A 72,089-nucleotide genomic window follows, 5' to 3' on the forward strand; every position below is an offset into this window, starting at 1 on the left:
AGTGTATGTATTTACATATATATTATACATTAAGGTACATCACTTACGTCCAGAAAGGGTGAAATATACTAAATGCTACCACAAACATATATTTTCCGATGGAATAATAAAATCTTGTATGTTTTATGGTTTACAATAAAATATTTTGGCTCAATACGAGGGGTGCCTTGTATATGTCGGGATTTGGCAACCCTGGTGTTGCAATCTGGCAACTGACAGCTTATCGCAAAGTTTGACATTCTTTGGCTTTTACGTACTCAGAACGTTTTGAAATACCAGCGCTATTTGTGTTGTTTACAGTAACTTAAAAGATTAATCTCGGTCCAAAAATGGAATTAAATCGGGAACATTTTCGTGCGATTATGTTTTACAACTTTCGACGTGGATTAACTCAGCAGCATTGCATGAATGAACTTAATTCATTTTTTGGCGATGAAGCTCCATCAAGGACCAGTGTTTCTCGATGGTATGGTGAATTCAATCGTGGTCGTAGTTCACTCCAAGACGAATTTCGTGAAGGTCGTCCAAAATCAGTTGCTGTTCGGAAAACCATTGATGCTATGCGCGAACTGATATTGCAAGGTCGTCATGTGACCTATCGTGAGATTGAGACAATCTTAGGCATTAGTGGGACCACCATACATTCAATATTGCATAAACATTTGACTGTCAAAAACATTTGTTCGCGTTGGATGCCACACAATTTGTCAATCGCTCAAAAAAAGGCTCGCGTCGATTGGTCGAAGGAAATGCTCGAAAAATACGATCGCGGGGCTTCGAAATACGTCTATGACATCGGGACAGGTGATGAATCATGGATTTACGCGTATGAGCCCGAAAGTAAACAGCAGTCGACTGTATGGGTGTTTCAAGATGAGCCAAATCCAACAAAAGTTGTTCGCGCACGAAGCACTTCCTAGCAAATGGTCGCCTGTTTTTTCCGAAAAACTGTATATGTCGCAATCGTACCACTAGAACAACGCAGAACAGTAATTTCTGAGTGGTAAACAACCATTTGTTTGCCAGTTGTCTTCCAAGAAATTAGGAAAACCAATCGCCAAAGACGGATCACTCTTCACCAGGACAATGCGAGCTCTCACACATCGGCTCAAACAACTGCATTTTTGAGCACCCAAAACATCGAATTAATGGGTCATCCGCGGTATGGTCCTGACTTGGCACCGAATGACTTCTTTTTATTCCCGTACGTAAAAAACATACTGAGAGGTCAACGTTTTTCGACACCTGAAGAAACGGTTGCGGCATTCAGAATGCATGTTTTGGAGGTACCTCATTCAGAGTGGCAAAAATGCTTCGACAATTGGTTCAAACGCATGCAAAAGTGTATAGATCTTCATGGAGAATATTTTGAAAAACAATAAAGTGATTTTCGATGATTAAAATTTGTTTTTGTTCTCTAATCCCGACATATAAAAGGCACCCCTCGTATAGCGTTATTATTAAGCTGAGAGAAGTTGAAAATAATTTCAAAAAAAGCCTAAAACCATTCATTTAATTAAAATTATTTATATTGTAAATTTTCGTTCCAGTAAGTGGTATTAGTTAGTAGAAATATTTAGATTAAAAAAGAAAATTGCGACGCGTTAAATACAGTAAGGTTTTTGAAATATTTTCAACTCGGTCCCGCCCTTAAATAATGCAGTGTTGAGCCAAAATATTTTGGTAGTGGTCTTAAAATACAGAAATTCTATGTTTCACTTGAAACACCCGCAATTTTTGGATGGCCCATCTTAATATTCATATGCAAGTATATTCAAAAATACACCTAATATGTATGTGTGGGTATGTATGTATGTCGCGCAATGTAGTGAATCCGAATGTTGGTTGGAGAGTAGATATGACTGTCAGGCGCACATTGTATTCATATTAGACAATTCAGTAGTTCTGCATATTTGTCAGTATGTATGATTGCGTTTTATTTTGTGTGCCGCTGTCGCTTTCCCCGAATGCTTAGGGCAATACTATTTGCATTATAACGCTGTTGTTGCCGTTGTTTGTTGGTTTCTAGTTACTAGCTGTAGATGTTGTTGCTGTTGCTGCTGCTACATTTGCGGCCATAGTCATTCTCAGTCGAGCGTAATACTGTTATATATATCATACACACACACATGCATACCTATAAACTGACTGACCGCACTTACTTTGAATTTTGTTCGCTGATTTTAGGTTCGCGTTCATTTGCAGCAGCATTAAGGGCATTAGCAGCGGAAGTGGGGTAGAAGAGGTGTATTATGGCTATGAGAAAAGTGCACAAATAATGGAATAATAGTGAAATTAAAAATCACTGCTATTTGTTTTGTGTCGGTTTGAGTGTTTAGTAAAATTAAATGCATTTTGGAGTAACGCCAGTGGCGTAAAAAAATAAAACAAACGAAAAGTGAAAAATATGCCAAGAGACAATGATGCCAAACCCACAGAAAGGGCGGTGCACGATAAATTTTTCCTACTGCATGCATTTCCAACCTGAGTGCGCTACTTGTGTTCGCATAGCTGTTTGTGTGGTATGGATGAATGTTAGAATGTGTTAAAAAAAATTAGTCATTCTTTCACCCAGAATACAAAAGAGCATAATCAGCTGCTGCAAAGTCGGCTTGATGCCGGCACTTTGTTAATACAGCACTACCTGCGAATATGTGATAATACGTGTGCAAGGTTTTATTTCCAAAAAGCCGGGGTCCAACCAAATTTATATATTTGCATCAAGTGCTCTTTTGGTGCTCTTCAGTTTTTAAGCGCTTGAAAAAAAATTACAAATACAAAGTATGTGCTTTATTCAAAAAAACAAAAAAATAAAGTGAGCGTTTATTTAGAAAAAGTGCGTGTAACATAACAGAAGTGAAACTTTCAAGGCAGGCAAAGATAGAGGGAGAGACCCGGGAGAGAATGAGAGAGAGAGAGAGCGAAATAATATATACCTAAATAGACAAAATTTACAAAAAACGGAGAAGGGTCGACCGGTGTAGGTAAACGCCGGACACACACCGTGGCAACAACGCGCTCCACTCCGAGCGTTTGTCATCCGCAAAAACGCAGCGATTCGTGGACCGCAGCAACGGCACAAATCACCGCAAAGCAATACCAATAAATACGCACTAGCCAGGAAACGGAAATAAGCGCCAAAAAGTAGGCACAAAAAAAAAAACTCCAAAAAATTGGGGCCGAAAAACGCCCCAAACAGTAGGCACCAAGGAAATTTAACGCCAAAAAGTAGGCACCAAAAATATGCTTCCTACAAGTTTGCACCAACAAACAAGCGCCAAAGAGTAGGCAGTTTTATTTCTCACCAGAAATTAGCAACCACAAGGAAAAACTCAGAAAAAATGGCCTAAAGTGTATCTAAGATATATATAAGCTCTTTCTCTCCTTTTCCTCTACGTTATATCTTTTTTCTCTCTCGCGAAACGAAAATGCCCAAAACGTTGCATGGCCTTGAAATTTTACTCTCCATTCTCCCTCGTCCATCTAGGCATAAGAAGTTTCACTTAAAAAAAAAAAAAATTACATTAGAAATGAAAGATCTACGCCCTGCTGTAAACTTTGCTCAAAAATCGAAAAATCTTTATTTCCCAAAATAATTATTTTCAAGCGGCTATGTCAACAAATAATATTGCCACATCTGTAAAGTGGAGCTGGTTCAGCTGAAAATTATTGCCAAGGAAGCAATGGCATTTAGTGGGAGTGACAGTATGGATTTTGACACAGGGTCGTGACATATTTTGTAATTTTTTTTTAAGTGCTGCTAAAAAAGACATTTCAGCTGTTTCAACTGTTTTTTCTAGCGTAGATGCTCTTTGTTAATAAATCAAATTAATACTTTTATGAGGAGCTTTTTCATGGCAAAAATACACTCGGAGGTTTGCCATAGCCTGCCGAGGGGCGACCGCTATTAGAAAAATGTTTTTCTTAATTTGGGTGTTTCACCGAGATTCCAACCTACGTTCTCTCTGTGAATTCTGAATGGTAGTCACGCACCAACCCATTCGGCTACGGCGGCCGCCATGAAATGTTGAAACGTTGAATATGCGTTATTCTTATTTAGTCATCTGTACACACTGATGAAGAAAATGTCGTTTAAGTTAAAGCTATTCAAATTGAAAAACTTATAATTCAAAAGCATATAAATTTAACAAAAAGAAATTAGATTCTTGGGGTAATCTTTAACAACCCGCAAGAGTCTCGCGGAGTCTCTCTCCCCTTATGTGTAAATAAATTACAACTCGACCTCCTAAGAAATCTGAACAGATCTTGTGGTGCTTCTTAAGACATCATTGCAGAATACTTGAAGTCTGATTCGAGCGAATGCCGGGCAGACTCATTTTCTATAGTTCGCCGTCTCATTTTCCTCTCCACATGTTGGGGAGATAGAAAGTGGCCCGTCATCAGTCCAACCAGCCTTCTACAGTCCCCTCTGCTTAGTGACAGGAGGAACTGCGACAGTTGGTCGGACATGACAGGTGACATCAGTTTTGTCCATCTGCAGCCTATCTTAGCTTAACAAGCTCGCTTGTGGGTTAGAGTAACCCGTTTGCTAACCGTGGCTTTGATGGCTGTATGTAGTCAGAGATCTCGTTACCCACGATGCCCACATGCCCCGGGACCCATGTTAGCATCAGGATATTATGTCTACCGACAAAGTTCAGCCTGGATTTACAGGACTCGACTACCCTTGACGTGGTTGGAGGGTTGTCTAAGGCCATGAGCGCAGCTTGGCTGTCACTGCAGACACATATAGATCTGTCATCTCTCCATCTGTTTTCCACAACAAAGTTCATCGCTTTTGGAACAGCATACACCTCCGCTTGAAACACTGTTGCATTCATTCCAATAGTAAGGTGCAGTTTTGTCCCGATGTACTCCTCGTAGACCCCAGAGCCGGAGCCGTGCTCGATCTTGGAGCCATCCATGAAAATGCGAAAACAGTTGAGCCTCTGGCAGCACCGCACTGTACTGTTTTCAAGTACGACTCTTGATGGCATGAAGTCAAGGGGAATGAGGAGAATCGTCAGATTAAATTCCATGCCTTCTCTGTTGCCCAATGCCGGACAGGGGCCGTACCAATTCCTATTGTGTTTCAGCTTATAGATGGCCTTCAAGGCCTCTGCTTGGATGAGAGCATCAAGTGGTGGTAGACCAACCAGAGCATCTAATGGCGGACCTGAAGTAGTCGGAAAGGTTCCGGTGCAACAAATGGCCACAGTGCGTTGTAGTCTCGATAAGATCCTCCTGACTCCCACGAGAGAGAGTTTAATCATCCAGACCACTGATGCACAGGTGATAATAGGTCTTATCATAGCCGTGTAGATCCATAGGATCTTGCTGGAGAAAGACCCCACGTTTTCCCAAAGACACCTTTGACTTGCCAGAAAGCTGACTTTCAAAGAAGTTTACCATCGTGGATTACTCCAAGATATTTGATTTCTTCAGATAGCTGGATTGTGACTCCTTTTAGCTTAGGCCGCACGAGTCCATCAAGCTTCCTCCTTCTGGTGAAGAGGTCAATGCCAGTCTTGGTGGAGTTTGGCGATTGTCCATTCGCACAGCACAAAGTGTCAATCATATCCAGAGCTTTCTGTACTTTGCTACAGACGTTCATAAGTGAAGGGCCTGTTACCAGCCAGGCAATGTCGTCCGCATATTTTTGTGAGTAGACTCCCGAATCGCTTCAGGTGGTGAGTGGAAGATCGACCACCATACAGCAGAGCAATGGAGACAGCACACCGCCTTGGGGCAGCCTCTATTAACCCTCCATTAGGCGCATGGATTACATAATATAATCCATCCACCTTTAATCAGTAGCCAATTTAAACTTAGCTTGATGATCTCAATTCCCGTTTAGCTGTTTAGCTGTCTAATATGCAGAGCTACTAATTTAGTAGAAAATTAAAAGAGTAGACCCACGATTAGGCCGCTTATTTGAAGTTAAATACGAGTGGACTCCAATTGCAATCCACGCGCCTAATTACATAACACTTTTTACAGAGTGCACAATTTAAAAGTTTGTCTGTTGGTACACCTATATAGAGATTGAAATGCCTGATGCCAAAAAATTCGTTTGGAACATAGCAAAGATTCTGCTGTTTGGACGAAATGGTTAGATGAGCTTTCTAGCGAATAGGAAGGTTCAATAGATGAAGCAGATGAAGATGAACTAGAGGACAACTTTGTAGAAAGTAACGATCATCAAACAGACTTTGAACAAGAACTTTCTTCGGCTGAAGAACAAGCTATTATAGAGCCAGAAGCCTACGCAGAGAAAAAATCAGATGACAATAATTTTTACCTTGGCAGAGAGAAAACAACATAGCGAAAAAAATGAGAGCTAATTTACAGGTACGCATTCGTTCCCACAATATTATAAAACATTTTCCTGGTCCAAAAGGTAACTCTCGAAGTGTAGCTTCGGGGATTGATTGTATTCAACTTTTTCTAACTGACAATATTTTTCAAAGATAATTGATTCATATACATACAATATATATATTGAAAAAATCAAAAACAAATTTGAAAGGGAAAGGGATGCAAGATTAACTAACGAAAAAGAAATAAATGCCTTTATTGGAATTATATTTCTAATTGGAACCTAGAAAAAATGCTCACAAAATATGGGATAACTCAAAAGGAAACGGCATGCAATTATGTTACCTGGCAATGAGTGAAAAGCGTTTAAGATTTTTGGTAAGATGCCTAAGGTTTGATGACATTAGAATACGAAATGATAGGAGAAAAGTCGATAAATTTGAGCCCATCAGAGATGTATTTGACATATTCGTAGCTAATTTTCAAAAAAATTTAATTGCAAGTGAATTTTTGACAATAGATGAGCAGTTATTGGCTTTTAGAGGGCGATGCTCCTTTAAACAATATATACCTAGTAAGCCGGCTAAATATGGGCTAAAGATGTTTGAGTTAGTCGATGCAAAAACTTCTTATACATGTAATCTTGAGCCTTACGTGGGATCTCAACTTGATGGACCATACAAGCTTAGTAATTCTCCATATGAAGTAGAAGGAACTAACCGCAATATAACTGGCGACAACTGGTTTACCAGTGTACCACTTGTAACGCAATTACTTAATGAAAAGAAGCTGACATATATCGGTACTGTTTTTGCCAAGAAAATTCAGCGAAGAAAACACTTCACTTTTTGGTTTTCAAGAAAAGTACACAATAACTTCATATTGTCCAAAGAAAAACAAAACCGTTATTCTGCTTTCCTCAATGCATCATGATAATTCGATTGACCAAGAAAGTGGTGACAAGAAGTTACCCGAAATAATAACCTGCTATAACAAAACGAAAATCGGATTAGGTTTATCAGATGTGTGAAAAGTACAATGTAGCGAGAACAACAAATCAATGGGCATGTAGTATTCTTCAACTTGCTAAATATATCTGCAATCAATGCTACTTGCGTTTGTAAAGCTAAGAGTCCGGAAAAAAAGTTGTAAGATCTGATTTTATTGAAATAATTGCTTGGAAGCTGATAGCACCTCAAATAAAGAACGATCAATCATTCCAAACGTGTCAAAAGAAGTGCGGCGCCGAGCCCGGCACTTACTTGGTTTAGAAGACCCCTTACCGCCTCTACAACCATTTGCTCAAGAAGTCGTAATAAATCCACGAGAAGAGTTTGCCAAAAATGTAGTAAATATGCAAGCAAAGAACATATGAGATATGTGTGCACCGCCTGTTTGGCAGAATAAAATATGTTCCATATTTGAACTATGTCTACTCTTTTGTATACCCTTATAATGGGGTTTTCAGTAAGAGCGCTTCAACTTTTGAACTTATTTGAATAAAACACAAACGGTTTGACTTTTTTAACTAATTTTTTTTTTATTATCGAGTTTGAACATATACATTTAAGTATGAAATTCGATTTCTTTCGCATGACCGCGTGCACGTTTTACGAAGTCCAATCGTTGAACCCAATTTTCGACCACTCTTTTGCATAAATCGGCCGAAATTCCAGCAATTTCGCGTTCAATATTGGCTCTGAGCTCTCAAATCGTCGCCGGCTTGTTACTGTAGACCAATGACTTCACATAACCCCAAAGAAAATAGTCTAGAGGCGTCAAATCACACGAGCGCGGCGGCCATTCGATCGGTCCATTTCTGGAAATAATGCGCTCATCGAACTTACTCTTCAACAAATCAATTGTAGCGTGTGCTGTGTGGCTTGTGGCCCCGTCCTGTTGAAACCACATGTCGTCTAAGTCCATACCATTCAATTGCGGCCAAAAATAATCGTTTATCATGTCGCGGTATCGATTTCCATTCACAGTAACATGGCGATCGTTCTCGTCAACGAAAAAATATGGGCCAATTACGCCGCCGGCATGTAAACCGCACCAAACAGTGATTTTTTCGGGATGCAACGGTGCCTCATGAATCACGTGTGGATTGCTTTCTGCCCAGTAACGCATATTTTGCTTGTTGACAAAGCCATTGAGCCAAAAGTGAGCTTCATCACTGAAAACGATTTTTTGAAATTATTTGGATTTAAAGTAGCAGCAACAGAACGATTGTTTTCATAAAAAATTTGCACGATTTGCAATCGGTGCTCAAGTGTGTAGCGTTCCATGATGAAATGTATACTAATGAAGTTTACAAATGACAAGCGAAAAATAAAAAATATTGCGTCGTTCGCCCTTCCTATCGGAAAAAAGTTGAAGCGAACCTATTGAATAACCCTATATTTTTTTACTGGTCAGTTTGTATTATATATAAGTTTAGTTTATTATTATACGAATTAATTTGATTGATTTCGTTTTATTAAACACTTTACTTCTGCAAACATTTTAAAAACTTGCCATTAAACAGCTCAAAAGCAAATGAATTAAATGTTTTCATTTTTTTATAATGAAAGTTAAAATAATATAAATAAACCTTTATCCGCAAAAAAAAAAATTTATTTTAAATATTACAACAGATTACGAACATAGTCCACGCGCCTAATAGAGGGTTAACCTCGAATGACACCAGAAGATCTTCCTCTGCTCTCATCGCGACGAATCCTTGGGCCAACATCGAACGAATCCAATTCACTAGCACCCGGGCTACGCCGTGCCCCTACTAGCAGAGATGAATATACTATTGTATCAAAAGTGGCATTATCACACGGCCCCTCTATGCCTAAAAATATGCCCATAGCGTAGTCTCTTCTGTCGATGGCTCGCTCTACCCTAGCAACAAGGTTTTGCAGTGCTAACTCGCAGGATTTTCCGCTTTGATAGGCGTGTCGAAATAAATACAATTGCTCTAGTCGTTCGAGACTTTTGACCATGATGGGTCTAAAGCTTTTGGGGCTAGTGTAGTTATCTCTACCAACCTTAGGGATGAACCTCACCATCCTCCAAGAGTGTGGTGTATAGGCCAGTGCCAGGCATGTAGTGAAGATTTTCTTCAAGTGTGCTAACTCATATTCAAAACAGAGTTAACTCAAGTAACAGAAAAATTGTGTTAACAGAGATATTAGTTTAGAAAATGTAAAAATTTCTCAATAATACTTTTAGGCACAGCTGTAGCAGTAAACATGATATAGAATAGTAGGATGCATTTTCGAAAATTAAAAAAAAAAACTAATATGGCTCGAATCTACTTTAAACGTGCACAATATCTATATATATAAATGCGAATGTCTGTACTCTGTTACTCAATACCGCCTAAACTACACAACGGAATAATGCAAAAATGCTCATGGTTATGTAGTTTTCCCCGCGAAAGTCAATAGGCTTATTTTTGTTCACAAATTCATTGTTAATTTTGCAATAACATTTCGCAAGCGTCGACCAATGAAACACTATTTGACGTTGGTGATAGCGGTCGGTAAATGATCGTCGGCGAGGTCGAGATGACGCATGGTAAATTTACTTTGGATGTTTATCATATCGTGATCGATCCGTGATCGTGTGTCGACTGTCGACTGTAAATATTTAAAGTATAATAGTTGCGATAAAACTGTGCATTTTGAATTTTGTCGTCATACATTAAGATAGAGATTGCTTTGGTCAGTATATTATTTATTTACTATATGATGCAAACATTTTGTTTGCCTAACTGCCATCGACATTTCTATTTCGCCATTGGAATTCTATATTGGTATTCTATATAGCAAGATTTGTATTGTTACGCAAGGTTTTGGATATCATATATTACATAATATGCCTCTAAAAAGGAAAACGTTACTGACAAGATACTCGTATACTAAAAAATCACAACAAATGAGAGAATTGGGAACAAACGAAACCGAACAACAACGTGAACCAAGATTTTCGGACGACGCAATAAGAACAAGAGGACGCAGTAAGAAGAAGATAACATTTCTGAATGCTGAAACTGAAGAACAACGCGAAAATAGGTTAAGTGAGGAAAGGGAGCGAATACAGGAAATGAGAGATGATGAAACTACACAACGGCGCCATGCGCTAATGGAACGTGACCGTACAGCAAGACTTAGATCTTGGAGGGGTTTGAATTTCGATATTCAAGAAGAAGCGTTCAATTGCGATCCTGCAGTCGACTATCATTCACATTCAAAAATTAGTATTGGTAACATGGACGTAATTTGCTCCCACTGTTATGCACGAAAATTTAAAAATGAAGCGGCAGGAATGTGTGGCTGCAGCAGTAAAGTTTCTTTGGCATCACTACGAGAGCCATCTGAGCCACTTAACCGTTTGACATTTTTTTTTTTTTTTTTGTTTTATTACTATTGCAATCTAGTTAACAAAACTAATAAGCAATTCATTTTACATATATTTAATTAAATTAAAACATCTCAAGTAAAGACAAAATTTTATGAAAAGAGATCATGCGGTTTCGTCCTTTTTAATCTTCTCGTGAGGTCATCAGTTACAAGTAGTTTGGCTGCTTCATCATTGATGTGCTGCTGAAGTCTCTCTTTATGTTTATTTGGGAATTTTTTTATGATATCCGTAATGGTGTCTATATTAAGATCCTTATGTAGATTGCAATTACGAATGTACCATGGCGCTCTAACGATGTCGCGTAATACTTTATTTTGGAATCGTTAAATGATGTTTTTGTTGCTTTCACTGGTGCAGCCCCAGAGCTGTATGCCATATGACCACACTGGTTTCAGTATTTGGTTGTATAAAAGTATTTTGTTATAAATAGAGAGTTTAGAACGTCGGCCTAACCGACATGCGGAACAACTGTCGAATCAAAACTTTTCCTACAGAACGTACGGAAGTACAACTCTTGCTTCCAGATGACATCTTTTGGCGCTACGAAAGTCGTTACAGAAGCAGGGTACATTCTTACATTCAACATTCAGGGTCAGGTTTATTATAAAGCAAGATCGCTGTTACCTGATGTTGATAAAGATCCACAATTTCATCAAATATACTTTACAGCTAATAGTGACGCTCAGATAGATCAACGATCAAACGATCGTCCCGGGTGTTGATCGTGGAATTGTTGGTGAATTATAACATATGCTACGCGAAAGGAATAATTTGATACTAATGTTCAAAAACTCTCTCGACATAATGCCAACTGATGAATATAAAACTATCACTAAAGCAGACAGAACGCCAACAGGTGAACACGATCGACGTTTAAACGCTCCTACGTGAAACGAAGTTGCCATTATTATTGTTGGCAATGAATTTGACAAAAGAGATATCGTTTTGCACAAGCGAACTGACGAGTTGCGGCACATATCTGAAACACACAGATCTTACGACGCTCTTCAATATCCGTTGCTATTTTGAGAGAGACGGATATCATTTCAATGTGATGCAAATTAACCCACTCACTAAAGCGCCAACCAATAAAAAAGTTTCAGCAATGAATTTTTACGCATACCAAATAATGATACGAGAAGGATGAGGTTATCTTTTACATTGCGGACGATTTTTTCATCAATTGTTGGTTCACATGTATGACAAAATCGAAAGTGAGCGTCTTTTGTTTCTAAGATTAAATCAGAAAAAACTTCGAGCTGAAGAGTACATCCACCTTCAAGACGCAATATCAAACGAACGAAATGTAGAAGATATTGGGCAAATGGTAATTTTACCTTCTTCCTTCACAGGCAGCCCCAGACATATGCATGAATACACGCAGGACGCTAAGACATATGTTCGAAATTATGGATGCCCGGATTTATTCATCAGTTTTATTTGCAATCCAAAATGGGCTGAAATCGAATTGCTTTTGCTTCCGGGACCAACTGCTGCAGACAGATATGAGTATTCAAACAGAAGCTTACTAAATTAATGGATGCAATAGTCAAATTAAAAATAAACGGTGAAGTTCATTGCTACATGTATTCAATTGAGTGACAGAAACGAGGACTGCCTCATACACATATATTAATATGGCTCAAAGAAAAAATCCATTCAGAACAAATAGACAAGATCATTTCACCAGAAATACCAGCCAAGGAAACCGACTCTCTTCTATTTCAAATAATCATCACAAGCATGATTCATGGTCCATGCGGATTACTCAATCCTACTTCACTATGTATGAAAGAGGTTTCCACGTCCTTTCACACTTGAAACACAAACTGGCCAGGATGGCTACTCAACGTATAAAAGAAGACGACAGGAAGACGATGGCCACGTTGCAGTTGTTAAGATTCAACAAGCAGAAGTGCAAATAGACAACAGTTGGGTTGTACCATACACTCCTCTGCTCTCAAAGATATTTCAACCGCGCATAAATGTTGAATATTGCAACACTGTAAGGTCGATTAAATACATACGCAAATACGTTAACAAAGGCAGCGATATGGCAATTTTTGGAGTCATCAACGAACTTGATGAAATAACACAATTCCAAATGGGACGATACATTTCCAGCAATGAGGCAGTTTGGAGGATTGTTTTTTGCAATCTTCAAAATGCTCTTAAGTACGGTTAAGCTTTTGCTAGAAACAAGTAACACCCGGTCTAATTATTTTATCTCTTCCCTCTTTCTATTTTTACATATCTCTTCAAAATTTTCCCTCTTTCTATTTTCACATACGGCGTACATACTTACAAATTATAAGTGTTTGCACATTTGCACTTTATTTTGTTGCATTCGCCGCCTTCGAAAGTATGAATTCCAACTCATCATATCATTGGCGGCAGCCGGATTTTATGTGTTGCCAAGCAGACGCTCAGACATATTATGACTTTGTAGTGAAAGCAAACTTGATGATAGCAAATTATTGAGCAAACAGTAAGAAAGGGTGAATGAACGATGGATATGTGCACACATACCGTGTAGTAAATATTTGAAATCCTGATCCTTCTAAATTTCACTAAACAATAAAAGTGTGTTTTAAAATAACCGATTTTTGTTTTTATTGTCTGTATAGGTATATCTAAGTACTAATCATTTACGGAATTTATTGCTATGTTTAAAATTTTATTGTTGATTAGCGAAACATTTTTTGCATTTGCATTAAAAAGGAAATAGTCTAGCTATATTTCATTTTTGAGTGTATAAAATCGAAATTTCATATTGTGCGATACAGTTTTTTATTATTTATATGGCGGTCGCAGTAACCGAATTTCCCTTTATGAACCACTAAAACGATAGAGAAAGTATTCTCTTAAAGCGGTAGGCAATGGTAAGCCGCGGAGTGTATTTCTGCCCTGGAAAGGCTCCTTAATTAGCGCGATAACCGGTTACGCGATTTTGGCTGAGTGTAAAAAAACGGGCCAGTCGTTTCTTTCTTGTGCCAACCGGCGCCAATTGGACATACCAAGTGAAGCCAAGTCCTCCTCCACCTGATCTTTCTAATGGAGAGGAAGCCTTCTTCTTCCTCTGATACTACCAGTTGATACCGCATCAAATACTTTCGGAGCGTTTGTTTTCATTCGGTCGACATGACCCAGCTAACGTAGCCGCTGGATCTTTATTCGCTGCACTATGTCTATGTCGTCGTAAAACTCATACTGTCCAATATCCAACTGTCAACAGTGACGTGGGTGCCGATACGAGAGTGCGCCGACTGTTTGTTTGATGACAAGAGGTACTCCGTTTTGTCTCATTCACCACCAGACTCATTCGCTTTGCCTCTTTATCCAGTTTGGAGAAGGCGATATTTAGAAGACTAATCCCGCGGTAATTTAGAAGACTAAATCTTCCTATGGATTGGGCAGAGCACACTTAAATTCCAATCGGCAGGAATGCTTTCAGCCGACCATATTTTGCATAGAAGCTGATGCATGCACCATACCAGCTCCTCGCCTACATGTTTGAATAGCTCAGCGGGCAGTCCGTCGGCTCCCGCGGTTTTATTGTTCTTTAGCCGTGATATTGCTATTCTCACCTCGTCATGGTCGGGTAGCGGAACGACAATTCCGACGTCAACGATTGGGGTATCGGGATCTTCACATTCTCTGTGACATGCGCAGCTGTCACTGTTTAACAGGTTCGAGAAGTGTTCCCTCCATAATTTAAGATTGCTCTGTACGTCAGTCACCAGTTCGCCGTCTTTGTTCTTACGGGAAAACGCCCCGGTCTTAAAACCTTCTGTAAGCCGCCGAACTTTCTGGTAGAATTTTCGGGCATTGTTCCTATTGGCCAGTATCGCAAGCTCCTCGCACTCACGTATTTCGGCCTTTCGTTTCTTCTTTCGGATAATACGTCTCTCTTCCTTTCTTAGCTCTCGATAGCGATCCTACCTGGCTCGCGTTGCGCTCGATCGCAGCGTGGCTCTATAAGCAGCATCTTTTCTTTCTGCGGCAGCATGACATTCCTCGTCGTACCAACTGGTTTTTCGGGCTCACCGGAATCTGATTTCTTCTCCGGCGGAGGTATGTAGAGAACGAGAAATGTTGCTCCATTGCTCGTGCATGCCGGTTTGTTGGGCAGTACTCTCTGAGAGCAGGAGTGAGAGTCGAGTGGCGAATCTTCTGGCTGTTTGTTGCGATCGCAGCTTTTCGATGTTGAACATTCTTTGCGTGGGCAGATGTACGTTTTTGTTGCACAGAGACGTGTGCGCAGTTTGGCTGCAACAAGGTAATGATCCAAGTCGGTGACTCCATCTATCACAACATGATCGATCTGGTTTCACGTTTTTCGATCAGGAGACAGCCAGTTAGCTTGGTGTATCTTTTTATGCTGGAATCTGGTGCTAGAGACTACCATGTTTCAGGCCCCGGCGAAGTCGATCAGCCTCTGTCCGTTATCGCTTGTTGCGTTTTGCAGGCTGAATTTTCCGACTGTGGGACCAAAAATTCGCTCTTTGCGCACCTTGGACACTTACAAAAGTGTTCAAAGTCACGTTGGCAAAGTACTCATATATCAAAATAGTCTAACTCTTTTCCTTTACACTCTAATGTAGTTTTATTGATAACAATGTTTTTTATGGAGATTTTTCCTTGATATTTGATATTTTTCCTTGAGAACTTTTACTGTTGCAAAGTGTAATATTTTCAGTGTGCATAGCCGATATCACATATTTTTCATACTGTACCTATATTATCAATATACTAAAAATATACTCTAAAAGTATACAAATGCTTGAATTTTGAATGAATGAACTTTGATGCATCTCCGTTTGTGCCAACATTATGGTTTAAAAGTCGGCCAGCAATATTTTTGGAAACCGATTAATCAAATCCACAAAGAAGCTTTCTAATTTTATTGAAAAATATTTCAATTTTTAAAAGCACTGTAAATTGATAATTAAATATTTATTTCATTAACAAATGAAGTTGCGAGAAATCATATGAGATTAGTTACTCCATTAGTTAGTTACTCCAAAGACATTTGATTCAAGTTCATTTTCTTAAATAAAAGTGTGTTTAGTATATACTAATTTTTTAAAAACTTATTATCATAAAAAAAGTTTGATATGTTGAACAGAACTGAAAGTACTTCACTTTTAAAACTTTTTACCAAAATTTTCAATATTGATTAAATCACAAAATTTTAGCATTTTATTTTGAGTTACTTCAGTTTGTTTCTTATTAAACTACAAGTAAATAAACTTTTAGAACAATTGGCTATAATATTCAAAATATTCTAGATCACTTGACATGGAATCGCATTATGTAACTTTATATGGGCAGATAAACAGAAAAATCCTACGCGAGGGAGGGTGTTTTGTTATCGAAATTTAAGGGTTTTAATGAAAATGGCTACATATATTTGATTAAGTAAACATTTTGACAATTTTTCCGGTTTCCCGATGATTTATTAGTTATATGGTTTTTCAGGAGAATGAACTACATTTTTGTAAAAAAGAACTTTGAAATACTTATATGGCGGGTTGCTATTTTTATGAACACAGGTCTATAAACTTATAAATTTTAAGTTATTTACACGATGGCAATATAGACTTTATTCCATAAGACAGAACTATGATGCTACCCTCGTTGGATACGCAGACGACATTGCGTTGGTGGTAGTGGGAAAGCATCTGGACGTGTTGCAAGCGTTATGCAACTATGCAATTGTAAGAATTAGAAGATGGCTTAAAAATGTGAAGTTAGAACTTGCAGCTCAAAAAACTGAAGTCGTATTACTGACAACACGACGGGTACGTGAAGAGTTAGTGATTACGATAGCTGACCATGACATAAGGTCGCAGCCATATATCATATATCTGGGAATACTCATTGACTCGAAAATGACCTTTAAGCGTGATTTAGAGTCAGTCAGTGAAAAAGCCGTAAGAATAAATAACGCGTTGACTAGACTATTGCGTAATATTGACAGCCCTCGCGCAAGTATACGGAGACTCCTGTTAACAGTCACAAGCTCAGTGATTCTTTACGCAGCACCAATCTGGGCAAACACAAAGCCATCGTACCTCCAACACATACGAACCACATACAGACTTGGCGCCCTGCGAGTAGCCTGTGACTATCGCACTGTCTCAGATGACGCAATCCATGTGATAACGGGAATGGTGCCTATCGACCTTCTCGCGGTTGAGATGTATAAGTTACATAATACCATTGGGCAGAAACCGTCGAACGTGGCTAAAAAAGAAGAAAGGCTGCGAACAATTGAAGAATGGCAGATATGATGGGAGCAATCCGAGAAAGGTAGGTGGACCGTTGAACTGATTCCAAACATTGCAAGGTGGATTGAGAAAAAACACGGAGAAATTGATTTTTGTATCACACAGTTGCTGACTGGACACGTTTGCTTTAAAGCATACCTACACAGGTTCCATCTTGAGAACGACCCGTAGTGTCCGCAGTGCCCCGTAGAACAAGAAACGGCAAGGCATATCTTGTTCCAATGCCCGCGGTTCATTAATGAGCGAAATATGCTTGAGAGAGCGTTTGGCGAAAACATAAGTGAGACAAATCTTATCCCACATGTGTGCGAAAACGAGGAAAACTGGAAAATTATATGTGTAGCTGCCGCAAATATCATGAAGAACCTTCAATACACGGAATACTCACGTAGGTCCCTAGAAAGAGCTCCTTAACACAATGTACAGAACAGAATGACAATAACAGACGATTGAGTAATAATATACTCACAACGGCCTCCTGATGTACTACTTAACGGGAAGTTCCAGGAGGACATACCGTAGGACATGAGGAGGGGTTTAGTTGGGTTAAAGTCCCACACCACGGCTTCGCCCAAAGGCTTTTGATGCTTCCTCTTCTCCATAAAAAAAAAGAAAAAAGAACTATGTTTAAGTCACTAGTATATTATAATATGACCCCATCGTCTAAACAAAAATGGTAAAATATTTGCTGTTTTGAGGCTATCACTTTTTTCTTACTTATATTTTCGAGATATCTGAACCTTATGAAAATATAAATAAATCGGCTAAACCACTCGAAATATATTCGATTTTTCATAAATAAATTCTTCCAATAAATTTTCGGAAGGTGAAACTTGGAAAATCTTAATTTTTGGATTTATTTTCATTTATTTACTTGCAAATGCCTCCAATTACATAAAAACAAACAAAAAACGCACAATCCGTACTTACCGCATGCTTATTCCTCATGGCCTTTGCGAGCTCACTTTTTAAATAAAAATAGCAACGCTCAACGGTGGCCGGTTAGTGACCTGATTTCATCATTTAAATTAACAAATTTGAGTAGTTTTCAGATAACCCTACATATAACTTTAATTGATCACTCCACTCCATTCTCCATTTAGTGTTTCTGCTCACTAATTTCTACTTATTCATTTAAGGTTAAAAAAGAAAAATTAATTACGTACCTGAATAAACTATTTAGCTATTTTGTATCTCAATTTACTTGTCACTGTGCTAATGCCAATTGAGTTGTCATACAATTAGTTACGTCGCTGATCCTTATCAATTCGGTGAATACAAACTACGATCAGCACATCATTTGTTGTTAATAATGCAAGCGTAATTGTCGCCTAACACACGTTGCCCTAATATGCACACTAATAAAATGGTAATGGTTGTTGTTTTTTCATTCCACATACTTGTCATCGGAGTTGGGCGAACTCATTCACTCACATGTCCAATTAAATTGTATAATTGCTTCACAAATAATGAAAATTACGATTAATCAATGCGTTATGGGTTGAAATTTTCGCACGTTAATTAAATGGAAATAAAATAAACGCCTAAACAAGCGCACACTGTGTACAAATACTCGCGTATCTACATACGGATAATAATACACTTGAGTAGATAATTGGTGGAGACCAACTGTTTACACAGTCAGGTACCGGAAAAACATCAAATGCAATTTGAAGCGGAAAGTTCCTGCTACACTGAGCGGGAAAGTCGCTGAAATATTTGGCGGTCAAAAAGTGAGGAGGGAATTGCTTGTAGATCGTGGAACGTAGATTTCCTAAAAGAATAGAACATGTACGCTATAAGGCGCAGCAAAAACTATTAGTTTTTCGTACATCAAATAAAAAGTAAATAAATAAATGAAATAAAAGAAAAGAAAACAAGTGAAAATAAAAATTTAAAGAATAATATTATTTTTTACATTTATTTATTTAATGACGAGTGGTCCAGCCGTTTATGTCGTCTTGCATCGCCTTGGGCAATATTTCCGGTGTAAGGTTTCCGATTTCTTAGTGAGTGTTGTACTTGAAAGTCTGAAGGCTTTCTCACTTCTTTACGTTAACCAGCCTATCTAAGTAATCCAGTAGAAAGTAGTCTGGGACCGTCAGATTATTTTATTTCCCAGGCTAATCCAATCGAGGAGTCAAATGCTCTGGAAAAGTTGTTTTTCATAATTTCTATTTTGTGTAACCTCAATCCATCAACCAACTGTCACTCATCCCTTCTCGCTATTAAGAACTCATTCAACATACGCAGCCAATGATAAACGTACACGACAGAAATAACGCGCATTTATACCTGGAATACGTATATATAATTGGCGCGTACACCCTTTTTGGATGTTTGACCAAGCTCCTCCTCTTATATGCGACGTGCGTCCTGATGTTGTCCCACATATGGAGGGACCTACAGTTTCAAGCCGACTCCGAACGGCAGATATTTTTTTATGAGGAGCTTTTTCATGGCAGAATTACACTCGGAGGTTTGCCATTGACTGCCGAGGGGCGACAGCTGTTAGCAAATATTTTTTTCATTTTGGCGCTTCACCGAGGTTCGAACCTACGTTCTTTCTGAATTCCGAGTAGTAGTCACACACCAACCCATTCGGCTACGGCGGCTGCCAAGAACTGTTACTCCACCAGTATTTCCTAAGCATTTATGGAGCGTTTATGCTGCAAAAACAATAACAAGAACGGTTACATATGTACCTCCTTTCTGTATTCCTTTTCAAAATTTGTGTAGTCCAACCACCTGCTCAGGGTGAACAGCGTCGATGATGACTTTACTCATCGAGTTACTAGACGGCAAATTGTTTGAGCAGTAGCTGCCACACTACAAGGGTTATTTTAACATTTTTAAGCCCTCGGTTTAATAAACATGCATATACATATACATCATTCGAAAGTCCAAGTTTTTTCTTCGCACAACCAGCTAATAATGCACTAAGTTATAGGCTTATAAGTACTAAAGTCCAAAAGTTGGGCAAATTTTATATTTCGATTCTTGTTTCATTATTCATTATTTTTTTTTTGCATTGTTTAATGGAACTACCACTGCTATCTGGTGTGTTAAAGCTTCCCTTGCAGAAAGAAATGCTACATGGAACATGTTCCAGTATCAACTTTAGAACACTAATGGATTCATTATTACTTAGATGCTTAGTCCAGCTTCTCTTAGTGTGCCATTCTCTGTTTTTCTAATAATGTAAGGAAGGAACTAAAACTTTATACAATCCATCTTTGTAAGACAGATATTTTTATTAGAGAGGCTTGCCATGGCCTACCGACAGGCGATTGCTGATTGGAAAATAGTTGTTTTTTTATCATTTACTATCCGTGATGAGAAGTGCACTTCGATCACGGGGCCAATCACACGACATTCATGCGCAAGTGTACTCGACGCGGACTGCCACCTACACGAAGCCAACATTAAAACATTTTTCAAAAACTCTAATATAATGAGTGTAATTAAAATGCAATAAATATTATTGTTTTTATACAGATAATTTTTTAAGTGTATTTAGTTCTGAAGCGGCGCCTATAAATAAGACTGAGTGTGAAAATTAGAACTTCAGTTTAACATATTTATTCCAAAATAAGGTAGTTCCTCATTTAACTAAACATTCCTTTCACTCTATGGAGAATCCTTAAGTAAAATAATAAAACTAATATTGTATGATTGCAACATTGATAATGCATATTTGTCGTGTGTTACTCACTACCGCCACCTTTTTGGGGCTCTATACGAATATTGCGCACTCCAAGGAATGGTGGGACGGCGCCAATTACTATCAAATATATCCGCGTTCTTTTCAGGATAGCAATGGAGATGGAATCGGTGATTTGAACGGTAAGATTTGTGGGGGGAAGTGAAGAAAGAAAAAAACTTAGATTACAGTAATTAAAATAGTGCCATGAAATAAAATTACAAGGTGTTATAATAAATACTTGGTACTAGTGGCTTTGAGAAAGAGTGAATGGTAAATTTATGAAATAAATTGTTGAATTAGTTTTAAAGGTTTTTTTTCGAAGATTTGGGGCTTTATTGTGAAAAAACGGTACAAAATATTTTATTCGAAGTATTGGCCATCGCTAGCTACAACTTTCGCCCATCTTTCGGGCAATTTCCGGATGCCGTTTCTCCAAAATTCTGGCCGCTGCTTGGCTATCCATGACTCAACCCATATTTTGGTAGCCTCGTACGAGGAGAACCGCTGGTCCGCCAAATCGAGACTCATATGCCGGAACAAATGATAATCGGAGGGAGCTATGTCTGGACTATACGGCGGGTGGGGTAACACTTCCCAGCCAAGCGTTCCAAGGTATTTTTTGACAGGTTGAGCAACATGCGGCCGAGCGTTGTCATGTTGCAAAATAACCTTGTCGTGCCTTTTTACCGTTTCCGGCCGTTTTTCTTTCAATGCCCGGCTTAAACGCATCAATTGCAGTCGGTAACGATCCCCCGTGATTGTTTCGCCCGGTTGGAGCTGCTCAAAATATACGACGCCGACCTGATCCCACCAAATGCAGAGCATGATTTTCTTGCCGTGAATATTCTGCTTGGCCGTCGACGTTGATGCGTGGCCGGGCAAACCCCATGATTTTTTGCGTTTTGGGTTATCGTAGTGGATCCATTTTTCGTCGCCAGTCACCACCCGATGCAAAAAACCCTTCCGATTTTGTCGCTCGATCAGCAATTCGCACGTAAAAAGTCGCCCTTCGACGTCGCGCAGCTTCAACTCGTACGGAACCCAATGTCCTTGCTTTTGGATCATTCCCATCGCTTTTAGACGCTTGCAAACGGTTGATTTATCAACGCCCAATGATTCATCAAGCTCTTCTTGGGTTTGGCACGAGTCCTCGTTTACCAATTCCCCCAATTCAGCGTCTTCGAACTTTTTGGGCTGGCCAAGACGCTCCTTGTCTTCGGTGTGAAAATCACCACTTTTGAATCGTCGAAACCAGTACTCACATGTTGAAATCGACGGAGTATGGGCTGGGTAGGCCTCCTGCAGCAATTAACGGGCTTGGGTTGTATTTTTTTTCAAATTGAAGCAGAAAAGCAAAGCTTTCCGCAAATTGCGTTTCGACGGCACGAAAGTTGACATACTCGGAGCACGAAAACACTGCGTTGTTTATACTTCAGCGAAATGACAGATACTGATAAACAAAGCCTAGGGATGAGGCTTTGTCATGAATATATATTCAGTATTGCCAACGCGATAGGCGGCCGCCGTAGCCGAATGGGTTGGTGCGTGATTACCATTCGGAATTCACTGAGAGGTCGTTGGTTCGAGTCTCGGTGAAAGCAAAATTAATAAAAAACATTTTTCTAATAGCGGTCGCCCCTCGGCAGGCAATGGCAAACCTCCGAGTGTATTTCTGCCATGAAAAAGCTCCTCATAAAAATATCTGCCGTTCGGAGTCGGCTTGAAACTGTAGGTCCCTCCATTTGTGGAACAACATCAAGACGCACACCACAAATAGGAGGAGGAGCTCGGCCAAACACCTAACAGAAGTGTACGCGCCAATTATTTTTTTTTTTTTTATTGTCAACGCGATAAAGTGATAAATAGCGCCATCTGTGTGTCACCTTTAAAACTAATTCAACCTCCCAATATATGCGGCAAACATGCGTTTCATAACCTCAGCACGAACACTTATTGACAAGAGTAGACAATTTAGTTATTTCTTATTTAATTTTAATAAATTTTTATGAATACATACACAGGACGTTTCCTTACAAAAACTATGTAAATCCGAATTTTAAACGTAATGTCTCATGCTGGAATTTTTCTTAAATTCGTACATATCGACCACTAAAGTGAGGTATGTCAGTGTGAATATAAAATAATACTAGCGCACATCCTATGACAGGCAAGAATAAGTCTCTCAATCCTTTTCTTTTATGAATCTGTTTACCATAAAATCCCATCTACAAGATCATTTATAGGGACATCGATTTGATGGCCTAAATATATCAAACTGCACACCGGAGTAATTTATTCTTGGTATAATTTTTTAGACATTTGTGAAGATATACTAAAAAAAAGAGATTACAAAATATCGATCGATATATTGAAAGTGGAAATCTTTCATAAGAATAAAATGAAAATTTTCGTTAGTGGCACGGGTGGATATTAAGTTAATAATACGATTAAAAACAAGTGTCTAGTGTAGTAGTCTGAGATGGACACTGTCGAATCGAAAGTTATACTATGAAATTTAATATAACATCGATATATTTTTGTGTGTAAGTGTGTGGAGGCTAATGAATGGGAACATCCCAAAATCTACTTTCACTTCCCTCCAATTAGTTTTCAGGTTGTGCATATATATGTCTGAGGTGCTGTGGGGAATGGATATTAACGGTCTGCTGCATTTAATCCTTATGAGCATGATTAATGTTTTCGACATTATCGTTAATGCTTCTGAAAATTGGGTTATTTGTAGGCTATAATGAGGTTAGGTTAGGTTAGCCTGGTTGGCAACAAGCTACGCATAGACCTTTTGGTCCCTAGAGATACCAGATGGAGACCGACCTCTATGAATACCTAAAGTAGACTTCATGTAGGATGTCAGCGCATTTGGCGAATCTAAGCAGCGCTGGGAGACGTCCTCTAGACCCTGAAACAATGGGGCTCCCAGGCATTTTAAACGCGTTTTTGATAATGCCGGACCAACGCACAGAAGGTGTTCTAAAGTTTCCTCAACATCCTCTCTGCATTTCCTGCATTTGTCCGTGTTAGCAATCCCTATCTTGTACGCATATACAGCCAATAGATTGTGGCCTGTTAGCATACCTATGATAGTTCTGCAGTCCTTTCGCGAGACCGTAAGTACGAATTGAGTCAGTTTTTTGTCGTTAGTGTTGCTGTTTTGCATGTGGTCAGATTAGTCCACCTAGCTTCCACTCGCCTTTTCATGTAGTCGACCATTTCAATTGTATTTAGCGGTTTTGGTATGTCATTCTCTTGTTCAAAAGGTAGTCTAACAGCACTTTTTGCTATCTAATCTACTATTTCGTTCCCCATAATGCCTTTGTGACCAGGTACCCAGTAGATATGCAGCCTACTGTTTCAAAACTTTAATCATATATTTTACAAATTTATTTAATGTTGCGAGTTTTTTAAAGTGAAGGGTATAATAAAAAGTAAACTAAAAAAAAATTCAAAACTTTAATATTATATTTTACAAATTTAATAAAAGTTGCAAGTTTTGGTATATATTTTTTATAGTGAAATATCTTCGGATCTGTCTAATATTTTTAAAACGTTTTTAATTATTTAGAATAAAATGTACTAAAATTTTTTTGGTTAAAATTGTTGGGATAATATTTTTGTTGTTTGGGCAGAACACAAATTATAAATCTTTTTTCAATAATAGTTGTGGTTATGCTCAGTAATCTCTGCAAATTGCATAATAGTATTCACATAACTTTCAAATAGGCATAGCAAATCAGTATAGTCATATGTCATGTTCGCCCCAGCCTCGTGACGTACATTAATAAGCAGATACTCATATAACAACAGTGCAAGAGCCCTGGGTCTTTAGGGGTCGCCTCTGTGGCTTTAGCGCGTTGAAAGGGGCCACGGTATTATATGACAGGAGTCCGAGGACCGGTCTTATAGTATCATTCCATCTCACTGAGACGAGTCTTGAGCAACTCTGTTGTCAGGACCTGGTAGCTGCTGAGGTGTGTTATAAGGGTAGAAGCGGATGGCTGAGATTTGTGATTGCATCTGCTTATTTTTCTTACGATGCCCTGGAAGGGTCACCACCTGTGAAGGCCATCAGTCTCGTAAGGTCTCGTAAGCGGCGCAGTCTGGGCCTCGTTCTCTGCTGCCATGCCAATGCCCAGCATACAATCTGAGGCAGCAGCAAATGGAATGAGCGGGGCTCTCGGCTATTCGAGTTTATCGCTTCCTCTTGCCCAAACATGCACAATAAGGGCAGACAGCCCACGTTTGTTACTGCTAGAAAGCAGGATCTGATTGATCTCATCTTATCAAATTCAAAATTTGGGTGGTTAATCAGGAGCTGGAGAGTCCTTGCCGAAGATTCGTGGTCGACCCACAGGTATATTGGGTTTCAGTGCGGCGAGGAGGCACAAATGCCATAGCCCTCTAGAAACCCCAGGAAAATAGACTGGCAGAAGTTTAGGGGGGCGTTGCGGGGCTTTGACGTGACACCACCAAGACTTCGGAAAGAACAGGGGATTGAAGTGGCAGTTGAGAAACTCCGCGCTGCCTTAGTTGAATATTTTGAGTCAGCCTGTCCAGTTCGAACTTTCCTTGATCGGACTCCCGTTCCGTGGTGGAACCGAGAGCTCCAAACATTGAGGTGTGAGTCGAGAAAACTTCTAAACCGGGCCCTCAAGACTAATCTTGCTGAGGACTGGGAGCGATACCGTCATATTCAGAAGAACTACAAGAAGCTAATTCGTGAGTCGAAAAGGGCTTGCGAAGAGGAGGATGAGATGACAGACCACTTCCTGTGCGTTTGCCCCGCCTTCGCTCGAATCAGGTTTGAGGTTTTTGGCACTGATGTGTTAAGAAATGACCATCTTGGTTCCTTGGCACCACAAGATCGAGTCAGATTTCTGCAGAGATCGGGTAGATTGAAAGAAGAGTAAAAGTGAATCCAAGTGTAGTACAATGGACTTAATTAATGTCCGAGTGCTGCACTTGCTAATATAGTTGTCCCGACAAAAAAAAAAAAAAAAAAAAAAACACACAACAAAAAAGCAGATACTGGGAGCAAATAAGTAAATTTTTAAAAGAATTGATGGCAAGGTCCAAAATACTTGGCTCGCTTAACACGCTTTGATCATCTCAAAATGTGGAACCGCGTACTTTGCACGGCCATTGTGCATCTCAGATAACAGACGTTGTCGACATGAGATAGCCTTTTATTATAACTCGGTTGTTATTGGTATTGTTGATGGACATCGCTTTAATCCTAGTCAACTCGAACAGTTTGTTCGGCTTTGTCTCCACGTCAGAGAACCTATGGAAGAGGACACAAATATCGTCTACGAAGTGCCAAATGAATTTTGTGATTTTTAAGTACATTGTCCAACAGTGATTACCCAATACGAAGAAACACCAATAATTATAAAAAGGATGTCCCCCAATTTTGTCGAAGACAGGACCTCTGGTCGAACTTTTTTCATGGGGACCAGACTAAAATTTTTGACAAAAGTTCGAATAGTTCATCTATACTATGAATAAAACGGCGTGAAGCAAAACTTCTTTCAAAATTCAATTTGTTTGAAAATCATGTACCCCGTTTTTAATTTATCTTATTTACTTCCAGGCGTAACAGAGAAACTGCAATATCTTAAGGATATCGGCTTTACGGCTGCTTGGCTCTCGCCCATTTTCAAATCTCCCATGGTTGACTTCGGCTACGATATCTCCGATTTCTATGCCATACATCCCGAATACGGCACTATGGAGGATTTCAAGGCGCTCGTTGCACGTGCCAAACAAGTAGGTATCCGCATTATACTCGACTTTGTGCCGAACCACACCAGTGATGAGTGCGAATGGTTTGTGAAGTCAGTGAATCGTGAACCAGGCTATGAAGACTTCTATGTGTGGCATAATGGCACAGTAGATGCAAATGGTAACCGTCAACCACCCAGCAATTGGATAAGCGCTTTTCGCTATAGCGCCTGGGAATGGAATGAGCAGCGTCAGCAATACTATCTGCATCAGTTCTCTATTAAGCAAGCAGATTTGAATTTCCGCAACCCACTAGTGGTCGCGAAGATGAAGGAGGTTATGAGTTATTGGTTGGATACGGGCATTTCAGGATTTCGCATTGATGCGATACCCTTCATGTTCGAAAAGGGGCCAGATGAGAATGGTAATTTTCCTGACGAACCAGTCATTGACGATGTGAGTGTATGCCCAGACCCAGATGATTGGTGTCATCTGAATCATACGTATACACAAGATCAACCGGAGTCCATTGAAATGGTGTATCAGTGGCGTGAATTGGTGGAGCAGTATAGGAAGGAAAAAGGCGGTGAATCACGCGTTTTATTGACAGAGGCTTATACTACTTTTGATAATTTGATGTTGTACTATGGAGATGGACAACGAAATGGATCGATGGTGCCATTCAATTTTTATTTCATGAGAAATGTGAAGAACGATTCGTCAGCGCAAGAAATTGTGGATATCATTGAACGTTGGATGCAAAGTATGCCAGCAGGTGTGTCGGCTAACTGGGTGCTGGGCAATCATGATAATCCACGCTATTCGACGCGATTGGGTGTACAGCGTGCTGATCTGTTTGCGATACTGCTGCAGACTTTGCCAGGAAATGCGGTGACCTACTATGTATGTATGCAAGGAAGTAGAAAATGAATTATGGTGTTGGCTCAAGAACTAAAATTGGGTTAAGTCAAGCTAGTAAGACTTTTAAGTAAGTAATTAAGAATAATAGAAAGAAGATGTGATGGACTTCAATGTAGGGCGTACTTAGGTAAAAGTATAAAGTAGCGATAAACATAGCGATATAATGAATGCTCATTCCCACTTTATGAATCTTGAGGGAAACTTTTTCATTTCTTTTAGTGCAGGCCGTGCTGAAAGTTAGAAAAGTGAACCTTTCTTGCATGAAAATAACCACTGGGATACTGAGCAAAGTTTTCATGGCGCCCATAATAATTGCGAAATGGTAGTACAACTGCCATCAGTCTTTCAAAAACCACATTGGTAGAGTTCTAGTACCATTTTTATAACAAGCTTTTAATTATGATTTGTAATCACTTTAGGTCCATTTCCGCATTTTACTCTTTTTTTGAAAGTATATTTCTTGAGAAGTGCCTGGTAGCATGGCATGGCATGTGAAAATATTATCTTTTTTCCCTAAATGTTTGGACAGTTTTTTTTGTTATTTTTATAAAAGACGCTCTCTCAGATTGTATGTTTTCCATTAATAGTTGAGACTATGCTCATCCCCGAAAGTACCAGAGTTATGGGAACATTCCTAGTTATGTTCAAACTCTTACAGTGAACCGAACAATTATTAGGAATTTCAAAATTTCAATTCCAACTGGATAGAAAAGAGATCCATTATTTTGTCGGTAGGTGACTGAAGTGATCAATATCTCGTCAAGTACTGAAGAAACATTTTAAAGTTTAAGCTCTTTACCAAGGTGTCATTTCTGTTCTTTTGTAGGTATATTCCATTCAGTGGAAATTCGGTACATTTTACAGTTTTTCTTTGAAAAAAAGAAGAAAATGTAAGCCAGGCCGCTGAAATTGTGAAAGTGCTCTAACAGCTAATTACGTGCAAGTTTGGTGTCGGCGATTCTATCCCGGAATGTTCGATGTTAAATATGCACCTATTGCAAGCAGGCCCGTCATCGAAAATGACGATAAAATCACAGAAATAATCAAAGGTTATCGTTAGTAGTCGTAGCATCGCCCAGGAGCTAAAGATTGATCATGAAACCGTTTTAAACCATTTGCGCAAAAAAAAAAAAAATTAATAATAATGGATTTACAAGCCATACACAATAATATTTAAAAATGTTCTTACATATTACTAAACATTTGTAAATTTGCAAAAAAAAAAAACAGATATATCTAAGAAATTTTGATCTTATGGGATACATCGATGAGCTTACTTCTTCCAGTATAAACCTTTCACGGAAAGAAAGAAAATGTGGTTATTTTAACACACTAAGTATTTCAGTATGATAACAACTCGAGGTCGGTTTTAGGACTAAAGTGTTTCTCGCTGAAATAAATTCGCAACGGTATCTTCAATTGAGAATTCTAATAATTATTGGCCCCGCGCTTCGCCTGGAGTTAAAGAATGCTAAAAAATAGCGTTGCTCCACTTGAGAGTGGGAGAAGTTAGATGAAAACTTTATCTCAAAAGCGATTATTTAGTTGGTCTCCACATAATAATTGGAATAATAATAAAAAGTTTCATATTTTTGCCTTACTTTGCTATTAGGCAATTGGGTGAGGCAATAAAAGAAAAATAAATTTATTTCAAAACTTAGTCATTTACACTGTACAACTTTTTTCATATTTTAAAGGTTTCACCAATAGAATAAATGAATTCATTCTATATTCACGTATATCTTGGATCACTTGACATGGAGTTGCCCCATTACTAATTGTTTCAGACGCGCAGAGCATCAGATATTCCAAATAAAAAACGAACGCGCTTATTCAAAATTCTAAATTCGATAAACTTTCAAAAAGGGCGTGTAAGTTAACTAAATTTTCGAAGTGTAAATTAACTGATCGGTCTAACCAGTTTTGCAAAGTTATAGTTCCTATGCACCGAGCTAAAAATCCATTCATATTAAAATACTCGAACATTTCTCTACGGAAATCTTTTAAAATAAAGTTCCACTGTAACCGAATATATATGCACAGTTGCTTTGCACAGCGTTTGTTGAATGCTGGGTGTTAATTCTCCTAAAAAGTTTTTTTTTCCGATAGAAACATACTTACAAAAGAGGCGTGTTTATAAGCCAAATTGTGTCAATTATTGTATAAGATTAATTTCAAACCGCAATTAATCAAAAATTAAGCAAACGATTGAAGTACTTTTTTTTTTGCTATAAAACTCGGAAAGGCTTACTATCAGTCTGCACTAATCACATTTATCGATTATAGTCCTATGAATAATAAAATTTTTAAAACATAAGGGGAATTTTCGTGATACTCAAGCTTTAAAGACCCACTATTATTAATTGAATTAATGATGATGATCTGCTCTAAGGTATTCGGATGATTAAAAAAATCGAATCAAGTTGATATGTGATATTTATAATTATTCCGTATATAATCATTAAAATATCAGGTGTTGCATTATAACTGCGTATGTATGTTAATAACCGGCGAAAAAAGTGAAAAAAAGCAATAAATAGGGAAAGTGAAATATGTATCTAAATCGATTAAGTGTTATAATTGCTTAACACTGGGCTATGTTTCAACAAATTGCCCAGAATCAAAACGTGCGCAACGATGTGGAGCGGTATTTATAATAGTACCGGCTATAAAGCAATTATTTGTAAGAAAAAAAAGACAAAGCTGAAAAGCGAGTATGGAAAAAGTAAGATTAATGAAGGCCTATTCAAACATAGTACACATACCTACATACCATCAACTATCAAAGCAAAGTGATTCAAATCAACAAATACAAACAAAACCTGAAACGCGCTCTAGTAGTGCGTGCGCTTCCACCAGAAACTTTGTAGTAATGAAAACTTGTGGACTGTTAGTTGTTCATGTGAGTGGAAGAGATTTGCAGGTGGTTAAAACGGCTGTTCCGCGAAAATTTAAAAACCTTTCAAAAAACCAACAGTATTCATCTTCATAACGATGACAGTTACTGCTGTGGAAACATATTGCTGAAGACTCTATTATTGCTGGTCAGAAATAATAAATCGCAATGTGCATTCAACTGACCGTGAAATCGGGTCCTTTATTGTGTACGAACAGTGATAAATGAATAAAAAATATGTGCTGTAGCATTCAGAATATCAACGCAAGCCTGTGGTGACTATGATGATAATGTAAAATACACAAATATATACATACCTTTATGTGAATGTATGAGAGTGTATCAAAAATTCCTAAGTAGACTATACTGTGGTTAATTAATGATAGCGCAGAAGATCACGTAGACTGAAGCGGAAAAACGCACACATACATGTCGTGACGTAATCCCAGATGAGATGTGCGAGATAACTAAGAAAAAAGTGTTATAATAGTCAGCGTTCATAAAAGAAATTCAGAAGCTAGGTTAGACTAAAGCAAACACAAAAGACAATAAGAAGGGAAATTTGATTAAAAAAAATTAAATAAATTAGGTAATGCAAGCAAAAAGAGCAATAGAAAGAAAAAAATTAAAAGTTAGGGCAAAAATTAAAACAAAAAATTATTTTGCAAAAAATTTGAAAGTTTCGCTAGGATTACATCAAACATCAAACATGAACGATAATAGAAAAAAATGTGCTGTAAAACAGACATTTCAGTTAAGTTAGGCAAATGCTAATAAGAAAGTCAATGAAAAGAAAAAATCTTTTACAGAAAAAAAAAAAAAAATAAACAAAAATAGTTCGATTAGGTTATTGCAAACGAGAACGTTAATGAAAAATTAAGTTGCAAACAATTTAAAAGTTGGGTTATTTTAATGAAAATAATAGAATAGGAAGAAAAGTACCGAAAAGCATTTAGAAGTTAGGATAATTAATAAAAAGTACTAAAAAAAATATGTTTTCCAAAAAAATTGAAAGTCAGACTTAGAAAAAAATGTACTTTGTAAAAAATTTTTAACTACAAAATGAAATTTAGTTTAATGCAAACCAGGAAAACAATAGAAAGCAAAAATAATTTAAAAGTGCAGTTAAATTAAGCTAAAAAAGAAACATGCCAAAAAGAAGGAATGTTTTGTATAAAAAGAAATTTAAGTTAGGTTAAGTTGACTTTAAGAACAGAAAAAAAAATTTTTTTTAAACAAAAAATTGAAACAAAACTTTATATATGCATCGCCTCAACAGCTGATTCTAACAAATTCACTGGGACCCAATTAGCGGTACGGTGCGCAACCACTCTTGGCCTCATTGTAATCGATTACACTAGTGTACGAATTTTCACTTTCAAAAATGGTCCTCGACCAAAAAGCGTTTTTTAGACTAATTTGAGGTCGCTGAACCAAAAATGAATTTTATTTTTTTTTTTCAAAGAACGGTTTCCGAGATATTCCCAAAAAACCTGTTTTTTCTGCAATAGTGCAGTTATTACCTGCAATCTCGAAAACAGTGCGCCATTTCTCTGAAGTGCATACATTTCGAAAGGCACACATATAACCTACATGGCAATATATAATTCGTGTCAATGGAAGTCGTAGTTTTCGCAGATGTTGAAAGTAAAAAAAAGGCATTTTTGACGTTTTTTACTAAATTATCAAAGTTTATTAACTTTTTTCTGGAACAAAAAAATTTTTTATATCGACATAAGATAGGTTTTCTGAAAGACAATTTTGTCACCTACATTTTAAGCCTAAGTTTGTCTAAATCGACGAAAAATTGTAGAAGTTATGACCCATAAAGTCAACACGTGTGATTTTGCAGCTTTTGACTTGTCTATGTTTGAGGTCGAAAATATGCTTTTACTCTCAAACTTCTTCTTTTATGTTGCACGAAATCTTCACGAACGCTTTTTGGTCGAGGACCATTTTTGGTGTAAACTAGTGTGCCTAAGTGCCGCACCAAAATGCCATAACCATAACCATAGCCATATGTGTCTATTGAATTTTGTTTTTCCCCGTAACCGTAAGCAGCTGTGAAATACTTTAGATTTGTTTTGATATTTGCGATAAAAATTTCAATATTAGAAATAACTGACGAAAAATTACTTGACTTAGTGGAAAAATTGTCCGTGTTTTTATGACAAAATGCAAATGTTTACGAATTTCTTTTCTTTAAGACTTCTGCCAAAATAGTATTCCAACAGAACTTTAAAATATTTCTATGTGACCTTTTAGGTTAACTCTTCCATCATTTGAGGTTTTTTTTCAAAATATTTTCTTAGTTTTTTTCAAAAATATTTTGGCATAGGACTGATAGTTTAATTAGCTTTATAATTTCAATGGAAAAACTGAACTGATTTTTGCTGTCGATTGGAGTGTACATAAGTAGAACCTTATATTTTATGGGTGCTTTTTGAGCAGGCGTGCATTTTCGTTTGTGACGCATTTTCCTTGTTTTGATAGATGGAGGCAAAACTAATAAGCAACTGAAAAATAAAATTATCCGAACTACTGAAGGTTCTGATATGCGGCTATAGATTTTGCGTATAAAAGTCGTCTCGCATGCTCGCAATGCATTTTCGTCTTCCTTCTAAAAAAATCGCTTTTTCTTTGAAAAAAATAATGCCTACCGTTATTTTTTACATGCTTAACATATCATATAACTAGATTGTGATATTGACACCCATTTACTTTGAACTCATTGGCAGAACCTTCTTATTGTTCGACTTTACGTACGACACGTGTTACTAAACGCCTTATCAATTGTAGTAAACACCCAATTCTGGCATCTTTAATTATTTTATAAAATTTAAACCATTATTTTCACCTTATAATCGACTTTCTTAGGGCGAAGAACTATGCATGGTAGATGGCGAGGTAACATGGGAGCAAACGGTCGACCCACAAGGCTGCAATGCTGACCCCAGCAACTATCAGAACTACTCGCGGGATCCCGCTCGCACACCCTATCAATGGGACGCCTCTAAAAATGCTGGTTAGTAAACATCCACTATGCTTGTACTCGTATATATACTGATAGTAATAACACATAACTACATATGAACTATTTCTGAGTAATATTTATTTTTTCGCAATTATAATACATAGGTATATTATTATCCATTTACTTAAATTTTCTGCCGCTTTCAGGCTTTTCTACCGCCGACCGCACTTGGCTGCCAGTCGCCAGTAATTATCGCACAAATAATGCGCTGGCCCAGTTGCGCGCACCAAAAAGTCATCTGCAGATATTTATGAAATTAATTCGCCTACGCAAATTACGCTCTCTACAAGATGGCCCACTTAAGATAAAGGCCATTGGCAATGACATTATCATTTATTCACGGTGGGTGCAATATACACACTTACATGGTGACATACATACGCACATATATGCTAATACTTTATTAGCGCTCTCATAATGCACTTAGGCGTTGCCACTTTCAGGCACTCACCGCATAATGCACTTCAGGGTAGAAGTGAAGCAGCTTCAAGTGTTGCCAAGCTACCGCGCCTCTTATAGTATTTATGTATTTACTTTTGATTGTTGTTGCTCATTTTGTTTCGTAAATTATTGTTTAATATTCCCTTTTGTATTTATTGCAGTGAGATATCAGGTGATGATTTATTTGTGATTGTGTTAAATCTGGGTGGCACACCACAAAGTTTGAATATAAATGAACACTTCAATATGGGCTCTCAAGCGGAGGTGATAACATCGTCATTGCAGTCGGCATATCACGATGGGTGAGTAGAGAAAAGAGAGATATAGAACAATGAAATTAAGTTAAAAAAGCGCAGAAGATGGTTGAAATGGGATAATGAAGGTCCCCTGAAAGTGTTCTTACACTTTATGTATTGATTTTCCCTCGCAAATATCCATAGGTGTTTAAATTGTGCAAATCATTCGCGATTGAGTATCATTCGTAAAGAAAATATTAGTGTGATTTCATGCTACCGGGACTTCCTTTATATTTCTGCAAATGTGCTATAGGAGCCTTTTAGTATTCAAATGATGTATCAGGATTTTTAAACAATCATAACTACTAGTGCGGCCTGTTCGTATAATAAAATTGTTTTCTGGCTAAGTTTCAAGATATTGCTGTCTTCCACGGGGACTATTAAGTTGCCTTTGAGCTCTTTCAAGCTTTTAATAAGTTACAATTTTAACTAAGCATTTTGACACCAGAATAGATATTTAATGCAATACAATGATATGAAAAGGGAAACAGATATCAGAGTGACAGCGAGCTGCAAGGGACTTTCAATGGCTTCGAGAAGTCAAAGCGGCAAAGCAGATTGTGCAGTGGTTTACCGGTTGAATTGTCTTTGTAGCTTTTGGTGACGTTTTGGTACTTTGAATATTTATATTCGTGCTTTGAAAGTTGAAATTTCAGCACATATTTTGATTATTACTGGAGCGATAAAGTTAAACCAAGTAGTGGATATTAATGAAGAAACCAATAGGGAAATTAAAAGTAAAATAAAATTGATGGTAGAGAAATAATTTTTCGCATTTGTGAGCTCGTTTAATTTCAGCTCAATACAATAAAGATACGAAAACGAAATATTTGGATTCCATTAAAAAAAAAAAAAAAATACCAGTCTAACGGTTAGACGCAATAGAAGTGAAACCTTCCGTAAAACAAACTGAGAGAGAATGAGACGAAAGCAACATTAGGAGCGGGATAATTATAGGTTCATTATAATATTGCTATAAAGTTCATATTTTATTTTCTTCATTTTATTATTAATCATCCTCAATGTTTTCAATTTCAACAAATGATACGAGTGGCTTATGATAGCTAAAATATGATACAAATGCTTTGGTTTCGATGTTGTCAACATATCTTTGAAATACCGCGTCAATTGTTGTTTTTGATCGTGTTTTCGATTCAGTGCGATTGTTACACATTTTTAAATTGAATGTTGTATTGAGAAAGTCAATTAAAGGAACCGCTGTGTCCAATGCAAAGTTTACGTTAAAATCGCCACTTAAAATCATTGGAACTTTATCGTAATCTTTTCTAATATAAGTATCCGCGATATCTACTTCTGGTGTATACATTATTCAATTTTCGTGAATAAATTCCGTGATGCTATTTATTTTTTCTGTCGATATTCACGACACTTTTCTGCATTATTTTTCGGCATAATTGCGGTAAATATTTAAAAATGAAAATATTTACGAATATAAAATAGCGGTTGCTATTATGAGCGTCGTAACGCGTATATTACACAGACGTACTAACATACACACAAACATTCGTAGGACGCTTGGTCTAAGCAAGTATTAGGCAGTGTAGTATAGGTATACATAATGCCTTCTCGCTCACCGTGGCTCCGTAATACGCAGGCGCACACACATACGTACTAGCATACATACAAACATGCATACGTATGACGCTTGAACTAAACACCAAAGCAAGTAATAGGCAGTGTAGTATATATACTACAATACTCACTATACTAGCGTGGCTCCGCAGTATGCAGCCACACACATATACGTATATCAACATATAACGCTTCGTAGCCAAGAGTGTCGCTTTTTCGTTTCATCGAGTCTCAAATCACTCCCAACGATTCTAAAGAAGTTTTCACTTCAAAAAATTATTTTAATAATAATAATTAATAAAGTTACGTGAAAAGTTGTTAATTAGATGTGTTCCTAATGTTTTCTTTGCGTAATAAAAGTGTTTGTAGGGAGACGTTAGCTCAGGTGTGCCACAAGGTTCGTTGTTGGGGCCAATTCTCTATAACATCTTCTTAGCTGATTTCCCTGACCCACCATTAAGTTCCGAAATTAATAATTGCGATATTAAAGTGCTCATATACGCAGATGATATAATTATATTGGGATCTCACCAACGCATAACCAAAGCTAATGAAGCCGTTAACTCATACCTAAATTAATTAAATACATACTTTCACAAATGGAAGCTAAAACTAAACTTCAATAAAAGCGAAACAACTATTGTTAAAGGAATACGTAAAAACTTATATCCAAATGCTCGTAAATATGAGCCTCAAATTAAAATAAATGGATTCAACATAAAATACAAAGAACAAATCAAATACTTGGGCATAATTTTGGATAGCAAATTCACCTTTGTAAGACATATAGATTTCATTTTGACAAAAGCAAAAAAAATGTTCTTTAGCTATTGTAATTTATTAAGAAGGCAGGGTGGACTATCGAACTGTATTAAAATAAATATTTACAAACAAATAATTAGACCAATCATATCTTATGCTCATCCGATATGGTTCAACATTTCTTCGAGCCAAATGGAGAGGCTCAGACGATTTGAACGATATGTTTTAAGAATTTGTAGCGGTCTTAACCGCCAACCTTACGGAAGTGGTACTTTTCGGAAAAGAGTTTCTAATAAAAGTTTATATGAAAAATGTAAAATATCACGCATAGACTTTTTCTTAATGAAATCGTCAGTAAGATTTGTTGATAAACTGACATTCATACAATAGAAAATGAACTGATAAACAAATATCTGTCAAAGGCAAGGGAAATATCATTACCTCTAACAGAAAAACATTTACCACCAATATATTTAAAAATACTAAAAAATAATAATATGTTACATAAAAATAGTAAAGCAATATATTATCATAGGCGATACAATACTTACAACTTCAACGATGAAAATTTAGTTTTTAACATTGATCAATTTATAGCCAAATAAATTATAGAAGTTTAATATACGTTATCTCCTTTTTAAGCCCTTTTTGGGAGAATATAAATAAGTTTTCAAATTATGCCAAAGACATTCCAAATAATAATGATAACCTAATGTAATGATGTATAATCAAAAGAAAAATAAGTTTTAAACTCCTAGATAAATACAAATGTATGTCAGGATAATGCTAAATAATCTAATTTTATCATAACTTTGTAAACTCCTATAAAATGATTTTGGGCAATAAATGAAATGAAATGAAAGTGTTTGTAGGAAAAGGGCTTTTATACCATTTTATATGTATTTACAGACAAGTTCCCATGTGTATATATTTTCTTCGAGTCTCTCATTGCTCTAATGGAAGCTCAACAAATTTTAGGCGCCTTAGATTCGCTACTTGTCTGATCGCTATGTTTTTGGCTCTGTTCACTTGCATGTGAAAGCAACAACAAAGTTATTGAGCAGGATGCGCTCGCTCACTATTTGCCGCCAACTCTCTTTTACTAGATTTTCATTAGATCGTGTTCATATAGTGAGACTTAAGTTGCGTCAACTTTGCAAATTCTCTTTTGGTGTTGCCCGTCGCGCTATTAGTTTAGTTTTTAACATAGAGTCAACAACAATATTGAGAAGAGCGAGGGTGCTATGTTGACAGATCGCGAGCATTACAAGTAACAAGTATTTCAAACAAATGCCTCCCTGTATGAGCACGGATTTTTTTAATTCTCGATAAGTGCTGCCAAACAAACGTAATTTTTGGCAGCACTTTTCCAATGCTACAACAATATGTTTCTTTAAACCATTTGCTTCATCTATTAACCACATGGTTTGTCAATCGATGATGGCAGTGATTCTCCACTTTCGGTGAATACTATAGAGTGATCATGAGTATTAAAAATGTATATTTTCTTAAATTATGTGCAAGAATTTTTCCCATTTAAAACCGTTGTATAAAAAAAAATAGGACAGAATGGCAAATATAATGTGTTCAGTGGACCCTATTTATCATTTATCAACAATAAAATCTCTTACAATTTCCTTTGCTGTTTTATTCTATAATTATTACTTGTATTGGTTTTGTATTTTATAAACTACATATTAATCTTGATTTCGATTTATGTTGTTTTTGCTTGCAGTGATATCGTTGATCCCATGAAATATGTGGCCGAGCCATATGTAGGCGTAATTTTGGCGCAAGTTTAAGAGTTCCTGCCGCAATGATGGAACAACTCAGATGCAAGGATGTGATTTTACTTATTTGTAAATACATGAATGCATATACATATATTTATGTAGTTTTTTTTCGATTTCTCGTTTCGCAATGCAAAGTTGAACCTCGCGCACAAAAAGCAATAATAAACAAATGAAAAATGCCAGATGTTCGAATAGCTTCTATTCAAATTATAATTCCTACGAAAACACATATGAAGACAAGTTTTTCATGCAAATAAAGTAAGACAAAGTGAGAGTTTCACAGGATGGAGTGGCTCGCATTTATTTTTTTCTTCTTCTTCTCTCTTTTTGTTTAACCTGTTTTTTAAGTTTATATGAAAAGGGCGCCGGTAACGAGTTGGCAACTTTTTCATAACTGAAATATAGTGTTTTATTTATTTACTTATTTATATTTATATTTTAAATGATTGTAGGACACAATTAACCTGGAATAGCCAACGATTGCATTTTGAAAATGCAAAATATGCTGTTACATTTACACAAATAAACTCAAAACTACGTAATAAGACTTCCACATGTAGTTATTTGATGCAAAATATTTGGCATATATCGGCATATTGATGTCAAGGTGAAGACATTCTCAATAATCTTGTAAGTGAGAACATTCGTCGGAATCGATTTTAAAAGATTTTGCATAACCTTTACCACGAAGGCCGACCAAAGATTCTTCAAAAAAATGAGGCAAATACCGACAAAATGTGGAAATTGTGTCTTCTCACTTACCACTTGAAAGCAAGAATTATAAAAATGCGCCATATCTGAAATTGGTTTGTAATAGGAAAAAGAGCGTGACACTTTACGTACTAACTAAACTTTTCATGCTGTTCATGAGCGGAATTGCTTATGGTCCAATTTGTATTGTTAGAAAACCTCGTCTTACCCTGTATTACAACTCAACTCATACAGTTTGTCAAGAGAATGTTTTGACATAATAAAATATTAGATCTATTTGCACTTCTTTAACTAAAACCATCGCTTCCTGTTGAATTTGAAGAGTCTTTCAAAATTATTTCATTAATTTATATAGTTACCAGTTGTTGCCGCATGTGCCAAATATCTTTCGACCTAAAGCGATCTAATGCAGACCGCTCTTAATAAGCTGTCCAGATAGGCTCTAAATAGCGGTTTGGGTGGGAAACCTCAGAAAACAGAATTAGGGCTGTTCCTGAAGAAATACAAAATTCCCCAATCTGTGGAGTCAACATTAAAAGGTGTAAGGCTATGGATAGCGCCAAATATTTAGGTGTAATTCTCGACGAGAAATTAAATTGGCACACTAATGCAGGGGACAGAGTAAGGAAAGCTACTTCAGCTCTATTTTTATGCAAAAAGGCGTAGGTGGACTCTTTCTCCGAAGAACACTCACTGGCTGCATAAGATTGTTTTCAAACCTATCCTCCTTTACGGGATTATAGTCTGATGGACGGCTCTCAACGTGACTACTATTAGAAACAGGTTCCAGAGGATTCAAGGTATGATGCTTATACAGGGTGGGCCAAACAAGACCTACTAATGTTAAACACAAATAACTTTTGCAATAATCATTTATTTTGGTTAATTGTTTTTATACATTGAATTTATTTTATGGAAATTATGTATGAAATATTACATCAGACAAATGTCCACCATTTTTCTCGATACAAAGATTGGCTCTTTTGAGCGCGTTTTCCATTACACCACCTAATGTTTCTGGTTGAAGGCTCGGTATTTCGTCTCGAGTATGTTGCTTCAGCTGTCTAATAGTCTCTGGTTTATTAAGATACACTTTGTCTTTTAAATATCCCCATAAAAAGAAGTCGGACGCAGTCAAATCTGGCGAACGAGGCGGTCAAGTTAAATCTGAATTTTTGTAAATCAGACGTTCGCCAAAAATTTCACGCAGCAGGTCCATAGTTTGCCTAGCAGTATGCGCAGTTGCTCCATCTTGTTGAAACCACAAATTAGGATACTGCTCCGCTATTGGCCGCAAAATGTTTTCAATCAATGTTCTGTAAGAAGCTCCTGAAATCGATTCCCGCATTTCATCCTCATTTTCGAAGAAATATAGACCGATAACTCTAGTGGCCATAACACCGCACCAAACAGTACATTTAGATGGGTGCAACTGATGTTGGTGTGTTGCTCTTGGATTTTCAGAGCCCCACAATGTAAAGTTTTGTTTGTTGACATAACCTTTTAAATGGAAATGCGCATCATGCGATATCAAAAAATGTTGCCGATATTTACGCTGCGTTAAAACAATTATCGTTGACAAGAATAGAAAAACTCGATAATTTTAAAGCGTTGTGTTTTACTGTAGGGTTCCATAATAAATTTCCAACAATTCAATTATAACCTACAAAAAGAGAAAAATAAATATGTCAAAAAATAAAAAAGTTATTTGTGCTTAACAAAAGTAGGTCTTATTTGGCCCACCCTGTATATATCAGCGGCGCTCTTAGAATCACACCCTCTGATGCTTCGAATACTCTTTTCCTCTTATCGCCATAGATTTAGTTTGTAACCAGAATGCATTTAACTGTGCTGCTCGGCTTGCTGGCACTAATCAATTTAAGTGTTAGACACTCGACCATAACACTTGGTCTGGGTACAAAAAACCCGGATGACTATTGTTTGAATAAACCAAACTTTAATAGGTTATTTAGTACTAAAATTCCAGCTGCCATAGATGTGAGTGAGTTGACAATATACCTGATCGGAAAAACTGCTTAAGGTTCTTTACCGGTCTTTGCGTGACTGCAAGTCAACCTAACCTAACCTTTTTAGCACTTAGAATTTTAGTACAGTGAACTGAAAGTCTGATGTGGCTCCAAAATCGTGTTGATTTTTGATGGTTTCTTTACTGATGGTGATAAGTGTTTTCTTCCATGGCAAACATTTTAGTTTATGACCTGGTAGAATTGTACCTATTGCAGAAATACCAATTAGAGGTGTGTACGAAACAAATTTTTTTCTATTACAGCGTGTATGTTAATAGAAATGCTCAAGCGCTTAAGATGAGGATCAGAAGAACATAATTGTCAATGGAGTCATTCAACTGTTTTTTTGTCCATTAAGAACTAATTCTTTAAAGGCGTAAGTCTGATGCATGGCTGTTAGACTATTAATTATATATACATATATATCGACCTCTACTGGGTATTTTTCCAGCTTTTCTTTCTACTTCTTGTTCCACAAATGGAGGGACCTACAGTTTCAAGCCGACTCTGAACGGTAGATATTTTTTCATGGCAGAAATACACTCGGAAGTTTCCCATTGCCTGCCGAGGGGCGACCGCTAATAGAAAACACTTTTTCTTTTAGATTTAGCTGCAAAGCAAAGGTTAGCTCAGAACTAATGGATTTTACTGCATGGAGTCTATTCCTCCTTTTATTACAGTTCAGTAAAGACCTAGAAAATGTTGATGTCAGATATTCGTTTAAGTGTTTAGACTGTTTAGACGTAATCGAATTTTGTGTGGCGGAAAAAACTGTAAACTTGATTCCATTATGTTTGAAGGGTAATAACTGGATACATGATTTTGAAATTGTAAAAGAAAGTTTTGTTCAAAATGATTTTGTAAATGGTGTTGTAATCGGTGACCTTAATGTACGAATTGGAGACTTACAAGTAAATATGGACGAAATCTTACTAAATGATATTGTAGGAGGAAAAGCAGATAGGAATTCAAGAGACAAAAAAATCAATAGAGGTGGGAGGCAGTTCATAGAGTTCTGTATAAATAATGGTCTAATAGTGTTGAATGGCATGTTAAGTAGTGATGTTGAGGGAAAATTTACTTATGTTAGTAATATAGGTGAATCTGTAAATGATATATGTGCAATATCTCGGGACATATTGAAACATGGTCTGATCACATACCTATTATTTTAAAAATGCAATTGCCTGCAAGAAAATCAGCTTCAATATGCAAGACGAACTTGTTACCAAAAATTGTTTGGGATGAATTACGAGCAGAATTGTACAATATAACAAGAAACTTATTAGCAACCTACAGAAATATGTAAAAAAAGAGCTAGATCGTGAAGATTTAACTGAAATAATTAGAATATCAACTTCACAGAGGCGAAATAAAGAAAGATTAAGAAAAAAATCGGAATGGTTTACCTGGAAATGTCAGTCAGCTAGAAAGATGTCATTAAAACAACTGAGAATTTATAACAAAACTTTGAGTGGAAGTGATAAAAAGAAATATATAAAGGCAAATAGAAAATACAAGAAACTGTGTGAAGAGAGCAAGAAGAATTACTATGACAATCTTGAACTCAGAATAAATGAGGTTAATAACAGAAAGGATTGGTGGAAGATGGTCAACGTCCTTCGGTGTTCAGTTACAGAATCTTGTCTAGAGGTATCGCCAGCAATATTCATGCACTATTTTCAAACATTATTAAATCCAACTCGCTGTGCACCATGTATACATACAATATGTGGCAAATTTAGTAAGGGATGATTGTCTAGACAGACCAATCTCAATAGATGAAATCAGATTAATGTTACAAAAAACGAAATGTGGAAAAGCTCCAGGCTCAGACAAGGTTCCATATGAGTTTTTTAAAAATGCCGATGACCGGTTTCTTGTAGAGTTGGCAAACGTTTTTAATAGGCTATATAATATGGGCCAAGTATCTGAATGTTTCGAAACAAGCCTGATATATCCACTCTTTAAAAAGGGCGATAGGAAATCTCCCTCCAATTATAGAGGTATCTCATTCATGAATTGTGTTGCAAAGATAATGATGGGTATTTTAAATGAGCGACTCACAAGCTGGGTAGAAAATAAAAATATTATAACAGAATTTCAAGCAGGTTTCAGAAAGCGACATTCAACTGTAGATAACATATATAACCTAGCAGCAATAGTCCATATAAAGTTTCGGGAGAAGAAAAAAGTGTACGCGTTTTTTGTGGACTTTAAAGCCGCTTTTGATACTGTCCCTAGACAACTATTGCTATACAAGCTTCATGAAATAGGAATCTCCACCAAAATGGCAAACTTTATTGAAAGTTATTACAGAAATACATGTTCGATAGTAAAAGTAGGAGATGAAATGAGTGAAAAATTCAAAATATCGTCAGGAGTAAAGCAAGGGTGCCTGCTTTCACCTTTGCTCTTTGCTCTTTACATGAATGACCTGCACGACTGCTTGGAGGGGGGACTCTTTATAGATGAGTTAAACATCCGTTTGCTATTATATGCTGACGATATCGTCATATTGGCAGATGAGGTTAGTGCTCTTCAAAAAATGATAAGCAACTTAGAAAAATACTGCGATAAGTGGAATATGCAAATAAACTAATCTAGGTCAGCTATAATGATTTTTCGGAGGCGGTAGAATAGCAGAAAAAGAAAAGTGGTTTTTTCACGGCGAAGTTATACCAATAACGAAAGAATATAATTACTTGGGTGTAAAGCTAACATCAAAACTCAGTTTCAAGCAACATATAGAAAATAGAAATGTTCTAGCGAAAAACAGCATAAATGCAACTTGGTGCCCATTTCTTAGTAAAAATAAAATTAAGTTGTCGGCAAAATGGAAACTGTTTTTAGCGGTGACTAGAGCAATCCAGAGTTATGCTGCTCAGGTATGGGGAAACTCGTTGTTTGAAGAAGTAGACAAAATTTAACTTTATTTTTTAAAAAGGGTACCTCATCTCCCGAGTAATACGCCATCTTATTGCATTCTCTTGGACACAAATGTTCCAAGTTTTCATTTGTATACACTGCAGCTTCACTTAAAATATATATTCAAAATGTTATTTGAATATGATGATAATAGATTGCCTCATATACTATCAAAAAAGATTTTAGAAAAACAGATATTTTGGGTTGAAGAAATTAGTAATCTAGCACAAAAGTTAAATATAATATAACATGTAACTGGGGCACTTCAAATAAAAGAGAGTGGAATAGAAATATAATTTCAATAACAGAAAATCTTCATGATTCGAATATTCGAACTTTATGGGAAAGGGCACACCAAAGCACCCGATTATATAAGGAATTAGACCATAACAACGCCAGAAGCTATTTAAACGATAATACTGGAATCTATAAAATTATGTGCATTGTGAAAGCCAGATGTGATTTAATATACTTGGGAAGCCAAAGCGATTTAAATTGCACTTTATGTAACTTAAATGAATTAGAAGACATCACACATTTCTTAGGAAAATGCCCGCTACTTTAAAGAATTCGTCAAAGATTTTTTGGAAAATATAGTTTAAACCGAGATGAAATCATAGACATTTTAAATGGTGTTGGCCCTTCTGGATATAATAACTTATTTAAGTTCATCACTGGAGCTATAGAATATAGAAAATTAATTTTGAGCGAATTCAATACATAATACCATAGTAACATATGTAAAATGTAAGATTTTGTTTTTTTTTTTGTTTTTTCTTCCGACAAACGACCTAGTGTCACTGTCGTACGTTCTAATGTTAATGATTAAAAATGAAATGTAATGTTTATTTTAAGAAAGTCGAACAATAAATAATAATAAATAAAATAATAATAATAATAATAGAGTTCAGTATCCTGCTTATAACCTTGTGTTGGTAAGTACACAACCTCATGAAAAAAAATTCCAGTACACTAATTGAATTTATCTTAATCTAACTTTAGTTAGTCAAATTTCGAACGTTGGGCTGTACTCGTAAAAAATATACAAATAAAATACAAAATATTGCTATCCCTAATTTCAATGCCTCCTTCTCTCTCAGACGAACTTTTCAAGAACAGCCTACTTAAGCAACCTACTAAAGAGCTTATTGTGGTGCAGGTCTAGGCCGCTCATAATATTTGTCTATTTTGAATTAATTTTTATCACCTTCAGAGGTTTTCTATATACAATACAAACATACATCTACACATAAACACATATAATGTTTCACCATTAAGCCATGAGTTGATGGATTGGAAGCACTCGCACACTCCACCTCAACTTCTTCGCATACTCGAGCATACAAATATACTAATAGGCAAACAAGCCATGCACCAATGTAAAATGTACAAAATCTGAAATAGATGAAGTAGGTAATATTGTTAGGCCTGTGAGCTAGACGTGAAAGCCAACATTTCGAATGGTGGCTTGGGGCCAAACGCCAAGTTTTCTGCATATTCATATGAACATACACAAATTCACTCATACTAACATATGTGTATAGCTGAGTTTGTATATATGTATATTTGTGGGTAAATTTACTGAATTTCATTTAAGTATATGCAACCAAGTACATACTTGCCAACATACCAACTACTTACCATGCATTTTATGTATATTACGAAAGCACTGCCAAGCTGCCTGTGGTCCTAACTTTCCATACGATTTTTTTCTTTCCATTCAAAATTGATTGCTTGTGGGATTTTCTTTTCGCTGCTTTAAGTTTTCATAAGTTCACATTTTGCACTCAATCTGACCTCATCTGAATTACACAACCAACCACCCATCGATTTTCAAATACGTGTATGTATGTGTGTATTCATATGCATTGAGAGCTGTCGATCTCGCCATCAGTTGGTTATTCCATTGCATATTTACTTTCAATTCAAAGCCTGTCTGATGTTTATTATTATTACAAGTGAAACCAAATGCTTTTTTCTTGGAGAGAATATTCATGTTTTATATTTAGTACAAACAAGTGTTTAATAATGCACGCAATTCAATATGTATGTGGTTGCTTGTATGAGTATGTGTTAAATCTGCACATGTGTATATAGTTGTGGATGCATATACCTGTACATATCTATTTATTATATTATATATACATATTAGCATGTTTGTTTTTGCTACATTTCGTATTTGCATATTCATTTTTAGTCTGGCCTTTGGGAACTTTGCCTTTTGTTATTTTCCATGTTCATAACATTTTGGCATTCTTTTTTTTTGTTTTTGTTGTTCTTCTTTATTTGTTTGTTTTTGGATTATTTCATTTTGATGTTTTTATGCCTTAACGTTTTTACATAATTTTGGTTTAAGTTCTTAGAAAAAATTTAAATTTCCATATTTTTGAGGGTTTATATTTGTTTGCATATGGCTTCTGGCAGTAAAGTTAAATGGTTCGCTGTCGCAAACTCAATTGGTATTAAAAGTTGACATTGTAAAGGAAGCATTTCTGTATGGATTTATGAAAGCTTATGAACATTTTAGCACATGCGCATATGTGTGCGTAAATGTGTACTGGGGAAAAAACATTATGAAACAGTTTAAACGAATTGCGCACATTTTTCGTTCACCTAACATGCAAGCCCTTAATTCTCTGGAGAGTTGTGAACTATGTATTTTTATGAGCCGTTAAGCGGCAACTAAGATATTGGCTAATTCTCTAAGGGTCATTTTACTTCTGTTTTACTACATTTCCGTTTTGTTATGTGCGTTCAGATAGCCGAAAAAAAACATTTTTTTCCTGATACTTCTCCCAAAATTTAACCTGTGGCCAACAAAATGCGACACCATTTATTTTCATATTTAAATTTGAAAATCCACCGGAAAAATGCATGGTATACAGAGAACAGAAGATGGCGCCTTCCGATAATGGCTACTTTATTTTTCGCGATTTGGACAACCGATGGCGTCAGTGCCGTGAAAAAAATAAATAAAAACGGGAGAACTTATTTGTTATTAAAAATTCAGTGAATGAATTGGTAAATACTGTGAGATTTTAAGATTTTTAATTTGTAAATAAAAAAAAAATTATAAAAATGAGGTGCAGCCTGTTAAATTGCGAAAGCAAGAATTATAGTAAAGTTTTTGTCAAGAAAGTGTGTGTGTGTACAATTTCTTGTGCTTGGCAGTTGTCACTCCTAATCCTTCTGTGTGTTTATTCGCAGAGCTGACATCACTGCAAATGGTAGGGTACAATCTTGTATTCTATTATTTTTGGGAAAAATGCACTCTGCTGTAAATTTGGTATAAAAACGATTACAAGTTCGGGTAGGCCATCTCAAACGACAATTATGAGAATAATGTTATTATATAGTTTTATTGTAGTACCACTAATCACTTTTTAAAACTAGATTGAGATACACTTATGTATATAGTCACATACCCATGCTTCCGCTACCAACAACACACACTTTCTTACTCATTCTCTCCTTACCTCCCTTACTTATATTCTCACATCTCTTCTTCACGTTTCCTAACGTGCTCCCTTTCTAACCAAGGTGGATTTAATAAGGTGACAGCATTCACCCAGCTGAATTTTTCGCCGTAGGTATGGCTTACGTCAAAATGATATGCTTTGTTTGTATGTATTGGTATGTTTACATTCGTATGTTTACATTTGCTTGCTGATTTTGACATGATGCTTGCACCAAACGCAACAACAAATACATGTAGGGTTTTACTTATATGTGTTTGCTGTCACCTGTAATAAATTCGCCTTGCTTTCTAACTGATCTTTTCTTTAATTACATTTTTTAAACCAATCTCTTTCTCTTTGTTACATAACAGCAATATCAAAAATTTAAATTTTGACTATTCCCATTAGTTTCTAAGCTCATATTTGTTAACATAGTTGTAAGAATTTAAGAAAGCTACATTCAATGAGAACGGGATATTATTATTGGTATGGAACTTTTAAGAAATAAAAAGTGCTTAAGCGCCACATTTTGAAGAAATTCTAAATTCGATATTCGTTACTGTATTTTTGCATGCAAATAATTTGGTTTAGTGGAGGACTTTTACTAGTTTTGTTTTATGTTGCGGTCCTAAAATAAGTTGCGATAAAAGTTTTGATTTTAATCGAGTATAGAACCGCCGGTGAAAGATCAAGGGTATATTCCCGTTCTGTGCAAACGCGAAGTGTAAAAAAAGATTTCATATTCGTTTCCACAGACACCTTTCACTCTGTGGAAACGATTATTTAGCGATTATCGATTTTTCCATGATAAAAGTGTTCCATTGGCACTGTAGCCATGAAACTTTTGCAAGTGTGTTATTCAAGTTTCAAAACAAATGTCAAGCAAAGCAAAGGTTTGATTTTTGGTAAGTTTTTTCCTAGTTTGAAAATAATTTAATATTTGTTGAGAGTGCAGAGACTCCCATTTCACGATGGACAAAATCCTTTTGAAATTACCACCAACGAGTGAATTTTCATTTACTTTTTCATATTCATTTATTTTTTTCTAATAATATTCAATAATATTATATATATATTTATAATTGGCGTGTACACTTCTCTTAGGTGTTTGGCCGACCTCTTCTTCCTATTTGTGGTGTGTGTCTTGATGTTGTTCCACAAATGGAGTGACCCACAGTTTCAAGCCAACTCCGAACGGCAGATATTATTTATGAAGAGCTTTTTCATGCCAGAAATAGACTCGGAGGTTTGCCATTACCTGCCGAGGGGCGACTGTTTTAGAAAAAACTTGTGTTTTATTTTGATATTTCACCAAGATTCGAAACTACGTTCTCTCTGAATTCCGAATGGTAGTCTCGCACCAACCTATACATAGATGCTTACAGTGGACCCCAGTCAAAATGGTTCATTGTTCTCTTTTGCAATATTTACTAATATATATTTTTCGTGTTAATTGTTTATAAAAATACAATAGTATTCATTTTATAAGAAAACCCATGTAAATGCTAGCTTAAAACTTGGTGGTAGTTAAAGAAATATTTCAAATTTTTATCAAATTCGTCAAATTTTTAATCTGCATTTTTAGAGGTTTTCGGGTATATATGTAGTTTTGTAGCAACATAACTGTACTCGCTAATACACCCTTGCTACGGACCTCCTTCTCTATTTTTCACATATAAATTGTCAATGTAAGGAAAAATTTGATATAAAAATATTGTGACAGTTGGTTTGACTCTAACCCGCAACTAGAATCAAGTGTGAAATGAAAAAGTGAAAAGATGTCGTTTCATTCTCCTTTATTATTTTCAGGTGAGCACATTTTGATGTTTCTTTTCATTTTTTCACGGAACGCAAATCGAAAGTGTAATCAAAACGGGGGAAAACCCGTTTCACGTTTACACAGGATTTTTTAAAGGAAATCATCGCGAAAGTGCTTGCGACCTGGGAAAAGGAACCAGGGATGTTAAGATAAATATTGTTAATTTAATTAGTTTTAATAATTGTTAATTACTAATTGATTTTAATTATTTTTATAAGTATTACGCTTTGAAATTTTTACTTTAGTACAAAAATTCTATCGAATTTAACTTTTTAAAGGTACTATTAACAGTGCGTGCAAAGACTGGCACTTTTGGAGAGCGAGCATTACGAGTATTGGTAACGAGACGAGATGCTTGAATCGAAGCATCCAAGTGTGCAAAAGTGAAAATTATGTTTCTACGATTCTAAGTGCACATAAAGAATTTGTTCCGCTATACCAATTGGTCGCTGGAGACTTTTATTTATAACTGGTGGCATATAATCTGTTTGGCCTGAGTATCGAGGAATTGGCAGCTGGTAAATTTTCTGACAAAATGGAAAATTATTTCGTTGCTTCATACACCATATTCATCTGATGTGGCAACCTGAGACTATTTCCTATTCGAGAAAATGTATTTGGGTATGAAATGAAAGTGTGATGAACCGATAGAATTAATGCAAGAGTCTGTAATAACTAACCTAAAGAACATCAGTAACTATAATACATATATTCCTTTAAATCGACAACTTGTTTGAATACTTCGAATAACGCGAATGTAGGTTATAAACAACTTTTTTTGACTAAGCACTAATTCCTACTGTCTGGAATTAAAATAAAAGTTATGAGTAAAAAATTCAAGCTCATGCAAAAATTTACATGTGGCAAGAGCAAAATCTAAATAGGGGTTTAAGAAATGCAATTTAATTGAACGATTTCCTGTCAAGTGATCCAAATATTTTAAACTTTGCCATCAATTCTTACAAAAATTACTAAAAAAAGAAGTAAACTCAAAAAATTGACAAACAATTTTTTATTACATTCAGATTTATTCAATGTTGACAATGGGGTTGTAAGCTTTGTTAAATTGAAATATCTTCGATTCTTTTTACAATAATATTAAAATTTTTTTTTTAATTTTTTAACACAAACATATATTTTTAAGAAAACATTTTTGGTAAAGAAATTATATTCTTTTAATCGTACTTTTTTATTATTTAAAATTTTAGGATTAAAAAATTTAAAAATAATTAAAAAGGAAAACTTCAACAATGATTAAATACCAAAGTTAAATTTTTTGTTTTCAAAAGTGTTTCAATATACTTCCGAACAGAAGTTAAGCACCGAAGTCGAACAGAACATTTTAAAGGATCCAAGTAATAAACAAGCAATAATTTAAAAAAAAATCTAATGTTTTTATTAACACCCGAAAGCTTTTGAAAAAGCAGACTGGTTCACATCTATAAGTACTTAGAAAACACTTTCAAAATATACCAAATTAATAACACCACAACAACTACAGTACTGATGTAGATCTAAAATGAAGAAGAAAATTCGCAAACTTGTCAAGGATAAAACCATCAAAAACCACATCAAAATTCAGTGGGCTATAAAACTCCGTATTTAAACTTCTTTTTTCGAATTCTGATTAAAAGTTTGAAATCATGCAGAAAATTGATCGAATTTCTAAAAATCTTGTGCAAAGTTGGAATTTTTGATTTATATGACATTTGTTGTTTTATAAGAAAATTATGGCAATTGAAAAAACGAAGAAAAAGCCAAGAATGATAGAAAGAAGATTGCACCCACCAGAGAGTACGTGACGTCACGTTTTCCCAGGTTTCCAACCATTTGCTCTTCGCAATAAATTTAGTGCTTTTTTATACCGAAAATGCGAAAATTTTGAAGTTTCGTGTTTGTTTCTTTTTTTTTAATTTAACACGTTGGCTGCCACGTATCACCGGTGATCACAAAAAAAAACCTCCCCCAGGTGCCAAGTATCACCGGTGATCACAAAAAAAATCTACCCCCAGGTGCCAAGCAAAAAAAGTCATGTTCCCGTTTGAATTTTAACGAGATATTTTTACCAGGAATAAAAGTCACGCTCCTGACGCGTATGAGCATGTTTTTGTGCTGTGTTCACTGGTGACCACTTGCCGTTTTTTAAAACGATTCTTATTTTTTTTTGAAATGTGATCACCGGTGATCACATTTCGAACAAGTAAATCAAAATAAATCAGTATTAAACTTGAGTTCATAGCGAGCAGTTGGTTGCAAATTACAGTGAAAAATAGTGAAGTGAAGTTGTGAAGTTATGAATTCCGAGGAAATACGTGATGCGTTGAATTCAATGGAAAATTCCAGGATTTTAGTCCAGATGAAGATGAGTACATCCCAGATTCAGGCAGTGATACAAGGAGTGATAACAGTATTGATGAAGACCTCGATGTTAGTGCTACAAATGTTAATAATACTGCAGATGAAGAACAGACGGAAACTACGACAGCATGGACCTCGCCTGCTACCGGAGAGACTTTGAAAAATTTCGAAAAATTTACCAATCCACCCCAGGTTTTGCAATATGATGCCGGTACGCCATTTCAATATTAACGAAAGTTTTTGACCGATGAGATATTGGATATTATTGTTGAAGAGACAAATAGGATTGCAAACTCTCAAGTAACTGGCATCGGTACTCGCAGCAGCAGTAGGATGAATATGTGGAAAGATACTGATCGCCAGGAGGTCATGGAGTTTCTGGCCATAGTCATGTATATGGGAATGGTAAAATACCCTGCAATAACCGACTATTGGAAACCAAGCACATTGTTCAAAAACGCATTCGTCCCACAAGTTATGGCTCGTAACCGGTTCCAGATCTTGCTCAAATTCATTCACTTCGCAGATAATGCCCAGTCCTCTGAAACAGTGTCAAAAACTTATAAAATGCAAATATCCTGATTTTCGTCAAAGCATTATCCTTTTCATGAGTGGAAAAGATAGCGCTTCAATAGCGCGCTCACCTCCGCAGGGAAAACACTTTTTAATAACGTCGACAGAAGCAACAAAGGATGGTAGGCGCAAGAGACATCGTTGCGGCATGTGCTATTCAGAATTAAAGACGACAAACTCGTCGTCAGTCGCCAGGAAGAAGGCCAAACTAGTGGCAACACACTGCACCCAATGTCGAGGGTAACCATACCTATGTCTTAAACATTTTCAACAACTACATTAAAATTAAAAACAAAAAATATAGTTTTTTCTGTTTCCAGAATTGAATTGAATTTTCTCATTTTTAATTTCGTATTATTTCAAAACTTTGTATTTTACTATGAAATAAAATATTTTTTCTTTTAAAATAAACTTTCATTTTTCTCAAAACTCCTTCCGTTAGGGTCCCAGCCCCTAAAATCTAGGGGCCTAGGCGTGTATCACTGGTGATACATTGGCACCTGGGGGTAGTTTTTTGAAATGATCACCGGTGATACATTGGCACCTGGGGGTAGGTTTTTGAAATGATCACCAGTGATACATTGGCAGCCAACGCGTTAAAGCTACCGGAACTTTAAGTAAAAAAAAAACTGTATTATTATACAAGAGAAGGTGCTAATGAAAATTAGTGGGTTCTTATAAAATTTGATATTTTGAAAGTGTGAATTTAATTTTTTGCTCCTTTTAAGGTTATGGAAGAATATTAAATGTCCCTCTCTCAACTCTTCTTAAGATTGAAAACCTTTTTACACATTTTAAAAGGCGTTTGAATTTACTCAATGCGGATTAAAACCACAGAGGTGTAATTGTTTCTTCCGGCCATCAATCCTTAGTGGGACATAGGGCATCAAGAGATGTATTCATTATAAAAATAAGCAACGAAAACCAGAAAATACTAAAGAAACCATATGACATTTTTACAAAAAGAGTACCTTATCTAGTTACATAACCTCAAATATAGCAAATAAGTCGTTCCCTTAACAAAATAGTCTCGCTTAACAAAAAATCATCATAAATTAAATTGTACATAAGCATAACACATTTATTAAAAAAAACGCACATTCTAAAGACAATTTGTCACGCATACAAAGTTCTTTAAGTGATTCAATAAAAATTTGTTGGGTTATTTTCTTTGAATGGGCATTTTAGTGCGTTTTTATATCCAAAGCTAGGCAACACTGCAATATCGAGAGAGAGATTTGAGTGCCGAAAGCAGAAGAGCACCAACAACACCTGCAATCGCGGGCAATGCTACCAGATGTTAAAAAAAAGTAAAGCTAAATAAAACTGAGTAAATTATATAAAATTATTAAAAAATGTATATTATACAAAATTATAAACATTACATTTTAATTAGAACAGGCTAGAAAAATGTCATGAAGAAACAACTAAACTCTGAGACTAAATAACAAAAAAAATGCTAAATCAAGTTACGAAAATGGTAATCTGGCCATATTGGAGCTAAAATCACGTAACTAGTTGTCAAATTCGCTGAGAGCAAAGTAACGGGACCACGATAGGCGCCATCTCATTATTCTTTCCATCATGAGAAAAAGCAGTAAAAATTGAGAAAAGTGTAGTGTATCTAATAAGGTGCACGCAACTGAAAATCTTGTCTATGATAAATTTTCCACAGAGTTTTGAAAGTTTAGAAAAATGTCAGAAATTTCTTACGTCACTAATAAAAAAATATTTATCACAATGCAGTATATAGAGTAAGATTTGGAATAGCGTGTGTATATCAAACTCGGTGCACGCACTGCCGTTAGTTAGTCATTATTTGCAAATAAAAAGTATCAGACAGCAACAACCGCATATTTGCCATATAATAGAAGTTTTGCGAAGCGCACACATACATACTTGCGTAGATGTATAAAAAATGTCATATTTCAAAACATGTGCCATGAAAAGCTCGGTAAGATACTTCTATACCAGCTCCTCACAAATATTTTACCTCTACCCTCCTTTCAAGCGCGAAACGAATTTTCCTCAAATCGGGAAATTTATTCCAGATTTCAATTCACGCTAACTAATCTTGCAATTTTGTAGTTGCAGTTGCGAAATTCATCACACTAACAAAATTTACACACATACGTACACCCAGCACCAGCGTACCTCTGATGGTAAAAGTTTCATTCGTTTATGCAACATGAAATCAGTGCACATTTCGGCAGGTCAAAGTTAGCAAAGCAATTCATTTCATTGCATTTCATTACTTTTTGCTGCGTTGTGGTGGCGAATTTCACTCAGTTTTACGGATTTTGTGAGTAGCGAGTTGTCATTTGATGTTTACATGCGTTTAATTGTATTTTCGTTATTTCTATGCACATACACCAAAGGGCACACATAAACACGCACATACACGTACACGTAGAATGGGGATAATGGAAACAAGCGTTGTTGGCGTATGCTGGCAAGTAAGGAGCACATTTGTATACTCATATATAAACAAGAATGAAATAAATGGCGTTGGTTGGCAATGTGTCAGCTGTTGCTGGTGTTGCTTGTGTTGTCGCTGAAGCAGTTAAAAAGTTGTTGCTACGACAGCGATAAAGCAACGTTTCAAATTACGTTCTGTGCCATTTATTGTCGGGTGCAATGCAACATGTTTCCACCACACCTCTTACCCCTCCTTACTGCTTTAAAACAGTGTGGCGAAAATCGAGTATGTGGGTACAAAACCTCATAAAAAAGAGAGAAGTCCTATAAAACTGAGTTACATTTTTCATATCCTTTATTTTAAATATATCCAAGCACTGCTCATTGTTTTCCCACATACCAGTTCAAGTTACAAATATAATTCCCAAAGTGAAATAGGAGATTTTCATAAAGGACTCGGCAAGAATTGTATCTTCCGTTACAAAAGTACCCCGAATTTCTCATTTCTCGCACGAAAACAACGAAGTTGTTCACAAAGTGCGCCATGTGAGTATTAGGGCAATGACAGCCTACATTCGAGTTCCACTTGGATCGGTACAGAGTGGTATACACGATGTTTTGGGTATAAATCGAGTTAAAGCGCGGCTTGTATCGAGAGTGCTGCATTTATTTTTTTAAAAAATAACTTCGACTCACAAAAAACAAATCAACATAATTTAGAATTTGTTAACCGTCTTGTGAATGCCGCGAAGTGGTTCATAAATTAGGAGTTTTAGATGGACGATGAACTAGAAGCTCCTAAATTCAAGTGGTTTCTTCGTGGCGCTCGTAGGAAATGCTTGGCATCAAAACATCCCGCTCTTGATTTACCGTCACAGATAGTCGCTTGAGTATCAGGTTTTTGTGAAGAGCGTATCTCTTTGCTTTACATAAGCGAGGCGGACTAATGTTGCCGAGAAAACTTATGGACGCACCAATTTTGAGTAACAGCAGATCTGGTTTATTCGATGATTTGAAATTATATACACAAATTGTGGCACAAGACTTTTTCGAGCCTTTTCTTACCTTCTTCTATCGTTTATTGAACGTTTATATCCATTTATGCGACGTAACCCACTAGCGGGTTACGCTAAATTAGCTCTATACACACATTCATACACCGTTCCATCGTTTACGATATTTATCTTTGTCAATCTGCCTCTGATTTTCTCTCTCTAACATCACAAGAGTCCCCTCCTCGGATGTTGCCAGTGTCCCAGCCTCTGTGTTATACAGGATGATGTCTTACTGGCATGATGTATGACCTACGAAACGTAGTGTTTGTTCGTCGAAAGCGATCTTTACTTTATAATTATCGACTCAGTCTAAAGTGGATTTTAAGTAAAAATAAAAATATCTTTTTGAAGTGAAACGTCTTTAGCGGCGGTTTGATATCTGAGCGAGAATGGAGAGTGAATTGGAAAAAATGTAACGTTTAGAGATTTCGTTACGCGAGAGAGAAATAAAGATACAACGTAGAGAGAAGGAGAAAAAGAGCTATACATTTTCTATACCTAAGACATAGGCTTCGTTGTAAGACAGAGTGTACAGATATATAACATAGAGAGAAAGAGAAGGAGAGATATACATCATAATGTTACGCGACATAGAAAAAAAAGTTGCTGGTCATGTTGCAGCGCATAATATCAGTAAAACAGCGGTACCAATCGGACGACGCACATCAACAATCCCGCTTAACAACAACAAAACGATTAACGCTAAACGATCACATTTACCATTAGTTTGTGCTTGTGCGACGACCATTCACAAGTCTCAGGGAAGCACGTATTCTGAAGTTGTTTACGAATATGATAAAAAACATTCGCAATCATTAGTTTCACGAGTCACTTGTATTGAAGGCTTGTGGATTATAACGAACGGAAATGATTTTAGATTCTACCATGGATGACGAGCATCAGTCAGTATGTCTCATTTACAAGATGAATTCCGGAGACTATCTTTAAATAGACTGGAAACTGTGGATAAAAAAATAATCTGTATATACTCTTAATTGTCAGAGCCTACGAGCACATTCCGCAGATTTAACAGACTAAACTATTGTCATAGCCGCCATCTATATCTCACCGAACCAAAACCTTGATGACATAATATATTTCATTCACCGCTCACTACTGGTTTACAGCCATGCAGGTGCAAATGCACTTGGAAGAGGCGAAGACAAAATTCCATTGATTCTCGTGGGAGATTTCAACGTAAATTTCGGATCCAATGATTCATTGCCGTTGATTCAATTTCTTCGAGAAACATTCGGTTTGCAGATAAACAATAACCCTAAAGAATCAACAACAAAATCCGGAACTACACTAGATGCAATTTTCACACGTTATCCAGAAAATATTGAATCACGTACATATATTTCATATTTCAGCTATCACAAACCAATTATATCAGTATTACCAATTGAACCACCAACAGATGATAGCATAAGGAATATATAGTTAATAAAATCGAGTTTTGGTTACACAAATTTTATACTGTTGTATTTCTATTAATTTTATCCCTGTCTCCTTCTCTTCCTCTCTCGCTCTTTCTCTCACTCTCTCTCTCTCTTATTCACACTCATTCACACACAGAAGTTTCACTTCTACCACATGTACGATGCTGCATTTTTATTTACGGTTTGTCATTGTTATCGGTGTTTATACTGGTTTCCAAATAAAATAAGTCCCTTACTGCTCGACGTGGGTGTCGAGACGCGAATTTGCGGATGGTTTGTTTCATGACTAATTTGTCTTATCTGCTTTGGACATTCTGCATACTGAAAACAAATATTTTCTAAATAGTTATTTGTTCTAACTACTGAACATAAAACAAACAAGAGAATAGTGATTGCCAAAAGAAAATTACTTATGTTACCTAAGCGGGTGCTTGTAGCTTAAATTTCGGGCTAGTTAAGGTTTATTATGTTACCTGTCAACCTACTTGATTAAACGATACCCAAATATCCTTCTGTAGGAGCTTGAAGAGTACGGACTGGAATGTATACTGCAGGAATCTGAGGAAATACTTCTGGAAGTCCTGCAGGCGGCTGAGATCTTTTGGAAAAGTCGCTTAATGAGTTAGGAGAAAGTCCATTACAGCTTTAATTAACTCACTGGAGAGCTCCCATCGACTGAGTCTTCTAATAAGCAAACCGTCCTACTGGGCAACTGAGATCTCTAAATATAGGACTTTTCAATAGCTAGGATTGGTAAGACTCTCTGAGGTTGATATCGGTACAAGATTTTCTTCAAAATCAATGAATCCTGAATTAGAAAAGTCATGTAGGAGCCGTAGAGAAAATTCTTCAAAAATCGTTGAAAGTTGTCGCGAGTCCTCAATGTGCATTCCCTCGAGGAGTTCCGTGCCCATGGAGTACTTGCGAGACAAATCGGGGAGTTTGATTGGCGATGAAGATACCCATTTTTCAGAAAATATCGACCAGTAGAAGGTCATGTGAGCATACAGCTCAAAGTACAATACATACTGTCGAAATATTTACTATACCAATGTCGCCTGGTATAGACGTAAAACACTTATTTTGACGTAATTCCTCTCTTTTGTTTAAATAAGATTTTTGGAAATACATAACTCGCATCTAACGCCGACAAATTTTTAGCATACAAACCTTTTCCATGACACCAATATATATTCTTAATATGACATAGGTCGGGCAGTGTGCTAAATTTAGTTAACAACGTTACCTGACCGATTCTAACACACTTTTACACCTTCGCGGGCATATTCACGATCAATAAACAGCACTTCATCCAAAGCGAATTTACGATTTTGGAATGCATGCAGTGCATTTCTAAATATATTTGAGGTATACCACAGGAACCGAAAATTACACCGGGATAAAAAGAAGCTTGTGTCATATTCATGATTTGCGGCTAAACATTAAAATATATATAGGTTGCCCGGCGACTGGTGGCACCTCTTCTTCTGTTAGTACTAACCATTCTATGTTACTCTTGGTTTGTATGTGCCCTTCGTGCTCCATTCCACTTGCTAGAGAAGTGGTGTCGGGATGTCAAGAGCCACGCGAACAACATTTTTTTTATTGCTGAAATGACTTTGCATGTGAGTACCGTCATAGAAAAAGTCCGTAGGCCGAACTGGGTAGCCAGGATGTGTTATGAAACGGCTTATCAGTTTGCTCAGAAGGCATCATGTTGTATCGCTACCTACTACCTGGCCGTGTGCGGGGTAGCACCATCTTGCTGACACTATGTGTGTACTGAAAGAAGAATGTTCACTCACTCTTGGTAGAAAATAGTCGTTCAGCATGCACAGAGACACCGTCCACAGAAATTGCTTGCCCTTGATTTTCAAAACCAATTACAATACAATTATGCCACTGATTGACAATGCACACCAAACCGTCACTTTGAGACTCTAAAGTGGCTACTGATGTTTTAAAAGTGGGTTCTGTCATTTAGGGGAGCAATAAAGGCAATTTTATACTTCCATGTAAATAAAAATGAGCTGCACCACAACAAATGATAGAGTTTGCGGTACGAAATCGTTCCAACATTTTCTTGTAGACATTTTTACGCGAATCGGTTAACGGTTGGCAACTAAGTAATTGCGAATTGCGTGAACAATGGAGCAATCCAGAATGCATGCAGAGAGGTTTGACGGATATTTTCTTTACCGATGGGTCCAAGAATGAAATAGGGTCTGGAGCCGGATGGTACTTAAACGATAGTAATAAGTATCACTATGTTATGGGGAAAATGGCAACTGTTTTCCAAACGGAAGTTTTTGCCATCCTAAAAGTAGCCGAATGGATAGTCGAGAGGAGATGGAGCGGGAAACAGATTGGAGTCTTCAGTGACAGTCAGGCTGTATTGAAGGCCCTGGAGAACGCGAAGTAAACCTCAAAGATTGTTCAAGCATGTAAGAAGAAGCTTAATTCTGTCGCAAGACAAAACAGGCTTGTACTTACTATATATGGGTTCCGGGACACTCCGGTGTTCAAGGATACGAAATTAACGATGAATTGGCCAACCGTGGATCAGCGGTGCCCCCACTGGGGCCATAGCCAATAATCGGAATCAGTTCCGCAGGAATCAAGAATTGGATCAGCGATTTTGTAGATAATCTATATAAAGAGCGATGGTCTGGTCTAGAACGCTGCAGAACTGCAAAGTGTTTTGTGACAAGTCCGAACAGAAAACTGTCAAACTTTCTACTAAAACTTAGAAGGAAAGACATTCGGTTGATGGTCGGCATCATTACAGGGCACAACCCATGGGGTCAGCATATGACCACCATTGGAATCATCGAGAACCCGGTATGCCTGTCATGCTTGGAGGAGGCGGATAGCACTGAGCACTTTCTCTGTGAGTTTGCTAGAGCACGGCTACGAGTATTGGGTTCCGATGCTATGAGAATAAGTAATATTCGTTCTCCAAAACTGGAGGATATTTACAGATTTACCAAAGAATCTGGAAAATTCTCACATGACTAAATATCTCTATCTCTGTCTCTCTTCTTTCCTATCTCTTTCTCTGATACTTTTCTCCTTCCCTCCTTGACTATCTACCATAGGTGGGCACTTTGCAGTAACAGTAAGAATGCAGTAAATATAATATTTTACTGATATTGCAATTTTATTTTCATTACCAGTAAACTTTTACTGATTACTGAAAAAAATTTGCATTACCAGTACACTTTTACTGATTACTGAAAAAAATTGCAGTAAAAATATTTTTTTACTGATTACTGAAAAAAATTTCAGTAAAAATATATTTTTACTGATTACTGAACAAAAATTGCAGTAAAAATATTTTTTTACTGATTACTGAAAAAATTGCAGTAAAAATATTTTTTTACTGATTACTGAAAAAAAATTGCAGTAAAAATATTTTTTTACTGATTACTGAAAAAAATTTCAGTAAAAATATTTTTTTACTGATTACTGAAAAAAAATTGCAGTAAAAATATTTTTTTACTGATTACTGAAAAAAATTGCAGTAAAAATATTTTTTTACTGATTACTGAAAAAAATGCAGTAAAAATACTGTTGATTTGCTATTAGCTATTAGCCTTTCTTAACACAAGCATTTCAAAATTTGCATCGCTGAGTTTTTGCCTTCTAGACTGATTTACAATTCCAGCGAATGAAAACAACCGTTCTACAGGTGCAGATGACGGTAACGGGGTATTATATTTTAAAAATACGTTTTTAATAGCCTGATATTTATTTAGGCAACTTGTTGTTTCTTCTCGTTCGGCCAGGTATAAGAGCGTTTTTTGAAGATAATTTTCCGAGTCAGTGGAACCACATTGTATGCTTATATCTATTTAAGTAAATATATGCATAAAACAAATATTTAATTGAAAACCAAGTGTAAAAAGTTTACCATTACTTTCATCCCCGAAGTCAAAAAATGTTTTTTGAGGGGGTTGAGGTATATTAGAATACGAGTTTTGGCACAGGCTACTTTTCCATACTTGACCACATACATGTTGAACATTTTTTTAACTTCCTCTTCTGTTTGCGTTTTAGCTGTTTCTAAAAGAGCTTTCACAAATCGCAACTTAATATCAGGGACAGAAATAGCGGCAATAACAGCATCCCAAGCGTCAGGCTGAATCAGGAAGTACTTTTCAAATCTTTTAAGCAAAGCTTCATGCATTTTTTTGCTACTTTCGGTTAAATACTTAAAACTTTTAGGCTCCAAACGACGCATTTTTATTCTTAAGGACACTATAGTGGGTATGAAATAACCAAAATACATGGTCTTTTCACCCTGAAGGAAGTCGATTGCTTCTGCAATAGGTCTCATAAGCTTTACGTATTCCTCTAAGTACTCAAGCTCACCACTGAGAATGGTAGGAATTTTTAAACGGAAACACAATTCCGCTAAATTGGTTTTGTGCTCCAATAACTTATTTACGGAATCATAAAGCGAGTTCCACCTTGTTATGCATGGAGTTATTAAATTCGCATTCATCACTCCATTAACTATTTCTGCAGATTTCGGTCTATTGCATTTATTCCAAAGTTGTGTGCATCTGTGCAGTAAGAAAATATGTAAATATAAAAAATTTCAATTAAATTGAAGGATTTTTTGCCTTTGGAAAGATCTTTTGTGAATATCTTTTATATCCTGACTTGAAGAATTCATAATTTTGTTGAAATCGGTTGAAGCCAAAAGATTTAGAGTGTGGCTCGCGCAAGGAAAATGTTTCGACAGACGTGGAGTTACAGATCGAAATTGAGGACCTGAAACAATTGTCGAGTCATCTGAATCGGAGTCAGTGTAAGTTTCCTCATCACTGTCATGTTCATTTATAAATCCTAAATCATTGTAAATCATTAATTCAATATATTGACTGGGAATAAATACGTGTATCTGATATACTATATTTTACATAAATGATTGAATTTCGTGATGAGAGTGTATTACATTTTGACTTACCATAAACAGTAAATATTATACTGATAATGCAAATCAAATTATATTATCAGTAATTTTACTGCAATTTTTTCAGTAATCAGTAAAAAAATATTTTTACTGCAATTTTTTTCCAGTAATCAGTAAAAAAATATTTTTACTGCAATTTTTTTCAGTAATCAGTAAAAAAATATTTTTACTGCAATTTTTTTTCAGTAATCAGTAAAAAAATATTTTTACTGAAATTTTTGTTCAGTAATCAGTAAAAAAATATTTTTACTGCAATTTTTTTTCAGTAATCAGTAAAAAAATATTTTTACTGCAATTTTTTTCAGTAATCAGTAAAAAAATATTTTTACTGCAATTTTTGTTCAGTAATCAGTAAAAAAATATTTTTACTGAAATTTTTTTCAGTAATCAGTAAAAAAATATTTTTACTGCAATTTTTTTTCAGTAATCAGTAAAAAAATATTTTTACTGCAATTTTTTCAGTAATCAGTAAAAAAATATTTTTACTGCAATTTTTTTCCAGTAATCAGTAAAAAAATATTTTTACTGCAATTTTTTTCAGTAATCAGTAAAAAAGTATTTTTACTGCAATTTTTTTTCAGTAATCAGTAAAAAAATATTTTTACTGCAATTTTTTTCAGTAATCAGTAAAAGTGGGCTGGTAATGCAAATTTTTTTCAGTAATCAGTAAAAAAATATTTTTACTGAAATTGTTTTCAGTAATCAGTAGAAAAATATTTTTACTGGAATTTTTTTTCAGTAATCAGTAAAAAAATATTTTTACTGGAATTTTTTTCAGTAATCAGTAAAAGTGTACTGGTAATGCAAATTTTTTTCAGTAATCAGTAAAATTTTACTGCTAACTGCTATTTGTAATGCAGTAAATTTATAATGCAGTGTGCCCACCTATGCTATCTACCCCCTTTCTAGAGCTTTAAATACAGTGGGCTTTTTAGCTTGAGAGTTTTAGGAGCCACCAAATCTCCTGGTGCTCCCCTTGGCTCGACCTTTTCAAATTTCAATTTCAAATTTCAATTGCGAATTTCACTTATAGATGGCTTCAGTTGAATTTTTAGGCTTGCAGACGTAGGTAGTAAAAATATAAAACACATTTTGTTATTTGATAGTTGGCAATTCAACTGCCAATCAGTAATAGAAGTTTTTGATCGCTTGTGTAGTTTTCGCTTGCGTAGTTTTCGTTTGGCGTTCATTGAAAAATGGAAAATCAAAAGGAACATTTTCGCCCTATTTGGCTTTTTTATTTTCGCAAAGGGAAAACCGCGTCGCAAGCTCAGAAAAAGTTATGTGCTGTTTATGGTAACGAAGCCTTAAAAGAACGGCAGTGTCAAAATTGGTTTGCCAAATTTCGTTCAGGTGATTTTGCACTCAACGATGAAAAACGCTCTGGTCGTCCAGTTGAAGTTGGTGACGCCCTAATCAAAGCAATAATCGATTCGGATCGTCACAGTTAACACGAAAGATTGCAAAGCAGCTTCATGTACCGCATACATACATGCATTGAAAATCACGTAAAACAACTCGTTTATGTTCAAAAACTAGATACATGGTTCCTCTCGAACGGAATGAAACGCATTTAACGTAACGCATTGACAGCTGCGATTTGCTAACGAAATGTAATGTAAATGATCCATTTTTAAAACGACTGATAACTGGCGATGAAAAATGGCTTGTTTACAACAATATCAAGCGAAAAAGATCGAGGAGCAGGCCAGGTGAACCAACTCAAACAACATCAAAAGCTGATATTCATCAAAGGAAGATTTTGTTAATATAGGTATATAAATATTTCAATAATGGTAATAATGCCAAATTGTACCTGATTCAGTTTTTTGCTAATGAAAACCTGAAGTTTTATGAACGTGGGATTATGGTCATTGGTCAAAAGGGCATTGATCAAAATGGGCAATACATTACAGCATATAGTTCCATGAAAAAATTGTCTTTGATTTTCTAGAAAAAAAAACCGCAATTACATAGTTGCCAACCCAATAGTTTTTGGAAGCCCAAGGGCACGTACTGATGCGGAATATAGTGAACTGACGAGTATAGCGACAGGTTCAATGTTTTAATTTGTTTAATATTGTAACGTGAAAAAAATCTACCACCTGTAGTTGCACACTAATCATTGGTCGGTCTTGGCTACTACCAAGAAACACCAAGGGTGGTGAGGTCGTCGACTTGGTATTTACAATGTAGATGAGCACGTCGTTTTTGAGAGTTCCATCAATACGTATCGAAGTGAGCACGTCCTTTGCTGGAGCGTTAATGTCCATTCACTCTACGTAGCCTAGCCAGCATAGCAGCTCAATTATGACAAGTAGCCGCCATAAAGGGTCTTTTAGTAAGCGTGATATGATTCCTCCTCGACGTTTCTTCCATATTTAGCGTGTCATGTCAGTAATACTAATATTTTCATTGTGGAAAGTAATGCCCATAAATAATGTCTACAAATCATTAAATTTTGTGCTCAAAATAATCGTCTATCCGTGGGCGCTTTCTAAAATGAAGCTGGTGAAACCGCCTCTGTAAATGGAGAGTGGTATAAACCGACCATAGCCAACTTTTTACGGCCGGGAGAAGATAATCTTGACAATATCTGGTTTCAAAAAGACAGGCCTACGTGCCATACAGCACGTTAAATAATTGAATTATTACGAGACAAGTTTGGAGATTTGATTATTTCAATAAATTGTTATGTTAAATGGTTCAAGAAATTTTGATTTAGTACCCCTTCCTGTGCGGTATTATAAGCCAAAGTTCAACGTGCTTTTCATGACATACCAGAGTTAATGGAAAATATGCTCATAAATTAAGTTCATCAGTTTCTTACTTGCAATAGGAGCCATGCCGACCAAAACTTGCCGAGGGGCCACCATGCTGTTTCGTGCACGGAGACTCGAACCTTCGCACTCTCGAATGGTAGTCACGCACCAATCCATTCGTCTGCGTTTTTTTTCGAAATTTTAATGAAAAGCTCTTTACATATAAATAATAATCATTAAAATTTTGCTTTTGAAAAGTATTTAAGAGCCACACTGTCAGCTTAATTAGCTAAATAATAGAATTCATCCATCCAATATACTTTGAATCCTCAGGCAAAAAAAAAACAAACAAGCAGAACGAATAATTAAAGTCAGAAATTCCAAAACACTACCTCCAATTTTATTACAAATAAAATAAATAAATGAATATAAATAGGTTGAATAGCTTCATCTAATTTGCTTTCTTCTCTCTCAATTTAAGCCTAGTGATGTTCTTCCTGCACCACATGCTTGTAAATAATTATCGGCACCGAATATGGTTTAGGTACGGGAATTTTAATTTCTTTGACTACTTCAACTGGGTAGTGACGCTCCACCTCTACCGGGTAGGGCTTATCCACTGTGTAGGGTATACGTTTTATGGTAACATCGGGCACAATTTTATAATGGGGCACTTGGATTTCCTGTTCAACTGGCTGATGCACTGCATAGGGCTCCGGAATTTGGATTTTTATCATATGGGGCACCTTCACGGGCACTGGGTGGGGTATGGGTAGAGGCACCTTCTCGATCACTTTGATGGGTACATGTTTGGACGACTCTGAATGTGTCTCAACTGTATGATGGTCCCCGCCATCAAAACCGTGGTGCGAAGCGTAGGATAACTGGGCGCACACGACAACAACAAAGGGACATAAATATAACTGTGAAAAGTAAAAATGGAGTAAAATTAGTTTTTATTTTTGCAGTTATAACATTTCAGTAGTAAATTCGAACTGTACTTACAAAATATGCCATAATCTAAAATTTTCTGCTATTTTTCCGATATAACTGCTTCACTTTAGATAGTTTTCAAAACTGTAACTATTTGCCTACTTAGCCTGCGCTTTTATACACTCACCTAACTGCAAACCATTCGACAAATTTTCATTACAATTTCTTCCATAAAAAAAAACATAAAACAATACTTTCGAAAATGTTAGGTCAGTGAAAGAGAATGCAGTGGCTTGCTTGCTCTTGAATTTCATAAGATTACATTGTAATCTTAATGAGGTGGAGTGCAGTGTGTGGCGAGTGCCGAATCGCTTTCTTAGTCGTAATAAAGCGTATCGCATTGATAAGTAATATGTTGCATGCATTAACCACAACAACAGCAAAAGCTAATTTTAGTTAGTATTACGTAATACTCTATTGCCGCGTTTTATACTCGAAGACATTTGGCCAGTGGAAAGGAAGAAATAGGCTGTAAATGAAAAATGACTTAATGACGCTCGCGTAACAGGTGTAAATCATTTGAAAGTCACTGTAATTAAAGTGCTTGGCCAGCAGATGGCTAAAACTGAGTTGCTAGTGTTACGTAAGAGACGGCTAAATTTTTACATTTGTTGATAAAAGTCAATGTGAATTTATATTTACATACCTCTTTGGATCCAAACATTTAAAATAAAATATATAATAAGTTAGGCCGCGTGGTTGAAGTTGTTATGGAAGAAAAAAGAGAAAAAAAGAGGTTGTCTGTAAAGTCGGTTTACTGACGATAGTTTAACGTGATAACGTCATAAGAAAATATTGATTGAATGGTTGCATTTTTCAAAAGAAAATTTTAATTTTATTTGTTTGATAGATATTTTGTATGGATATAGAGAATGAGTTAACATTAACATAACATAATATACTTTAACATAACACAACACAACACAACACAACACAACACAACATAACATAACATAACATAACATAACATAACACAACATAACATAACATAACATAACATAACATAACATAACATAACATAACATAACATAACATAACATAACATAACATAACATAACATAACATAACATAACATAACATAACATAACATAACATAACATAACATAACATAACATAACATAACATAACATAACATAACATAACATAACATAACATAACATAACATAACATAACATAACATAACATAACATAACATAACATAACATAACATAACATAACATAAAGCATTCACCAACAGCTTTCATTTGATACCCATATTGTACATACACGTCCGAAGGTTAGCCGGGTCCACGTTTTGACCTATATCTTGAGACCCTATCTGCCAATAGGTATTCAAACTATACGGAAATCATCTTCAATACCTACTTAACAATGTGTGTAAGTTTGGTTTAATTCGGTTCAAAGACACGGCGGGTCCACGTTTTGGCATATATTTCGAGACCCTAGTCATCAATAGGTATGAAAATTACCCCGTATTAAAGCACTTATCAACAGCTTTCATTTGATATCCATATTGTACAAACACATTCTAGGGTCCACGTTTTGGTCTCTATCTCGAGACCCTAGTTACGGAGCGGCATGAAAAATACTCTGTACTAAAGCATTCACCAACAGCTTCAATTTGATATCCATATTGTACAAACACATTCTAGGGTCCACGTTTTGGTCTCTATCTCGAGACCCTAGTTACGGAGCGGCATGAAAAATACTCTGAACTAAAGCATTCACCAACAGCTTCCATTTTATACCCATATTGTACATATACATCCGAAGGTTACCCGGGTCCACGTTTTGACCTATATCTCGAGCCGTATTTCCAAAATAAAATATAATCCATGTTACTCGTGGAGGATGTAGCTTTCGAATGGTGAAAGAATTTGCAGTTCATTCAATGCAATGAGCAAGGTAACTACATATGAGCAAGGTAACACTAATGATCAAGGTAACACTAATGAGCAAGGTAACACTAAAGAGCAAGGTAACACTAATGAGCAAGGTAACTACATATGAGCAAGGTAACACTAAAGAGCAAGGTAACACTAATGAGCAAGGTAACGACACATTTTTTCGTGCGTGCAGCCTGTTAAATCGAATTATAAGACGTTATCACGTCAATAAAAAAGTAAAAGCAAGAACGGGATCTGATTGCTCTTGCCTTTTGTGCTTTAATGCGCTAAATACGAATCTGAAGGCCATTTTGTTCCATCACATGCGGATTTTTTCATTTATTATTGAAGGTTTTGCTTATAAATGGTTGTTCCGCGATTTTAGGCAAAGATAAGTAATGCTCGTGGAATTCGAGGCCGCTGATTACGCAACTCAAATTAAATTTCTAATCAAAAAAGCGAATTCAATAAGGTGAACGAACTTTAAAGCTGTGCTGGATTCGAAAGAAATTTGTTATGTGAGGAATTTAAGGTAAGGGTTTTAAAACACAAAATTGCGAATGCATTATGGCGCCTGAATGAAACTTATTAGTTGAAGGTTCTAGGAATTTAAATATACCAAATAAGAACTTGTTTTTAAAACTAACATGCCGGTGGCAGCATTTAGCATACTCCGGTATACTTTAATAAAACTGGTTACTCAGGGGTGTTTAAGGCCTCTTGTTACGAATCTGCAGTTCGATTTTTAAAATTCAATTTATAGAATCCAAAATGGCGACCGAACTTTCAAAATACTCTAGAATTTTAATAATTATTTTGATTGCACTGGTTTAATATGACTATAATGACTCCTTTTCATTTATATTGTTTGTTAAATTTTTGGTAGATATGTTAGATCTAAAAATTTGTAACAACAACTTTCGAAAATCGTTTTCTTATACATAGAAATATTTCTTATGATATACATCGAAAATATTTGTATATCTCAGCAAAACAAGAAAAAAATATTTTGTTTACAAAGTTTGTAAATACCTTGGAGGTGTTGAATATTATTGGAACAGAAATGAGAGTAGCGAATTGAGTTACCTTTATTTGATATTTAACTCGTTTTAATCGGCCAGTGGATCTTAAGCATGTTTATGATCTACTTTTTTTCTTTAACTCAAAACCATTATAGAATAATAACTCCAAAATTGCTAAACAAACAAAAAATAAAAATATTTAAATTTTCGGACCCAGCTCTTGAATTTGCATAAAAATTATAGGCGTTAGTGAAAATATTTTTTGTTTGTCTAAATGATAAGTAATTGGACAGATACTTGAGATAACATTAATGGTGGAATCTTTTTTATACGTATTTTAATCGCACATAAATTTGTTGATTTTTTCTATTTACAACCGCCTGAACTACTTCTCTCAGCTTATCTTCTCTAAAAGAGAAATATGGCCATTTAAAAATAAATATTTGTAAATAATATAACATGTTTCTGGAATTTTGTTTTTACACATACGAGGTGCTACAGAGTTCCAAGCAGTAGCAGTTTGTATAAAACTATCTGAAGCTGATTTAACAGTAATAGCGCTATACAGTCCACCTAGACATAACCTAAAGTCAGAAGACTATAAAAAACTTTTTGAAAACTACAATGGGAGATACATAATTGGTGGAGATTTCAACGCGAAATATGTAAGCTGGGGTTCTCGCCTAACAACAACTAAAGGTCGTGAACTATGGAAAGCGGCAAAACAACTTGGCTGCCAAATTATCTCAATCGGAAGTCCAACCTACTGGCCTTCAGACCCAAACAAAATCCCCGATGTTATAGATTTCTTTGTAGTCAAACAAATACCAAACCATATCATCCAAGTAGAAGACGGCGTAGACCTGAACTCAGACCATTCACCTATTTTTATGTATCTCAATGGCAAATCAAAATTTAACGAACGAAGTCCCGTACTCTCAAATAAAATGACCGACTGGAATTTTTTTCAAGTATAAACTCGATACGTATATGGAAAATACCGACACAATTACCAACGAAGAAGATATTGAAGACGAAACAATAAAACTTACAACACATATTCAGAAAGCAGCTTGGATAAGCACGCCAGCAAGTAAACAAACACGAGATAACCATCAACAAAGATATCTACAGGAAATATTAGAAATATTAAGAGAAAAAAGAAAAGTAAGAAACAAGTGGCAATCAACAAGGGTGCCCTCCAAGAAAACTGAACTAAACAGATTAACAAAATTGCTCAGAGAAAAAATACAGGAGCATAAAAACAATATCATAAAAAACACTCTGAAAAACTTATCAGCAGGAAAAACAGGTGATTTCTCGCTTTGGAAAGCGATGACGTGTGTCAAACGACCAATTCAACATAATCCGCCAATAAAACAGCAAAATGGTATTCACATTTGGGTTAAAAGCGATGCAGAAAAAGCTGACGTATTTGCCAACCACCTGCAGAAAGTCTTTCAACCGCACCGAAAAACAATACATCTCACTCCGCCATCAACTGTACAAGAGTTCGTTAAAATAAAGCATTTCAGTATAGATGAAGTTGCTACCGAAATTTCCAATTTAAAATTAAGGAAGAGTCCAGGGTTCGACTTAATAACCGCCGAAGTTTTGAGAAATATATCAACTAAGGCGTTAAATGAATTGACTTTTATAATGAATGCATGCCCAGATTGGAAATATATACCATTCCAATGGAAAATCCGAATGAAGTGTCATCTTACCGGCCAATCGCTCTGCTTCCAGTAATGGGTAAACTATTCGAAAAGCTGTTCTCCAAACGCTTAAAATCTATAATTGCATGTAGAAACATCATACCCTCACATCAGTTTGGCTTCCGGGAAAAGCACTCTACCGTCGAACAAATACAGAGGATAACACATAGAATATTCCTTGACGTTGCCCAGGCATTTGATAAAGTATGGCACGAAGGACTACTTTGTAAATTAAAAGCCCTTCTTCCGTTGCAGTTCACTGACATTTTGGAATCGTATATAACAAATAGGTACTTTAGAGTAAAGCAAAAGCAGGCGTATTCGGAAATAAATCAAATATTGGCCGGAGTACCACAAGGCAGCATACTCGGCCCAGTACTGTACCTACTCTATACCGCAGACCTGCCAGTACCGAAAATATGCAAAGAAGCTACATTCGCTGACGATACATGCATCTTAGCTGTTGGATCAACTGAAAACGAATCCATCCAGAAACTGCAGAAGCCCATTGACGAAGTAGTCACATGGACTGAAAATTGGAACATAAAGCTAAACGAAACAAAATCAGTTCACGTGAATTTTACTAATAAAAAAATTATCTACAAATAGTGCCAAATGCTAATAGTCCAAAGTATCTAGGCATGACTTTAGATGTAAAGCTCAAGTGGAAAGAGCACGTGAAAATCAAAGCTGCTAAGCTGAATCTAAAGACGCAAAAACTCCAATGGCTAATTGGCAGAAACTCTGAGCTATCAACTCAAAATAAACTCCTCATTTACAACCAAGTGCTAAAGCCGGTGTGGACCTATGGTCTTCAATTATGGTAATGTAATCAGGGAGTAATGGTAGAGTAATCAGGGGAATCGTTAAAGCTCCCTGGTACGTGCGTAATGAAGAACTGCAAAAGGATTTAAATTTAAAAACCGTCTCAGACACAAAGTAATCCCCATGAGATATTATGCACTTTGTGCCAACGTTTTTCCCAATCTTTGAAGCATTAAAAAATATTTTTCTTTTATCTCATCCAGCTCCTCCTTCGATGCCGTCTTTATCTCGTCAATCGTAGCGTAAAGTCGTCCTTTCATGGGCCTCTTCAGTTTCGGGAACAAGAAAAAGTCACAGGGGGCCAGATCTGGGGAATACGGTGGTTGTGGCATCATTAGTGTGTTGTTTTTGGCCAAAAAGTCGCGCACAAACAACAATGTTCGAGCAGGGGCTTTATCGTGATGCAAGAGCCAATTTTTGTTCTTCCACAAATCCGGGCGTTTCTGGCGGATCGCTTTACGTAACTTGCAGGTAATATTCCTTATTGAGCGTTTTACCCTGTGGCAAGAACTCATGATGCACAATGCCCCTGCAATTGAAGAAAACGGTAGGCAAAACTTTGGCGCTTTTTTCGATCTTGGTTCGTGTCGCAGCTTCCATTGAGATGATTGAGCTTTGATTTCCAAAATCATTGAAAAATATCGAATGGTACGAGCCAATCGATGTGTTTAGGCGCTCAGCAAATTTTCTCGCGGTGATTCGACGATTGGCCAATACCATTTTCCTCACTTCATCAATTTTTTGGTCTGTTGTTGAAGTGCTCGGGCGTCCGACACGCTTTTCGTCGTTCACATCTTCTCGGCCTTCTGAGAACATTTAGTACCACCGATAAACGTTGCTTTGATATGACACAGTCACCATTTGGAATGCATCCGCGCACTTAATTTCGTTTCTCACACAAAATTTGA

At 36.2% G+C, this 72,089-nt stretch overlaps 2 protein-coding genes across 2 annotated transcripts; one reads left to right on the forward strand and one right to left on the reverse strand.

Annotated features, from left to right (window-relative positions):
* The first annotated feature begins 20,606 nt into the window (after positions 1-20,606).
* On the forward strand, positions 20,607-38,508 carry LOC128867318 (maltase A1-like). The gene is made up of 6 exons (XM_054108435.1): positions 20,607-20,870; positions 26,339-27,372; positions 33,164-33,311; positions 33,467-33,662; positions 33,923-34,063; positions 38,148-38,508. Exons 1-6 carry the CDS (start codon positions 20,696-20,698, stop codon positions 38,212-38,214), a joined length of 1,761 nt encoding a protein of 586 aa, XP_053964410.1. The 5' UTR covers positions 20,607-20,695; the 3' UTR covers positions 38,215-38,508.
* Positions 38,509-65,187: 26,679 nt separating this feature from the next.
* LOC128867101 (valine-rich protein-like) lies at positions 65,188-65,754 on the reverse strand. The gene is made up of 2 exons (XM_054108200.1): positions 65,743-65,754; positions 65,188-65,660 (listed from the first exon to the last, which is right to left on the reverse strand). The coding sequence occupies exons 1-2, from the start codon at positions 65,752-65,754 to the stop codon at positions 65,220-65,222; spliced, it is 453 nt and encodes a 150-aa protein (XP_053964175.1). The 3' UTR covers positions 65,188-65,219.
* Between the last annotated feature and the right edge of the window lie 6,335 nt (positions 65,755-72,089).

The sequence above is a fragment of the Anastrepha ludens genome, chromosome 6 (genome assembly GCF_028408465.1).
Source record: "Anastrepha ludens isolate Willacy chromosome 6, idAnaLude1.1, whole genome shotgun sequence".
In the NCBI taxonomy this organism is placed as follows: domain Eukaryota; kingdom Metazoa; phylum Arthropoda; class Insecta; order Diptera; family Tephritidae; genus Anastrepha; species Anastrepha ludens.

Coding starts and splice junctions, on each gene's coding strand:
- LOC128867318 (XM_054108435.1), top strand. CDS start 20,696: ATGATTGCAACATTGATAATGCATATTTGTCGTGTGTTACTCACTACC. Junction 20,871..26,338: donor TGGAATCGGTGATTTGAACG/GTAAGATTTGTG, acceptor ATTTACTTCCAG/GCGTAACAGAGAAACTGCAA. Junction 33,663..33,922: donor GACATTATCATTTATTCACG/GTGGGTGCAATA, acceptor TATTTATTGCAG/TGAGATATCAGGTGATGATT.